This window comes from Eucyclogobius newberryi, unplaced genomic scaffold (genome assembly GCF_026437365.1).
Source record: "Eucyclogobius newberryi isolate DKJ021-1_F unplaced genomic scaffold, fEucNew1.0.hap1 SCAF_6, whole genome shotgun sequence".
Lineage (NCBI taxonomy): Eukaryota > Metazoa > Chordata > Actinopteri > Gobiiformes > Gobiidae > Eucyclogobius > Eucyclogobius newberryi.
Window position 1 is genome coordinate 17,874,355 of NW_027316278.1, and position 60,948 is coordinate 17,935,302.

A 60,948-nucleotide genomic window follows, 5' to 3' on the forward strand; every position below is an offset into this window, starting at 1 on the left:
AACCATCTTTTCAAATTCAAGCACAAATTGGCATCATATCAAGAGTAACATTGTATTGTCTGATCAAACATACTTTATTGTGTTTTTGTGTCTCAGGTGTGTCAAAATGAGCTCCAGCGAAAAATAAACGAGGCGAACATACTCAGAGAGAAAGTGTGCCAACTGGAGAATGACATTGAGACTTTAAAACAGGATCTTTCCGAGGCCAAAGAACAAGGGACTCCTCAACAACCCTCCTTCCCTGTCAAGACTGAACCACCCCAATGTCTCCGAGAGGAAGTGGACAATCTCCAACAACAGGTCCAACACGAGAGGGACGCTAAAGACAAACTGTCCGTCCGCTTTGAGCAAGAGAGACAGACGTGGAACAAGGAGAAGGAAAAGGTCATTAAATATCAAAAACAACTGCAGATCAACTACCTACAAATGCACAAAAAGAACAGGGAGCTGGAGAGGAGCCTGAAAGAGGTCTCAGCTGAACTAGAGGCTAAGACTGAACTGCGCACGGACATCCAGTACTGCTCAGGGCTGCAGACCTATGACGACGTTATCGCCACGGAGATTTAACACGGGAGAGTCATAATGGACCATAATGGACAGACTGGTAGAAGTTCACTGGCATTTGAAACTATTATTATTTAAGGTATTTTTTCACTATTTGTACAAGAGAAATGTTGTTCCTGACCAATAGTTTATTATGTATATATTTTTGTATGGCCTGGAAGAAATGCATGAGATCTTCTGGGATACTTTGATGGGCAGTGGCGGAAAGAGTACTGAAAATGTTGTACTCAAGTAAAAGTACATGGCTAAAAACATACTCAATGACAAGTACAAGTACTATTGCCAAATGTTTACCACTCAGAGTAATTACTAGTCACTTATTTAATTACATTTCAGCAGCATTTTAGACTAATCATTTATCAATTCAAAAATGTATAAAACACTGAATTCCGTTCGTTTAAACCACAATTTGCTTATTCTCTGATACAGATTATCAGAGCAGGTGCTGTTTAGAGTGTTGGTCACTATATAAAGGAGCAGATACAGCAGTGAGATAACCCAGAATAGGGCTGACTGGGAACCACTACTCATATGTTTTTTTAAATGTAACTAATACCAGTAATGGTTGGTTTTAAAACTGACACAAAAAAGTTCAATTGCCCTAAAAAACTACTCAAAGTAATGTGAGTATGTAATGAGTTACTTTCCACCCCTGTCTTAGGTGACAGAGGGATTATTGCTGGAGAAGGTCATTATGGGATCAGTGCATCTAACAACAAGTCCTCCCACTCCAAATAAAGAACTCCCTCTTACAAATGAGAGAAAGAATGGAACGTGATCAGCAAATGCACAGCAAGTCTCATCGGATGTATAGTAACCACATAGGTTATATTGCACTAAAATGTTTCATGATTCATCAACATTGTTTTTTATCTGAACATGTATGTCAGTGTGTTACGTTCATGAGGGTTTTGGCCGACCGAGACCTTAGGGACTCACACTCGGCGCTTCTAGTCTGGACCTGTTCCATTGCACCACAAGGGCAAAGTAGTGCAGCGAGAAGCAAAAGTTGAACTATTGCACCCACTTAATGCTTCCAACTCTTATAGAAATCTGCACACTGCACACTCAAAAACGTGTGGCAAACTTGGTAATGAGGCTGCTGCGGTGCGGCAACCCAACCGTTACACGGCATTACCACTGCACGTCTGAGGAGAGTTTTTAAAGGCAGGAAGCTGAACTCGAGGGGTGCCATGAGCATCAGTAGTTTCACCAACCAAAACACAGTGTTTCGCTGCCTGAATGTTCACCCTCGGAAAATATGGATGAGTTTACCGTTGTTATAGAAGGTAGAAATTACTTTGTCATCCCTTAGAAAACACTGTGTTCGAATCATTTAACGATTTCTTGTTGAATACTGTGTGGAAATTCACAATTAAATATGCTCCAAGACAAAAGTAAAGGCAATTCCTGTAAATATGAAAGTGTAATGAAATGAATGAGCGACCGGTCAGACAATGCCACATTTCAAAGGCAGAATTTATGCACATTTTCAAATATGATTGCCACTGATACGTTTTCAAAGCAATCCGCAGCTGGCCTTTTTGTCAATTCCTCATTACAATTCTCTCTTGGACTTAAATAATGAGAGTGTTGTTTTGCTTGCATGTCTAATCATCTCATTTCAGCTCTTTTGATCGCGTTTCCTTCCTTCATATGGCGCGTTGTGGACCGGTCCAGATCAGAACTGAAATCAAATTAAAAAGCCTTTGTGTCATTGTGTGAGCTTCTGTTATTGACATGAAAAGGGGGGAACCGAGAAGAGATATCAGAGGATTCACTGGTTAAACATAAAGACAAGAACAAAGCGTGTTGAGGGAAGGTAGGTGCCATCACACAAACAATATTAGACTATGTAATTATAGACTATGGACAGCGTAACAGAATATTAAATTCAAATGAAATGTAAAAAGACTGTGGGCTGAAAACGAAGTCTACTTTTCAAGATACACCTTTAGAACAAAGCACTTATCTAAACTGTCTCTGAAAATGGTGTGGAGACTTGCCTATCATAGCAGCAAAACCCAGAATAGAGTTCAGAAAGTGATTCCTAGATACCAAGTTTTAGAATGATCTTTATCTAAATGAGATCTAATATTATCTTGTGTTGAAAATAATATGACGTTTTTTCTTGTTATTGTGGTATTGCGTATCGAGCCTTTTCCTTGTAATGTGACAACATAACGTAGTGATTTTTCAACTTCCAAATTTCCAAAGAACTAAATAGGACTCAGTGAGCTTCGCAAACCATTGCATTGTGCTTAAGTTACCTTTACACAGGGTTTATATGTAAATGTAATTATAGTTTTGGAACATATTGTCCCCTGATGTGGATCTTGTGTATGACCTGAGCTGAACATACAGAGTATTGGACAAGCAGATGTCTTGGTGTGATTGAACAGCAGTTAGGCAGCCTCCAGAAGATACTGGTGATAATTTATCCCTGGCCTGCAGTGACTCGATAATAAAGCTCTCATATCCTGCTGTGATTCCCTTGATCGGCTGGCAGTCTCACACAAAAGGCTGTGAATTCATTAGAAACGCTGGACCACATATGCAGACCTTGACAACATGAAAAAGCTTCTATTTTATATTCAAGCATAACATTGAAAATACATATTCCTCATATTGAATTATGATACAAATACATTCCACTTACAAATAGGGAGCATTTTATGATGACCCACTCTCACCTCTTGCAACATTGTAGTAAATATTGTATAAATAATAGAGAAGTCAGAAACAATGTTTATTTCTACCATGGCCTCATTATTCATTATGCATTTGTACGCTGAAATGTGCATACCAGCCATACCCCTAAGCAATTAGTTGGTTCCAAATATCAGGGGGCTAGTTATTCAAGCATGTATTTCATATTTTATTGGTTTATTCAAAGGCTTGCATGCAGGACCAAACGATAGAAAAACACAGCCTGGGCAAATCCCCCAGTTCCTCAACAGTCAGCAAAGTAATTGGGTGGGAGTCCCAGAGGATCCATTCTGCTGGACCCTTTGCAGCGCACACAAGAAGCAGAGGAGAAGGTAGACAGGAGCTGGTGATTGTGTTCCAATGCGGAGTGTATGAGTGCAGGAGAGGCAGGGTTTGTGTGATTTTTGTGTGAATAGAATAGGCCTGCAGTCTTTGGAGAATCATTGGTTGACTGGGAAACCATCTGGACCCCAACCCCCCAGCTGCGTGGAGCCCCCAGTAGCCAATTTCTATAGGGATGTCAAATCCTGCTCAGTTCAGGTGGGTGGAGCGCTGTGTTGGTGTACGGGTGGTGGATGTCTGACAGAATGCCAGTGGAAACCTCTATTGCTTAAAAGTGGTTAATTAACTTTTGCATGAAAAGCCTTCCCTTGTCAGTTATTCATTGCTGTCCAACTCCTTTGTTTTAAAGCCTTGCCAAGATTATGCTTGTGAAATGAAAATCAGCATATTCATTTATAATTAGCTGATAATGCAAAATGTGGACCAAATCCTATCCCTTAAATACGATATAATACAAATACAATATGAACATTTAGGTTTGAACACTGATTTTATGCACAGACACAAAGTGATCATACCCAGATTGGATTATAAACCGCAGGTGAGTTGCATTAGTTCCATTTAGCTGAAAAACAAAAATCATTACAAATAAATAAAAATACAATATCCTTAAAACTATGCCAAATATTACAAAGTGTATCATTTTTGAGACACCAAAATTAAACTCACAGAAATAACATTAGACTGAAGATGACCCTGCGTAGGAGAAAATTCTGCAGCAAAGAGAGTAAAATATTTATTTATTACAACAGTCCTATACTTTTTATTATGTTGTGGTAGAACTTTTACCTTTTTCTATGACAGGCTCAAAGTTTTTGGCAGTTTCTGATGTATTTATTTCAAGCTTCATATTCTTCACTAACAAGAAAACATATTAAACAGTCATTCATAACTGCCACATAAAACATTAATGTCTTAAAGTCTTACCATTGTAGCTTTCCACAGTCACAGCATTGAGGCTGGTGGAATTAGAAAAACAAATAATAAACTCTTGTGGAAACATCCCAGTGGTCATCCAAAACGTTTTAGAGTTTCTACAGAGGAAGCAAACGCGTTAGACATAAAGATGAAACTAAATATGTGAAATGTTCACGTTGCATGGTCCTCATCACCAGTACTCACCCATCAATAACGTTTTCTGGTGGATAATTCTCGTCGTGGGATGAAGCGACAACAAGTTTTGCCCCCAAAGCGCTCAGAGTGGGCTCAATCATGTTTCAGAAAGGACCTGGATGGATCGCTTTATGTTTTCAGACGCAGGTCTGTAAAAGCTATCTGAAGCTATCTGGTTGCCAAGTCAACCACAGTGTCGCACAATATATACGTCACCGTTATTGCGACGTCATTTACAGACGCACATTTCTCGTTTGTTTAGCTAGCTGTTGTTAGCTGTAGCTGGCTGCATAGAAATGGCAAATGGGTGTGAAGATCTGCTGTTTACTCGTGGAACAGGACAAGTAAGTAATAAAGCACCATACAGTGCAAACTATTAAACAATTATTGTTGAAAAATGTGTCTTTTGAGACGGGTATTATGATCGCTACGCTTATAGTCAAATGTGACGCTTACCAGCACTAAACTACACAAGTTTGTTTTGAATAAGTTTTTACTATATTTATATTTCTGATTTAGAGTGATGATTCAGACATTTGGGATGATACAGCTTTGATAAAGGCTTATGACAAGGCAGTTGCGTCATTTAAGGTAAGCACTTCTCTGTACAAAAGCACATAGTAGATGGTGGTAAATGCACCTTACTAGGTACATCAGAAAAAAAATCAGGTCATGTTAACCAGAGTGTAATACTTTTGGAATAATTGAATTATCACAAAAAACAACTGAGATATTCAGGTTTTAAGAGTGTCAAAATGAGGCAAAAGTATACCCACATTTCAGCCACAAAGCTATGACCTCTGACCTCTGCTGTCCAGTGGTCAGTGCTGCTGCTGTGCAGGGGAGCGGTCACCTGTGTGTATACAACCAACACAAGCCTGTCAGTGTTACTGGATTCATGCATCTAACCACATCATAATATTTTCTGTCAAAAAGTTATTGAAGGGGTTTCATTAAATGTTGATATTCCAAGTTATATATTTATTAATTAAGGAGATAACGGAGTCGTATTTCTCTTTCTGGGCAGATGCCTCGATTGAACATGCAATTTTGTGGCTGCTAACAAAACATACTTAGCCTTAATCAGTTTTCATGAGGTTTGTTGCATTAGATCATAAATCTTCTGTAGTTTATGGTTCTTTAAAAAAATTGGGTAACAAACAATTTTACCTGTATATTTTCAGCATTTCCGTGTAGTACATTTTCAAAACTTTCTCCTCCTTTTATATTGCCGTGAATCATCATGGAAAGGTCACGTGGGTGAAAAACAGTTGGAGCACAATTTCGATCGATTGTATTGGTTTGTGTTGCAAGAGGAGCCATTTCTGTAAAAGTTAAATGCCAGCACTACTGCACGACTGAATTTGCTTTAGCTTTACTGTTGGCTGCCAGCCGCCATTTAAAAACAACAACATGTGTGTAATGTTTATGTCAATAACACATACACATTTCTACCAGACTGCTCTCAAGGGAGAAGAGGAACCACAACACCCCCCAAAAAAACCTCCAGGAAAGAAAAGAAAGAATATTAAGAAGAACCAAAGTAGGAAAAGAACAAACGCACCTCCGGATAAAGTGGTTTGTAAATAAACATACTACAAAATTTGAACTTGTATCTTTTATTTAAGCGGTGGACACGTTCTTTTCTCTTTTTAAATCCAAATGTTGTCCTGTTCTAGTGGCAGGTTGGAGATTCATGTTGTGCTTACTGGTCAGAAGATGGACAGTTGTATGCAGCCACCATCTCCTCCATAGATGAGAAAAGGGGGACTTGTATTGTTACATATACAGAATATGGCAATGAAGAAGAACAAAATCTTGAAGACCTGGTTTTGGATATTTCAGAGGCAGATGAAGATGCAAACGTCAAGGTAAACAAAACAGTACTTTTGTCATTGATGAAATAATACGCAATGTGAAACTATGTGTCTAACTTTTCTTTTTCCATCTAAACAAATAAGGTTGAATCGTCAACTGAGGAAAGTGACCGGTCAACAACCCCAAATGTACACAAACTGCAGTCACAAAGTAAACACAAGTCCAAGACGCACAAAGATGAGCATCCTGATTTTCCTGGATTCCCACCCAGACCACATCCCATGCCAACTTTTAAAAAGGTACACTGTAAAACTGAATTAAAACGCATAAAATATAGACTGGCCAGTGTCTTTTTAATCTACACACACACTTTGCTGTTCTATTAACTCTTGAATATGATGCATGTCTCCGCTGTTGCATTAAAAAGCTCTTATCATGCAGGGAGGAAGTAAGCCATCCAGTGAACATGGACATGCTCCTCCGCCCTGGCCTCCTATGATGGCTTTTGGCCCACCTGTAAGACTTTTATTACGTACATGTTGGTGTCTATAGTAACCGATCATAATACAATATTATTGGTATCTCTTTCGTTCAGATGATCCCACCGCCTCCACCGATGAGTCCTGACATGGTCGATGATGAGGCTTTGGGCAGTGTCCTCATCTCTTGGTACATGAGTGGCTATCACACTGGATACTACTTGGTATGTCTATTATACAATATTTCAAAATCTTATCATGAAATCATCCTCTTTTTTTTGTGATGTGTACCTTTTTTCATTTAGGGACTAAAACAAGCACGAAAAGAAGCTGCCAACTTGACAAAACGGCACCACAAATAAAAAAACGTGCATCTATTGTGTACCTGATCCTGTCCGTTTAACAATTGTTATAGATTAAATGTGAATTGGGTGTACTAAGTAACCAGGTGCTGTTGGAGAAGAAAGAGTTTTGTATTCTTTGTAAATAGCTTAATAAAAACTCTCTAAGCATAGTGTTCTCTTTCACTTTGAATCAATCATTTTGGCCTTAATAGACACCAGTATTCTGACCATGTATAACGGACGTGTGCCATGGCTGCAATGACCAGTGTTGTCCAGCAGAAGTCAGACAAGTGCAATGTATTGCATTATGGAACAGGGGGCTTAGAAATGCAGTATTCTCTCAGGATTCTTTCAAGCGCATACCTGCGCAAAATCCCTGCTAAAACACTTCCACATAGTAGCTCTGGTTGGCCCTGGGGTTGCTAACATCATATTTATTTCAACTTTCTTTCCTGGACTGTAGTCCCTCCAGTTATTGCCACATAGTTTATTCAGAGCAACAATCCATGCTATGCCTTGCATTAAAGCTTTTCCTCTTCCCCGAGGAGTTTCTACATCCACCACCCACTATAGGAGCACATCCATCATAATGTTTTTAATCATCTCATAAGTGTATATTTCAGTGGGCTGGTTGTTGCAGCATCACACACAGTCCCAAACTGTTGCTGATACTGGTTTGTCCTGTGCACCTGAAGACACTTTACAAAGTCACAATGCTCAAAAGGAGATCAAAAACCATTGGAGCCTTTTGCAGTGGTTAGCTTATGCAGTGTTTACATACCAATCTTTACTTTCAAATCTTGAATAGTAGGAGAGTGAGGTTTGGTAATAAAAAGCAATATCACGGCGGAACAGTTGTAAATTTCAGTTTAAATATAGCATAGAAAACCACATGCAATTGCAGTGGAAACGGCCACAATCATTCTGCTGAGTCTGTAGCACTGTTCATTCTCTCGAAACACTATCCATATTTTCTGTTTAGCTCTGTCTGATTTTACTCCCACTCATCCAGTTAAAACTAGTGGGAACTTCATAATGCAACAATTGTGAATGAAAAGAGAACGTGGCTTGTGGTATAAGTCTGATTTTATGCTGCGCCTAATGTCATGTGATTATCCTCCACAGCTTTCTGACGCAGCGTTCATTCATCTCCTGAATGTGATCTTGGTTTTATAGCGTACTTTTATGTACAATTTCGCCGGCACTTTGCATCCCTTTTGCCTCTTTTGTCTTCTGCGGTTTATTGAGCTTGTATATGTGCTGCAGAGGGAAAGGGGAGAGCATGATAACAGGGAAATTTAGTTTACAGGATTTACAAATAGAACACAGTACAAACAAGGGCTGATAGCGCAGACCTATCTTTCCCTCCCAGATGGGCTTTTCAAATCTGCCACGCTGAAGCTTGCATGTTCATAAGCCCACTGCCCCCCCTCCCCAACTTCTAAGCTGCCCACAGGGTTCAGCATGCATATCCGAGCCCCACAAGAAGTTAAAAGGGGATCCGACCTCGCATCACTGCTCCCTGCCTCTGTCTGCCCCCTATGACCAAGAGCAGCATGAGGTATGTAAACACAATCTGCATTTCCCATAAGTCCCCCTCTAAACACACACAACCAACAGAGTGGAAAAGGCACCCAGACCCAAGATTGCCTTGCAACATGAGTTCTAACGCCTTCAGCTATTTACTCAAGCTCCGACATCAACAAACACTTTAAATGGGAGACTTTAGGGGAGATTAGTGTGTCACTTGCACAAGTCTTTTTCCTGTCTGTTTCCGAACTGCATTATTCAGATTAATGGATGTTACACACATAAACAACAGTAACATTTGGTTTGGACGATTCAAAAATATGATCCATAAACACAAATTAGCACTTATTATTTAGGTCCTAACCAGCTGAACTTCTTATGTGTGGCTTGCTCTGCTTTGTGTGTATCTGTATCTGATTTAATACTAAGGTACTAAGGTACAAACACTTCATAGTTATCTATCTGCAGAGGCAGTCAGGAACTAAATAGATTTACTTAAATTCTGATTTAAGGATCTGCCAGTAATTCAGATTGTCTTATAATACTTTCTTCTCTAACTACATTTTAAAAAGGGGATCAGAGTGACTTTAGTGGAGGAGTTGTCCATGTCTTTTTCCCATTTAAAGTCTTGTGGCGCTCCAGAGACTTGGCTTGTGCTGATGGGCCACAGACTCGCAATAAGACTTTGCCAAATGTCCCCTGTACGTGTAACTAGTTTATTAATGAGTTTTAGGAGTTCTCAACAAAATCTGGTTTAATTTTTTTTTTTTTTTTTAAAATATAATAAATATACAAAATATAGGCTAATTGAATTCATGTGTCCATTCATTTTAATTGCTCTTGTCTTATAATTTAAACATTTATAAAGGGTGTAATGAACCGGATGAGAGCACAGTGTTGAAATGAGGTACTTTGATCATCTCCTTTTATCTGAACTCCTAATACCAAAAGTGCCAGTCTATTGTTTAATTTTCCCAGCATGCTTTGTGCTGGACTAGGGATGACTTTCTCTCTTTAAGGCAGATCTTTTATTCCTGTCTGACCCTCGGAGAGTCCAGCTCAGCAGGCAGAGTTTCTGGTGCCTTGAGATTCCTCAGACTCATCATCAAAAGACAGCACTCTCCCCGTCACTTCACTCACATATGTTTTTGACAAGTGTGGTTTATCTGTACTTACCTGAATGTGCAGATAACCTCTAGGAGATTTATCATAAATCTTCTGGGAGAAGCCTCTGTCCATTAGTCGATGTGTAGATTCCGAGCAAAGGGTTCAAAACTGGGATGAGAAAAGCAGATAAATAAGTTTGAATACACTGTCACATTAGAGGCATTCTGTGAAATGCTAAACTACAGACTAATCAATACAATATGAGTATTAAAACTAGATACTCATTTGAACCAGTATTGATACAAACAAAAATCAACCTTTTGTGAACTGTTTTACAATTATCTTGAGCTTTATCAAAACTAGTATCAGACCATTGTGTTTAATGAAGGAAGTCATATTATTTTGTGTTGAAACGGACAATTGTCTAAACATTGACCCCTAATTATCACGTGGTTTCGAAATTGGTATCAAGAATCAACTATTTATTCAAATTGAGTTTGAAATGTTTGTATTTTGACAACTCTAATACAGACAATAGTGGAAATCCAAATAGACACTTTCAAACAGACTTTTAAATGTAGTGTTTAGTTACAGTTAATAATGTTTAAATGTGAGACTATGCGCCATTTTATTGTCTTTAATTTAGACAAGCATTTAAAAAGAGCAAGGCTGTTCAAAAAAAAAGAAAAAAGAAAGAAAGAAAGAAAGAAACAGAAGTAGATAGTGTTGTGCTGGTGGGACGGTGTGTGTCCGAGCCGCGCCAGTAGGGGTCTCCGGACGCGCGCGCGCGGGGACCGGGGACCCACGTGAGGAGTTGTGTCACCCACGCGTGGACACACAAGGGGCAGTGTTCCCAAAAGTGAAAAGTCAGCTGTGAAGAAGCGTTCCGTGAGAGTAGAGTCGCTATGGACTCATCAGAAGAGGATGTACTTTGATCTCTAAAAGGATTTCTCTTGCCTCGGGACTTTTCTGATGTGTTTCTAGCTCTTTAGATCAGCGGTTGGGACTTTTTCTTTCTATCCAAAGCGCTCTTTCCTTGAAATTCAGCCGATCCTCCTCAAAACAAGACGATCCTCGAAGTTGGCAACGAACTGTAGGTGATGTTTTGCCGAAATCAAACCACCAGAGCCACCGTGGCCCGCGGCTCGGCGCTTGAAATGGAGATACGGCGAGGAAAGTTCAGAAAGAGCGTTTTCCTGGACACATCACAGGTACGAGCTCCTCTGATTGTGTTTCTTATCGTCTCACACAAGTCAGCCCATCTCCACAGGGGACGGGACGATTCCCTGGTGACTATTCCATTGCTTTCTAATCTGTGGACCAATTCTTTGGACCTTTTCCACTCTCATATTCGCGCGCACGCGGCATGTTGTCAGAGATGCGCTGAGACATTTGTTTGAATGTGCCGCTTTCTCACATTATTATAGGCAAATTCATTATTACTTTTTCAAGCTTAGCCTTCCTAACTCGAAATTAATTCACAGCCAACGCAGGGCAAAATGTTAAGTTTATGCAATTAAAAACAATTATTATTATTATTATTTATTTAGGTTGTTGTTGGGTGTAATATCTTTGGGGCTCTTGTACAGGGTTATTGCCCCATCAGTTATGACTGTGGATGCTGGTGTCACATGATCTACTTGTGTCAAAGCAGCATCCATATTTCATCTTAAGGGTTTTACAGTCAATAATGGATCAGCAGAACAAAATAAATGTCCCTGTGCAGGAGACAAAATGTTACCAAATGTTTTAATGAACTGTAATAATAATAACTTACACATTCAATGATATTGGTTTGTAGCCTACAGCAGGGGGAAGATGTAATGTGTTATAGTGAAATTTTGTCAGAAATGCAATAAACTATTGAAAAGATTTAATTTAAGAAGGTTTACAACTTTAAATGATTACATTACATATATACACGCACACGCGCACACAGACAGACAGACACACACACAGACACACAGACACACACAGACACACAGACACAGACACACAGACACAGACACACAGACACACACACACACACAGACACACACACACACACAGACACACAGACACACACAGACACACAGACACACACAGACAGACAGACACACACACAGACACACACACAGACACACAGACACACACAGACACACAGACACAGACACACAGACACAGACACACAGACACACACACACACACAGACACACACACACACACAGACACACAGACACACACAGACACACAGACACACACAGACACACAGACACACACAGACACACAGACACACAGACACAGACACACAGACACACACACACAGACACACACACACACACACAGACACACACACACACACAGACACACAGACACACACAGACACACAGACACACACAGACACACAGACACACACACACAGACACACACACACACACACAGACACACAGACACACACAGACACACAGACACACACAGACACACAGACACAGACACACAGACACACACACACAGACACACAGACACACAGACACACAGACACACACAGACACACACACACACAGAGACACACACACACACACACACACACACACACACACACACACACACACACACACACACACACACACACACACACAGGGCCTATATCTTGTCTCAGATTCTACCCTTCTGATTTCTTGTGTTGCTGGGTTTTATTGGACTGTGCAGTTGTGGACTGTGAGCCTCCAAGGAGCAGTCAGGAAAGTGCTGCAAACTATCAAAGTAACTGGGTCAAAAAGAGCTGCAGCCCTGTACCGATCTGGGCTGCTGTTTGCAGTAAAATTGTACACAAGTTTTCCTCCTCTCATATACCATCTGCTTCACATTAGCCACCATTTTTGTGGCTGAACAGTAGATAAACTCTGACTTTTTTTTTTTTCATTCAAGCGCTTTCTGTTTTCTCTAAGGGAAAACCAAAACATGTTACAGCTCTATGTTTTAGTCCCATATTATAACATGTATTTTCAAATGAAAGGTTTCAGTATTATGGAGTGTATTGCATTAGGCTGCGTAAGTGTTCTATTACATTTGAAAACAAACTTACTATCATCACCTATACTCTTAATTGTCTAGGGATAAAAAACGATATATCTCTATCTCTAATGGGTACCTTTGCAGATGTAACTGATGCTTTAAGTGGAAATATAGACTGATACTCCTGCTGAAGCTGTCTGTGTAACGTTGCCGTGCCTGAGCATCCACCATGTTGCCTTATGAGCTGTTTGTAATTCATGTCACAGAAAGAAACTACTAAACATGGGAATCCTTCTTCAATCCATCAGACTTGAGCATAGGATATTGGCTCTCTCGGATAATCAAGCCATAATTGCTAAATAAACCATGGTCTGTTAATAATGATTGAGAACAGGGTCAAAGTCTGAAGACGCACAGTGTGTTTTGTTTTGCTGTTTATAATATATAAATGTCATGTGCGATTTGTTTGTGCTGGTGAATACACATGCTTTAATTTAGTCTTTAGCCTGTGGTTAATGCTAATGATGCTCTTTGAGAGGTGTTGTTCTGGTGTTGGCAGCCTGTTTATTCTTCAGTGGGACTAGTCCACAGCATTTCAATGAATGTCCTCAGTGTGAAAGCTCCTGTTTAACCTGAGCCAAAAGACCAATCTCATCTAGTGTTATCTCTATGTGAAGTGAAGATCACTCACATGAATTGACATCTTATTAACTGTGTGAAACTTGTGTAGTACTCTAAAAGCCTTTGCTGAATGCAATAATGTATCATTATTCATAATTGTGTGTTTTATTATTTTGTTAATAGATTGTTTGACTTTATTCAGAACATTTTGCAGTACTGTGGTACTTGTATTATGATGGTGTCGATACCCTATCCCAAACACCACATGGCTTTATTTTAGCCCTGTGAGCTCTGATGTGAGGTGAGGCCACCCAAATGCACAAGGGTCTGGTTTATTATTATGGAGGGGAAATGTCCTTGTCTTCAGTACTCTAACTGTGTCTTATGGTTAACTTGAAGACGAGTCCTTAGCCCAATGTCCACAGCTCTGTGGCTCTGCAAGAGCGCTGCAAGCGGGAAGTGGCAAGAGTGTGAGGGCACACCCATACACCCACTCTCTTTAGTCTGTGAGATGCAGCAGCTCAGTCTGACATTAGTGAACGCCTGATCTCCACCCAGTCAGACCACTAAAGCCCCAAACACACACTGAGGGCTGCTGTCAGGGCCATGGTTCACACCAAAGAGCCACTAGTGTTATATTTTCATAATGTATAAAGGCCTTCTCAATATACATTCTGGTCACGTCGTCAAATTTCTCAGGGTCTTTTCAGACACCAGTCTCAGGGGGTTTAATAGAGCCCGAAGACAACTGTGACCGGTGTCCTTTTAGACCAGTTTCACCTGTTTATTTATACTATTGGAGTTGTTTTCTAATGTACTTTCCACGAGGACTGTGTTTCTATGTGAGTGTTTTCACCATGTGCTGGTCTGTATTATTTATGGCCCAAAGGATGTCTCTGCTCCTGAAGAGGCCTTATGGTAGCATGAAGGCCTGTGCTAGAGTTTAAAGTGGACTGGCACGGCTCTCCGATGATCTAACCCCATTTGTGTAAGCAAACGTTTACTTCCCACATCCTCAAAAGAACGGAGGTCATTTGGATGTTTCCAGGACAACTTCTGCTTCTGCCAAAAGGAAGCACCTCAGGACCGTAAACCCACTTTAGAAAGACATGTTTTAGAGCAATGCCAAATGTTCCCCTCTGAGGCAGCACTGTACACATAGAACAATGGGTCATCACTTCTCAGCCCCGAACCAGTAAGGCCGTGGGTACAAATGCTGCACCCAATTGATGCACAAACCGCCAGATTTCCCAAACACAATTGCCAAATGTCTCCAAGACATGCACACGCTGGGGAATAGAGCTGCAATACTCCTCTGTTTCTGTGGGATTTGGCAATGGTTAAGTAGTGGCTTAGTGGATTGCATAATCGTGGTGGCTTTAGGGCTTTCTGGCGTGTTGCACTTCACAGGGGGCACAGCTGAAATACATCTCAGTGTGTTTACCTTGCTCGCCTTCTCTCAAACAAAGCGCTTTATGCTCGAAGGCTCTCCTGGTATGGCCAGAAATATTTTGACCCACTAATGTTGAACTTTTTTATTGCTGAAGTTTCTGTATATGTCACTGTGGAGCACTGTTCTGGCTCGGCCTCGGAGTCAAAACTTTTTAAATATCTCACAGTAGGTGGAATATATTATTATTCTTTCTGAAACGCATCCCCACTGTTTTAACATGCTATTTGAGTGTTAGATTCTAATGAATGTATGTCATTTTTAGTTTTGTACTTTTTAAATAATCCCCAACTAAAATGTAGTGTAGATAAAGTAACCGTTTTAAATTGAACTGAGGCAAATTAAACTTTCTGCCAGTCTTCTGTAATGGTGTATCGAGAGGCCTGTCACAATAAATATCAACTTATTGTTCAATATTAGTTGGGACAATATTGTTTCTGTGGCTGAATATTTATAGTGTACACCTGGTGGTTAGAGATGTACAGAAACATATTGTCTGATACAGAAGAAGAAAACAACAAAACTATTCTCCTAAAGAAGACGAGATGAATATTCTTAATCTATAGGCCTAGATGTAGCAGTGGATTATAACCATAGAAGTAAAGTACTAGCAGCTAAATGTATTTTTACCACTTTGTTTTTGTCTCAGAAGCCTTAATATTACACATATATTAATATTTTATGTACGCTCTATAACACTTTTACGTCTCTGTTTTAATGTTTTCCAAATGGGGCTGATGATAATGTCTTAACAAAGATGGAATACCCTTCATTTCATTAATTTTTCACAGCTTGTTCCCGTTAGTGGTCCCGGTTGACTGGAGCTTATTCCAGTAACTTTGGAATACACTTCCTTTTGACTAAAAGCTACAGTTATGTGTCACTCTCAGGTCAAACTGTGTCTGTACTTGGAGGTAGTGATAGATTTGATAAATGAGTCACGCATGCTGTCAGTACATTTCCACTTTCAACAACAATACCTCCTGCTAATGAATAGCACTTCATATTAGACACATTATTAGTCACTCTCTTATACACCTGAGTGAGTAAATGATGAGTAAATTGTGATTTCATTGACTTGAAATCAGAGCCGACAGTAGTGCAAAGGTGGGGCACTTTTCACTGTCCCACCTGGACTAAACATGGACTCGGTTGTTTAGTCCATACCTTTATTAGTCTTTGTCTTTGTAATCTTTGTATCTGTATCTTTTTACTCCTTTACAGGTGTTTTATGTCTATTAAAAATAACATCCTAGAAAAACAGATTTGACTAGTAACTTGGCCTGGCATCACCTGTTTGCCCGTAAAAGCGGGTAATTTTATTCACCTTTTTAAAGGTTGCATAAGATGCTAAGTGTACATGAATCGTGATTAAATCCAAATTGTGTTGGCATATCGCCCACTCCTACTTTAACCTTGAGCATGAGGTGTTTGGTTTGTGTACTTCACACTTACTGTACTTTACCTTTCATCATAGAATTTATGTATTGCTAACATGCATTCTTGCATCAGTGCATTTCAAAGTCTCACTTCATCCCTGCTCATTTTAGTTCCATTTGTCTTTATTCTCTCTGGGTTTCAATGCTAATACACTCACCACAGCGCCCGCTTTCCTCAGGACCGTCTATGTGGGCCACTTTACTTATTTGAGGCACAGCTCCCCTGGTAATAGAAAAGCTTGACTTTTTTGGTATGTGGCCTTGTGCAGAGAACTCACCCACTTTTTCGAACCTGATTATTTTAACAATGTCCTCCTTTGTTAATTTGTGGACTCTCACTGAAAGACCTACTTGTTCAGAACGTAATATAATTGTTTAATATCACATTCCACTAGAACACCTATACACTAATCATTAACGCTTTAGTCTGTATTTGCCATAGATTTCCTGTAGAAGCCGAGGACCCCAGATTGCTGCCACGTTAATCATTGACTTGTAAACACAAAGACGCACACATTCCAGCGAGTGGTGTCGTTTACAGTGAAAGAAGTTTGTCAGGCCCCAGACCTATCTCAGGGTCCAAGAAACATGACACACTTTGTCGCTATGTGAATAGGCTCCTCCCTGGAGGCATTTCAATACTATTCTTACTCTGAACATATTTGTGGTCCACATGTGTTCATTACTCGTAGAGCAATTGCCCAAATGTAGGCTATAGTTCTTGCACTGTTTACATTTTATGTTGCAAGCTGGTTGAATCCATATTAAATCGATGTTTGAGCAACACAATTTAATGTGATTGATATCTACTTAAAGGTTTAAGATGATGTGTGTATTGCTGCACTAAGTACTTTACTCTGGACTTTTTCCCCATTGAACACTCTTATTCATTTGGACTTGAGTTGAATTTTAGTTTTGGGTCCCTGAACATGGACTCTAACACTTTTTATACAAGGAATTAAGCGTAAACATGAGCAAGTAAAGAATGTGCCATGTGTAGCAATGCCTGGGTGTGCTACACATGCCTGCTCCTGCTCTATGAGGTCAACTGTTGGCTTGAATAACTCCAAGGAAGCGAGTCACCATCATCAGCCCCTCTTTCAACCTTTTATGCCACATTTGTGTTGTATTGCTCTCATGTTGAAGAGAGACCCCAAGTGGAGCAAGAGGACCCTTGATGTAGCTCTGTGTTTTCTGATGCCAGGCAGGTGTCTGGCTTTATGGTGCAGATGGCTCCATTGTGTGCATCTGGCATTACTGCACAGTGTACTCGGCCCTGCCAGTGTGTTGGTGTTTAGTGTGTCCCAGCTCTGTGGCACATGCTTTTATTGTCACATTGTGTTGTACTGCTCTCTTTTCTGCCATCTCAGCAATTATGCTTTGGGTTTTTATGTCACCGCCTTGAAGATTCTGCCCTGGAGTCTTATCAAGCTCTGTGTCCATTATGGGCTGGATAGTTAACTGTAGCCTTCTTTATATAATATTTTTTTTTTTTTTTTATCTTTCTCACAATTGTTATTGTTGTGTCAAGATTTTTTGATCAATTGATAACTGTGATTATTCAATTATATAATCATAAGACCTATACAATTATAAATGTGATATTAAACAGTAATTTCGATTCAGTCTATTCTCTAAAAAGGTAAATGTAAAGTTATATTGAGCTGGCTGTTTGTATCGTATTAACTTTACTTTATCAACATTTTATTTCATAAAGCTGATCTATCTATTACTAACAACAGCATTGAAAAAATAAGAATAAAATAATTAATTATGCAGCAAATAATCTTGATGTTTCTTTTCACCATAACGGCAACACTAACATTTTATATTGTGACATCCTTAATTATTGCTTGTGAGTGCATCTACTTTTTGCATTTGGACTTATGCGTACCTGTTAAAACTGTTCTGCTTGACATTTTGAGCTATGTGCCTGCTGTGCTTCTCCGCACCGACAGTGTGTACAGCTTCAGCAGATGTTTAATTTGAAATGTTCAGAAATGCCATTTGCAGAGACGAACAGACAGACAGCGGCCACAAACGAGATTTATTGGTCTCACTGCTAGAAAACATAAAAGGATTTTAATTCTTTAAACGGAACAAAGGTCTTGGTTTGGAGTTTATGCATTTAATATTCTTATTCAAAGACCAGAAGAAAAAAATCCCCCCCTCCTTTCATTTTGTTTTAATTAAATGTGGACACACACCATCTTCATTTCATTGTATTAATTGGATTTTAGATGCACATTATACTGTAGTACAAATCCTGGCCAGCAGAGAGAGTCATTGTTCTATTTCATGTTCTGCAAAGCTCTGCAGCAGACTCTTTTTCAGCCCTTTTGGACCATTGGTGTTCACTTTGTTAGCCACAATCACAGGTAAGGACATACCTTTAAACAATATATGGATTGTAAAAGTCACATTTTATAAAGAAGATGAAGTACAATCTGAGAGGAAGAATCAATGGAGATGCCCGTCACAGATTGTCTTTGTGTGTATTCCTGTGCTGATGAAAATGTCCTGATTCATCCCAGAAAGACAACCCACACCTAATGTTAGAGGTTTTTTATACATCTATTTTCTAATTTAATCTATCTATTTACCCTGTGTGTATCACATTACTGTTTTTTAATAGAGTCACAATGCCGTTGTCATGTAGCCATTCTTTTTGTATGTATTTGAGTTGGAGAACACGCGCTGTCACATGTATAGCCACTATTGTTACATTGCTGTGGCCTTTCAAATAGAAACTGATCCAGAGTCATGACATATACTGCCATTAGTCCGTCTGATGTTCATCCTTATGTCTATCTGCACATGTTGTTCATGTTGTGTAATACAAGCTGAACATCCCAGGGGCAATTCTTTATGATACTATGTCTGACTTCACAGAGTCATCCCACCAAACAGATGTGACTGGTGCCAGAGCTTGTGCAGTAAAAACCTGTTCATTGTCAATGTGAGATTCTGTTAATATTGTAGGGTTTCATTTTATTTCCTACACAAATTATCTTCAGAAAAATCATCAAACCTCAGCATAGCAGAAATGTGGCATAGTTGTTACATATATAACATTTGCTTTGCTGTAACTAATGCTGTAACTAATTCTACAGTAGGCTTACTGTGAACAACACTGCATTTAACTATTTATGCTTTATTAAACAAGGGATATTTCCTCAGCCCAAATTTGCTAAGATCTTAATCAAATTAATTAAACTCACTCTAGTCTTTTGTGTTTATTCTCGAGTTTGTAAGAGTTTGTGTATTTAGGTGTTATTTTCTTTTTTTCAAAGAGGCCCTGCGGGTGGGGTTCACATCTTAAAGTCAGACATTCTTTGTTGTGGTTTGGGTTCTGCATCTCGGAGCCCAGAGCTGCTGCCACGCTTCAATTGCAGACTCACATTTAGCTCCGATTGAAGATGAAATGGACGGCTGGTGCAAAGCAAAGGACTAGGGGATAGAATGAATGTGTTTATCTTAATAGTCTGTCCTTTTAAATGTCAACAATTGCTTTCTTTTTGCTGGATATAAAGGTCAGCACGTTTTGACTGTAAAAACACATTCAAGGTTTAATATATGAACCTTGAATGAACCTTGGTTTTGTACGTCATATTAGTCAATCACAGACATAAATGACTGTAAATGATCCTTGTTATGTGCTGCCAACAAAAATACCTCTCTTGTTATTGGTGCTAAATATTAAACATTTTTTACCACTAATAAACTCATAAACTCACTCATTTTGTTGACTCAGCTCTGACTCCACTCTACTTCCTCCAGCTGATATGAGCATAAGCAGGAAGTTACTTATTCCACACATCCGAACAGGAACCCAAATGCACTGACCATTCTAGGGCAAGAGGAAACATCCATCCATTTTCTACCGCTTGTTCCCTTTTGGGGTCGCGGGTGACTGGAGCCTATCCCAGTGACTTCGGGCCTTAGGCGGGGTACACCCTGGACAGTGGCCAACTTGTAAGTGTTGTTGTTTTTTAATTCAAATTTCTGTCCAAACAGAACGCTTTGTTCTTATCCAAATACATTTGTAAGTTGTGTTATTACTTTGAGGTGAATTAAATGCGTGAAAGGTGCAATATAGATAAATATTGTTTGATTACTAAAAAAGGAACAGCCTCTACAAGCCTAGCCTGGGCTAAACATTATGGCTTTTAAAACATTCTAAACATCTTATCTTGTGACTATAAATGCCAAAATTATTAGATGAATCGATACTCATGATTATTCCGGTCATTGAAATGAATGATTGTCTTAAAAGTCCGGTCACAAAGTTGAGGAATAGTAATGTGTTAGACAGTGGTAATGAAAGAAAATGAAAGATGTCACTTTTGTTTGGTCATGATAGTGTGATGGAAATGTATCAATATGTATGTTCTTTTATGATTTCCACAACATGTGTGTCACAAAAATCGTAACACTAAAATGTGATATGTGACAAACTTGGCACAATCTGTTTTTTGTGCTAATTATTGTTGCCTTTTTGTGATTCAGTGCTTTCCCGTTGAATGCACGGAAAGACCAAACCCACTCTTCCTGTTGGTCTGCCTCCTTCATGAGTGATTGACAGGTGGATTCAAGCGTTAACTCTTCCTGGTAGAAGCAGATGGCCTAAGTTACTCTTTAATAGCAGATAAAAAGATACAATGAATAGCAATCTAGGCTCCAAAGCATTGCCCACCCCTATACCTCTCAGAAAGGACCACTATTTTTTCCGTGGATGACAAAAACCCAAAATGAGAGACTTTGTCCATACATTTTGACTTATATCCAGTTAATATTCCTCCTTTCTTCACAAAGGTGGTCAGCTGCTAATCCTCCAGCGCATCAGGAGCAATTACCATGTAACACAGGAAAATCCCAAGCTTGCAAGGCCCTTTTTGATTATCTACAATTTGTGCATACCTGACACGTCCTTGTCCTCGGTGCATCCAAGGGGAGACTGTGAATTATGTTGGCGCTGCCTCCACCTCACTGCCCTGTCATTCAGATAACAGCTATTTTTCACTCTGTTTTGCTCAGGCTGTCAGCTTTTGTGGTAAGGTGTCATCTGCTAGCATCTGAGTGGTGGAAGATTTATCTATACATAAATGGATCAGGTGACAATGAAGACGTAAATTGGTGTTCTAGTGTATTAGGAGACTTTGGGTAAAATTTTTCCATTAATTTTAGGGACTGCCGAGTTATTTTGTGCCGCGGCTCCTGAAACTGCTGGGCTATTTTACCGCGCCGTTTTAGACTGCGCCGGGTTAGGGTTAGGGTTAGGGCTAAGGTTAGGGTTAGCCATGAGGCTATATGGCTCCTCCTTAATTTTAACTATACCGTTGCGAAAATGTTTCACAAAAAGTATGGAACCCCCAAATTGTTTTAGGGTTTTATGGTCCATGTTATTTGTGTTTTTCATGTAATTTTGTGTAGCCTGCTCTTTCTCCTTTTTAAAGCCAAGCAACATACAGTTTTGTATTTGAGATTAACCTTTATTCAACCTCTGAAAGGCAGTTATTTCCTATAGGTCACTATAGGCTACTTATTTGGGAATTATATATTTTATTATTAAAATACCATATTGTTTGTACCTATAGGCTATATATACCTCTAGAGCTTTTGTGTGGGATATAGGTCGTGTAAAAGTAAAAGTAGTAATTGACTATTGATCCAGTTGCCTATAATGAAAAATTTAGCTTTTTTTTTTTTTTTGAACAGTCCATTGTAAGTTAAGAAGGCCTGCTACAGTATATGTGCCTATGCAATCTTTGGTTAATATCCCACACATTTGCGTAAACTTTAGATTACAAACCCATCCGACGTAATTACATAAAATGAGCATGTAAGTCTCCACAGTTTACAACTCGCTTACTATCACTCTATTCTATCTATTATATCTATTCTCGGTCGCTTGATGTGGCCAAAACCGAGTCAATGGTAAAGGCGTTTAAATAAAGAACAAAGGCCCTCATGGCGCTGTGGTTGTGTGGCTGCGCGGCATTTGTTGTTTATTTATCTAAACGGGTGTGGGGCCACTCTAATCTCACAGATGTGTGTAGTTTCTTACTTCTAGAGCTGCTTCATTACCATAAATCCAGAGGCTGCGCTGCGCAGGGGTTGAACGCACGCGGCGGAGCGGCGGGAGCGCACAGAGAGAGTGCACACAGAGCGCACAGAGAGCGCACAGAGAGCGCACAGAGAGCGCACAGAGAGAGTGCACAGAGAGTGCACAGAGAGCGCACAGAGAGAGCACAGAGAGCGCACAGAGAGCGCACAGAGAGAGTGCACAGAGAGTGCACAGAGAGTGCACAGAGAGTGCACAGAGAGCGCACAGAGAGAGCACAGAGAGAGCACAGAGAGCGCACAGAGAGAGCACAGAGAGCGCACAGAGAGCGCACAGAGAGAGCACAGAGAGCGCACAGAGAGCGCACAGAGAGAGCACAGAGAGAGCACAGAGAGCGGCGGGAGCGCACAGAGTGCACAGCAGAGCGGCGGGAGCGCACAGAGAGAGTGCACAGAGAGTGCACAGAGAGAGTGCACAGAGAGAGCGCACAGAGAGCGCACAGCAGAGCGGCGGGAGCGCACAGAGAGAGCGCACAGAGAGTGCACAGAGAGAGTGCACAGAGAGAGCGCACAGAGAGCGCACAGCAGAGCGGCGGGAGCGCACAGAGAGAGTGCACAGAGAGTGCACAGAGAGCACAGCAGAGCGGCGGGAGCGCACAGAGAGAGTGCACAGAGAGAGCGCACAGAGAGCGCACAGCAGAGCGGCGGGAGCGCACAGAGAGAGTGCACAGAGAGTGCACAGAGAGCACAGCAGAGCGGCGGGAGCGCACAGAGAGAGCGCACAGAGAGCGCACAGAGAGAGTGCACAGAGAGAGTGCACAGAGAGAGTGCACAGAGAGTGCACAGAGAGCACAGCAGAGCGGCGGGAGCGCACAGAGAGAGCGCACAGAGAGCGCACAGAGAGAGTGCACAGAGAGAGTGCACAGAGAGTGCACAGAGAGCACAGCAGAGCGGCGGGAGCGCACAGAGAGAGTGCACAGAGAGCGCACAGAGAGAGTGCACAGAGAGAGTGCACAGAGAGAGTGCACAGAGAGCGCACAGAGCGGCGGGAGCGCACAGAGCGCACAGTGGACTTGTTGTGTCGCGCTCACTCGCTCACACCCGCACAGGCGATGCCCTTTTGTGGCGGGGTCTCTTGTCGTACACACAGTACAAGCGGCATTCACGGTCGGGACACGGCGAAACAAAGGGCACAAGTGTGTCTTAAACGAGCCCATTTTTGCAGCTGCGTCCGGGAGAGGATTGTGGGAGTTTCTGCGCTGAAAAGTAACGTGGAAGAAGTTACCACAGAATATTACTGCGTGTAAAGGAGTTGTGTTTTGTGGACCGCTGTGTGAGGACCCGATGCTGTCATCCACTCCACGTCCCTCAACTCTGGTCAAACAACTTGACATTTTTGTGGACAACTTCTGACTTCACACAACAGGAGCGCGCGCTATAGCTGCCACAATGTTGTTTGTGCCTGTGGGTTCGTTTGAAACAGCTGTCAAAGTTTTAAGAAGTGAATAAGAGACTTCCTTTGCTACAAGGGGCCCATGGATAAATTTGTAGACATGGAGGAAAAACTTTGGATACTGGAAGACCTTAACATGATGTACATACGTCAGATTGCATTAAGTTTACAGGTAAGATGAAGTTTCATTACCATTATTGAATATGTCTCGTACAAATAAAGGTGTGAGCTAGTTTTATTTACAGCATGATTTTCATTTATTAATCACACATCCTACTGCTTTTTAGAGTCAGTTGGTTGTGGGTTCCTGCAACATGTCCATGTCTGCTGTCAGTTTGTATGTCCCAGTGAGACCAGGCTTCACACACACCACAGCTGCACATATGACCTCATGTGTCTCTGTGGGACTCTGTTTGTGTCTTATGTCCTCCGAAAGTGACAGAAAAAGCCCCTTATCTCATACAGCTGTTGCAGGTTTATATTCTGACGGTAACTTCAATACAGGTGACATATTTAGCTTGTGCTGGTTTCGAAGCTAAATTGAAGTCATTTAAAAGCTGTTTGAGGATCTTTGACATGTTAGACTGTCATTAGTCATATCACGAGTTGGCAATGACAGATTGAGTTAATCTATTTTCTGGGTTTCACCACTTTAAAGAAAAGGTGATGTTTTGTCTGAAAATGTAGTTATTTGGGAATGTGCACAGATAACATCTTTGCAAATCTGATTATCCTGGTGGGTCACACTTCTTTATCATTCTCTCTATAATTTAATACTATTTTATTTAATACTCTTTAATTCAATAGTCTGAGCAGCACAAGATGACATGTTTCGTGTGAAGTTCAGAGATGCGGATCTGCCCTGTTGGCTTCATGCGAGGGCTTGAATTCAGTTTTGTTAGTGTTTTTCTGTTAAACTCTGGCATGGTATTCCCTCCCTCGGCTCCAGTCCTCTCTCCCTGGGTGGGTTTATTAGACAGGGATTCTTTGTACGTGTCTGAGTATTCGGCCCACTGTGTAACTGTAATTCCAAGTTGTTATGAAAAAAGTGCTTGGGGGTTCTTTCATAAACCCACTGTCTAATGAACTCTGTGTCTGTTTCTCATTGCAGCACATCTGTTTGTTGGCCACACCCAGCCAGACACACTCTCCCAATACATTTTGTCATCATTTAGTAACACTGATGATAAAATTGGACTCATGCATGTTGAGCGCACATTCCTTGAGCGTGTAACGCTGCGTCAGGGGGAGTGTGAGAGCAGCCATTGTATTTTCAACCCTCTCAGTAGGAAGTAACGTTTGTGCTCTTCGGGTTTTAACAGATTGGTTATTAGGGGGAGTTACTACATTCTTAGCACCTCTGCGCTTCTGTTTTCTATTATCTCCCTTGGAATGGTCAGTGTGAAATGTGTTACCTGCCGAATGCAGCTGCGCCGGTTCTCAAGCGGTGGTACGCAAGCTCCTTCTGGTGGTATGCAGATTCCTCAGCAGTTTGCTAAATTTAGAAGTAATTCAATCCACATTTTTGTCATTGTTTGGGTTTGTCCTGGTTTAGAATTAAAGCAATAGTATTGTCCTGTTTAAGACCCTGTTTAGCCCTAGTTTAGCTCTAGAATAGTCCTGTTTTAGATCTGCTGGTGCTTGGAAGGCAGATACATTTCTTAGTTGGTACATGGCATGAAAAGTTTGAGAACCACTGTTTTAGAGGGATCGGAAACAGGAAGTAGTCGTGGGTGATGGTCATTTCCCACCGGGAGAGACAAAATTATGTCACTGAACCCACTGCCACTAATAAACAGAGCATTTCCTGTTGCAAGTGAAGCTCATTCCTGTCCCATAGCTCTGGTATTGGGCCATTCCCTTTATTGTCCCCTTTTGTCCCTACTTGGACATTTGGCCCAATCTATTTGTAGCCACAAATTCAGCCATGAATACTCTAACCGACATTATCAAAGATTTTCTGGCCCATTATAAGTCTGACTTTCACTAATGGAGCGTAATCTTAATTCATCTTGTGATTTCTTCTCCCCAAATGAATGTAACACAGTGAGTCTTACTCATCAGGGCGTCAAGTTGAGACCCCCTGGACACTGTGTGACCTCTCACACGCTCCCAACCCCTAAACTTAGCTGTAGCCATGCCTGGGATTGTTGGCCACATTCTCGACACTGCAGGGCCTGAAAGTACCTGGCAAGAACTCCTCCTTTACGTCAGAACACATTTATTTGTTCCTGCATTAGTTGATATTATGTTGATTATATAAGTTTGATACATTGGATTGGACAGAGGATGATATTTGCATTGCTTTGTTTACCCATCTGGAAATGGGAACAATATTTCCATTTAATATGAATGAATAACACAGGAATATTTGCTCCATTGTGATAATACACATACATGATGATATATATATAATGTATATAATGATGTATAATATATTAATGATTTTTTTAACTTGTCGGTGTAATCCCTCATTCGTCCCAGAGTGATCCATTGTAGTAGTTGAACATTTTCTACAGAAACACACATTTTACAGGCCAACTTATGAAACTATGATTTACAAATAATAAGCTAAAGTGTATTATTTGAAGAGGACATATGCTTTTCAAAGTATTTAGTATTAAACTAAAATGTGAGTAGAAGATTATTTTATATTTGATAAACCACAGCAATATTGATATAAAACTGTTTCATAATAGAAACGGGTCCAATGACTTCCTCATCATGGTGGCATTTCGATAACAAACAGTAGATTTTCATTGATGTGCTTTTATTGTTGAGAAATGGTTATGTGACATTTTTAACCTAACGCATGATCCAGAGTGTGATTTTTTTTTGAAAAATAGTGTCTGGAAAGCAGGACAATGCAGGATTACTCAAACATGCACAGATTATCGAAGCACAACTTGGGTTTGCACATTTAATGTTTCCGTGTACATTAAGTGTGTATTATTTCTGCTTCTGAAGATATTATCAACGAATTAGAAGTTGTGTTGGTTCAGCTGTGAGATGGCTCAGTTACACCAGTTCTCCTTTGCTCAGTGTGGAAGGCGTGCTAAAGCTAACGGCACATGCTGTTTTGATACACAAGAAACATTCCTGTTCAGCGGCGCTCTGGATGGTACAGGCTGCTCCACACTGCGCTACCTTCTGCATGTGTGCTCCGAGTGTGAGAGTAAATATTTGATCAGGTTTACTGCAATACTGTAAGCCCTGGAATTACATAGAGCTTAGTTATACAAGGAAGATTGCTTGCATTTTTTGCTGCATTTTGCATTATAATCATCAAGTAACCATTGTATAATCTAATCTGTCATCAATGCATTCGATCAACACCAGAATCATTAGCGACATTTTGGAAATAATTACTTTGGTTTCACATTCCATGTTCTTGGTATTGTGTATCAGAAAGCAGAGGCTACAATTAATTTTTTTGTCTTTTTCTAGACTTATATGCCAACGCCTGAATTAGAATGATGGCTTTGTTCCCACCTCTGACACGTTTCATTTCTAATATCCACGCATCTCTCTAAGCCCAATCCTGCTGAGTGCTGACATCTAACCACTTGGTTTCATAACTCGTACGACTGCTCCCTGGATTTGACCAGAGTCTTGTTATACCCCCTGTAAGTCCAAGTCTCCACCCAGCTTGAGCCAATGTAACAGTTACGAGCAGCGCCACTGGACTGAATGGGCTCACTGTTTGAACAGGAACAAGTTGGATGCTGTGGCTTGAGCCAGTTTCCTTTGAAAAACAGCATTCATGAGCCAGGAGCAAGGCTGAAATACCTGACAGGGCAGAGGGCTGTTGTTGGCACACCTCGACTTGCCACCATGCACCAACTGGATCTCTAAATTCCCAATTCGTTCAACTTAAACATATTGCGCTTGTGCTCTTGTTTTATTCAACTAAAACAAAGAAAAGGGTATTATTTATTATTTTGTTTTCCCGTTGATCTAAATCTGCAGTTTATTTGTAGGTAACCTGAGTTTCCAAGTTTGTATGGAATTTGTTTGTATCCTGTGGTGACAAAGAGATTCCAAAGTATTGTCGATTTTGGTCTAACTTCTGTTTTCCGTCAGATTTGTGGATGTTAGTGTGTATATGAATGACTAAATACAACGAGATCCTTTAACACTGACTGTGTGACGGGTGCAAAAATGTTTTGGACGGAGTTGAGCGCATGGAATTATTTAGTTTCTTAACTGATTGCCACCTCTATCTCTTCAATTGTCTTTACCTCATCGTCTCACACAGCTGTCTAAAGCCTGTACTACGTCTCGTCACATACACGATGTTGATGTTTTATGCAACCTTTCGTCATTGCTTCCTGGCTTGTTAAAATGTAGGTATTTTTCTGTTGTTGAGGGAAGTCTGTAGGCTCAGGGTCCCAGGGGAATTCCAGGTTTGGGGGGCGGGTCAGCAGCAGGAGCCAGAGCCAACGCTGGAGGTAGATCACGTAGGGGCCAGCGCGGTACTCTAAAGAGGCTGTTGTTTTTACATGAGGTGCTGAGAGGCATGACAGAGCAGTTTAAGACCCCTAAACGACTCCCTCGTACACAAAAACAGCCTGTGTCTTTACAGGGTGAGATCAGTGGAACAACTCTCCACATGCTGATGTCACCCAGGGGTCAAAAGCTCACTCATTATTTCCCGTTGTATGGAATTGTATGTGCCAAACGTTCTACAAAGTGGGACAGATGTTGATCACTTTTTGGACTAATGATTTACCAACCAAGTAAAAAAAAGGAGATCATCTGATGTCAGTTATTCTAAATAGTTAGGGAACTTTGTGAACTTTTGTTTAGTTCACAGAAGAATTAAGACCATATTAACAGAGATTTCTGTTTGGTGGGGATCTATGTTAAAATTAATGGAAATTACTTAATTAGATAAGAGAGGAACAAATAAAACTAATAAGCCTAAAGGGCATACGACCTCAGACTGCACCCTCATGTCTTAGGCCATTTGAAAAGCTTTGACAATCCCTTTCTTTAGGTTTTTAGGTTGATTAGCGCTCAGACCTGACAGGTGTCCATACAGGATGTCAGTGGGTGTTTCCAATCTCAGCATTAGCAGAAGTCAAATAGGTTAATCCTTCTTATCTTTGCATGTGAAGAGTCTGAGGCTGGAGTGGAGGTTTGTCTGCCCATTCAGCTCTTCCTGACACACAGTCATTGGTCAGTGGGTCAGTGTCACATGGGTTATGCAACTGCTCATGCTGGCTCACAAATGGGGACTATTTTAAGAACTGATCTTGTAGTTGCAGTTGGCTAGTACAGCTGTTGGGAGGTTTTATTAATAGTACTGTGTACAAATTGGTTATGAGTGTGTATGAATATGTCTATACTCTCATGATCTGATGGACAGTTCCAATGGTAGAAGGTGTTGGCCCCCTTGTATCATTGGAACTGTTTACTCATGATATGACTCATGAATCAAAGTTACAAATTTAAGACAAGTCCTGCTAAAAACAATATTTGCTAAACTTGCTAACCCTACTTTATGGATGCTTAAACTTTTTTACATATTAAATGTATTATTTTGCTGCACATCAAGGTGTGGCTTGTGGCCCTGTGGTTGAGAATACCTGGTTTAAATGTGTGGAAAATATGTAGTTTCAAAAGAATCCTGTTTGAACAGATACTGTAAATCACAAAACAGTTGCACCAAGTAATTTTGTATTACCAGATGGTGACAAAACCGACAAATGCTTCCTGAACACGTCTCGACAGGCCCTTCAGGTTCACAAAGACATGTCACGGTGCAAAGTCTTTTAAAGGCAGTTGGGATGTAGTTCTTCAACGTGAACATTAGGAGGCATGTGATCACACTACTTACCAGTAAAATGATCAGGTTACCATTTTATTTCCACAATCTGGTCTTATAGAAGGGATATAATGTAAAGATAATTTCACAATGGCCAGACGTATGAGTAACTGGAACAGAGCGAAAGAGGCAAGGAAAATTAGGGTATCTTTCCCCCCTCTTTTTATTCATATTACTTCTTATTTGCATTCTGATAATGACGATATTATGTCAGTCTAACAGAAATATTCTAAAACGTGTCTTATTGGAGGTTCAAGTATCCAACATAAATCTGAAATTACCCACTTTTGTACGGAAATATCACTTTATAAGCGAAATATCACTTTATACCCTTATTTGGTTTAGGGGTTTTCCATTTTTTGCAATATTTTGAGACAGTATCTTATACCTTTTTTAAGATGTATATATATTTATATATCTTCCAACCAACTTTCAAGATAACTTTGGTCGTTTATTATAACATTATTCCCATATTTTGGTTATAACCAGCTCCTGACAGCACGCTCTGGCTCACCCCCTGGGATGGCTTGTTGCCGATGAAAGCTAATCTGATTAAGTGGATATTTACAGCTCTAAATCCTGAGGTATCAAGGCTCATCTTGTTTTGTTGCACATGTCTACACACTCCGATTAGCAGAGAGAAAGACATGAATGAAACAATGTGGCTGAACTTTAGCTCTGTGGCTGTGCCCTTTTCCTGGAGTGTGTGTGGCTTATTAAGCTGCTGTTTACATGATGTATTATTGGACCAATGAGTTGGACTTTTAGATGAGGCTGCCCACAGAGTGACTCTCTCCTCCTCCATCTTCATCCTCCCACATGTCATCTGCTGCATCTCTGGACTCACTTCACAGATCACCCACAAACACAGCTAAACAAACAGCCAAACTGCAGCCAAATAAAGTGTTGCTTTAGCTGTTTTTGTATTATTCTCACCAAATCTATTTACTTAGAATCAGTATCATGTATGTATCGAGACTTATTTCTCAGCTAACTCGCACTGTATTCTTTGCCACTCTTCTTTGTTAACTCGAGCGTGGAGCTTTTCTTTTCCACCTTCCCACAAATCACTCTCATACATCACTGGCTGACAAGGCGATGCGCTCCGATGCACAACAACTTACCAACATACCAATAGGGAACGCCAACAGGTCAGGTTTAATTTCAGATGTGTTATATAACAGTTACACACATGCAATAGTTTTGAACATTGAATAATATTGCTATATTTCTTCAGCAAAACTATAACAATTTTGCATACCTATTAAGTATAACCTTTATCATTGTATTTTATCATTTATTATTTTATTGTATTTTTTTTTCTTCCATTCCCGATATGAGAGGAGTTTTGTTAATAACAGTTTTTGTTTTGTTTATAAGAGTTCTTCTATTAAAGAGTATTATCTTATCTTATCTAACTAATTAACTTTTTGAAGAAATAGCAGTATTCAGAGTAGGTTTCTGACTTCATTCTTTCATATTTGACTTATTTTATGACATTGCTTTTTATTACTTCATTCAGCAAATGACTTCCTGGCATTTGTTGGCGCACTGTGCTGCTTCCACTGACCTTGGGATGCCCCCACGGGGAGCCTCCCCGCTGCTGGCCACTGCTGAGAACCGCTGTCCCAAATGACCGTGTCGGCTTCGCTCTGCTTTGCCTCACGCGCCGTTACGCACAGATTAACGCACGCACGCACACACAAGACGCACGCACGCACAAGACGCACGCACACACAGGACGCACGCACACACAGGACGCACGCACAAGACGCACGCACACACAGGACGCACGCACACACAGGACGCACGCACGCACAAGACGCACGCACACACAGGACGCACGCACACACAGGACGCACGCACAAGACGCACGCACGCACAAGACGCACGCACGCACAAGACGCACGCACACACAGGACGCACGCACACACAGGACGCACGCACGCACAAGACGCACGCACACACAGGACGCACGCACACACAGGACGCACGCACAAGACGCACGCACGCACAAGACGCACGCACGCACAAGACGCACGCGCACACACAGGACGCACGCACACACAGGACGCACGCACAAGACGCACGCACGCACAAGACGCACGCACGCCTTATGTATGCGTGTCTCGCCTTCTCTGGAGCAGGGCTGCGGCATCAGTCGGTCAGCTCTTAATCTCTGCTCGTGTGCGCGAGCGTGTGCTGCTCTTGTGCGTGTGCGGGAGCGTGTGCGTGTGCTGCTCTTGTGCGGGAGCGTGTGCGTGTACTGCTCGTGTGCGGAAGCGTGTGCGTGTGCGGGAGCGTGGACCGCAGCCGCGCAGCCACTCGACGTCGACGCCGGGATAACGAGTATAACGGGACACACGACAACTGCGTCCCGCGCCGGAGCGAGGCGCACAGTTGACTTGTGGGCTCACTAACCTCCTGCTGCTTCGGGAGTTGGACGTATTTGGCCATGTGAAACCCTCGCAAGTTAATATCTTTGCCCTGTGACGCATCCAAGGAGCCGCGGCGCTGCGTAAACCGTCCGGACCGCAGGGCGCGGGACGTTTTACGCATGGAAATAATGAGCTCCCTTAGTCAAATGGTAAGCGCGACGCGTTATCGACATGTTTGTTTTAATGTGGCGCTAAAGTGTTTACCACCAACTAGTTTGTCTGTGTAAATGTGTTGTGTTCAAACACGTGGCATCGGATGGCAACATTGTGAGACACTGAGACTGCGATGTGACTCTTCAGGGGGAAACCTCTGCGCTAAACGGTCCTTTTAATAGTCTGACCCTTCTGCTTAGTAATTAGCGAATGCATAATTAGTTGGTGGAGATTGAGAGTCCAGATAGAACTCTATGACTCTTGGAGGGTAACTCATTTAGCTGTGGCATTACTGTGATTAACCTAAAATGTACCTGTATGTCCACATTATAGAATTTTACTGGAATATCCTGGCATTTTTTGCTTTGGTTTGGTAGTTGATAAATATGAGTTTTGACAGACTTCAATTCTATGTGAGCTGCTTTAAAACAAAACAAAAGCTACTTCCTTGAGCTATAAGATGGTAATAACCCCCAGTCAGCTTTAAAGGTCAGCTAAAACACAAAAATACTGCTGAACAATATCCAAACGTATATAGAATGATGTGATCCTGGAAGTATTTGGCATTTGTCTCAACGAGTCCACTCCAAAGGCAGCGTACTGTGTCTTCTGTGATCATTGCAACTGAAAAGGTCACTTAGTCTTGTGTGAGGTTTTTTACAGTGAAACATACAGACTTGCACTGGGGGTTTGTAGCCAGCTCACATCCTGCAGTCCTGTATTTCGCTTAGCTTCTACGCCATAGGTTAAAAGAAAATAAATCTGCTTCCTGTGTGTCTTCCTAAGCCACAAAATGCTCTGGGCCTTGTCTTTAAATCAATAACCACTTACTAGAGAGTCTTCTAAGCCTCAGTATACAACTAGCTCTCTGCATCCACCTCTTCCTTACGGCCGTCTTCATTCACCTTCTCTAGTCCATCATCGCAGCAGGTCACGGTGTTTTCTATGCTGATCTTGTCCAGTCTTTTCCTCTAGATATATCGTCCTTTACTCTAGGTAAATGACACAGGCCGTTGTCCCTGCGGTGGGCGGCAGCTGCAAAGGGGACAAGTGGCCCCGGGTTTGTGTGTGCGTGCTGTGCTCACAAGTTTAACATGGTGTGAAAAATAAGATGTTTGAAAGTTAACTGCTGCTGGGCCACAATATCTCTTCATGGCCGACTCTAGACAGTCTAATGCGCTGGGTGCAGGCATAAGAAGAATTCTGTGGATAAAACACATTAAAGTCTGTTGAAAACCACCATCCACATTAATCTATTACTTGTGTTTTTAGATTTGTAATGATGAATGACTAGAAGAAAATTGAGTAAGGTCTGCTCATTATATTCCAGTCATAAGACACTGCTGCATTTACGTTTTTCAGACTAAAATGGACTATAGGGAAATGAAATGGTAATGCAGAAATTGTATGCGTGTGTCTGAGCCAGTTTATAATACTAATGCATGATGGAGTGTGCAAAGATATAGGTGAGAACACGGGTGGTAAACGGTGACGTGTTTGCGGCGTTAAAGAGATGACACAGAAGCATGGTGTGACGAGGGTTTTGTTGGATGGCTTTGTAAGGAAGAAGTTGAGCACATAGACGGACTGGTGATCACAAGCGTCTAATACTAGCCCTGGGTAACAGTCAGAGCCAGTTCAGACGCATGTCATGTCTATCTGATCTGAACTGTCTGCCATGTAGTGCTTTTCGACACATATTCTTTTTAACTGCATATTATGAACAATCTGTTTTAATTTAGATTGTATGTAAATTGACCTGTATAACACTTCTTTCTTCTGCACAGTAGTAAATATAGTGACGATCTTGACCTTATAACAAGGAAGCAATTAGTTTCTTTTGGGGTTTGGGCCCCTGCTTCATCTCCTGCTCTGTCTTGTGGCATGTTACTCTCGGACAGTAAAAGCACCAAACCCCACCGGACCCTGGTCTCTGCTAGAACAGTTGAGGCCTATAAAGTAATGGACAATCCATCTATGCTTGCCCTCAGTCCTGCTCCCATGGCCATCTTTTATTAAAACCTAGCATGACTGTGTAGAATTGATAACAAAGATGGAGCTTCAGCCGTTCATATTGTAATGTGGTGGTGGTGGTGGTCACATGCCTTTTGGTTTTGAGGAAACAGAAGCTCAGACATTTGGTGAAATGAGTAGAAGCGATTTTACTACTGCTGCCTGCTGTTGGGGCTTGACACACACACTCCGAAGTGTTTATATGTAGCTTGAACGCTCTGCCGCTTTCATAAATAAACTACACACTTAAACCATGTGACCCTTGTTCCATTTTTATCTAACTGTGGAAAAACTTGTCCAACATGCTTCAGGACATTGATATACAACAGAGAGTGGGGTCACATTTATGAAAACACATTTGTCTCTAAAAGAATGTAAATCTCAATGGATTTACTGAGTAACTGTGTAAAATCATATTACTATTCCACAATAAATTATGTATGTTATGTTTTAGTCATACAGTGAGGTCTTATGGGTAATAATGGTAATCAGGAAATCTTTGATCTGAAAGTACAAACTGGCATTGAGGAATAATTTTACATTTATTTTATATGTAAAAGAACAATGATATTAAATTAATCATTCATTTTTTGGTTCCTTATTTATTTATCTTCTTGCTGTTTTAATGGAAATGCCTTATCCCATTTTGTACTCTCCTCAAGAGGCAGGATTATGGGTAATTTCAGTGACACACAGCTTTATTTATGTTCTGCTCTTGAATCCTCATGAATATTATAATGGATCTGATTCACTTTGGGCTTTCCTGACCGGCAGTAATTGTTCTTAGACCCACTCTGAGATTAGCAGCTTAAGTGTGCTTACTCACTAATGGACAAAAGCCATACTGTTTGAAAGTCCACAACATGGAATTATAAAATCCTAGGACATTGTGTTGTTGTTCTGTTCACTCATAAAAATGCTCAAGGATCAGCCTATTAAACCGATCGCATTGACTAGTTCTGCTGGTTCGCGTTTCTAATAAGATAAACAAATGTAAAAAGTATAAAAGCAAAACATAAATCATAAAAGCCACAATGACTGCAGTGAATAGTGATTGACACAGGCACATTTAAATATTCTAAATGTATCTTTCTAATGTACCGTTTTGATGAACATTCTGAAATATGTCTGTACAAGATTGTGGTGTAGACTTGAGACTATTAAACTGGGAATTTCGAGTATTTTAGTTAAGATCAACAAAAATCCACCAAAGGAAGAATTTACAGATGTGCTTGGAAATTTGACTCTGCCTTCTAGGTTTGAGTCCTAGCGAGAATCCCTCTTTTGGGAACTATGGTATGTGGGTTTTAATACTTGCTGTACACAAAGTAACTCTGAACAAATGGGCTACATAAAACATGATCATAAATTACATACCGCATTATACATCCAAATGTAACGAGTCATATCAGTTGAAGTATAGGCATTTTAATTGACACCTCCTTTTTTCAGTTGAAGAGAATCTGTTCTTCATGCCTGAAACATTATGAATTCCCTGCTTATTGGGATAAGTCATTCCTATACTGCTTCCACATGTTTACTCAAGGCATCAGGGAAAGTAACAGATCAGTCAATGACATGAGGAGTAGCAAAAATAAATGTATAGTTGTTGTTTCACTTTTCTTCCTTGGCTCCTTCTCGCGTGCCATGTGTGGAAACTGATGCTTAGGATTTGGTACAGTAATAAACTAGCTTGCAGCTCCATATAGTATTTTCCTCACCAGGCAACAGTAAACAACAGTGTGGCTCTTACAGTTTTTGCTCCGTGGCTGTGTTCGTTATCGACCACACACAGAAACGTTCGAAACACTCAAGGTGGGTTCTTGTTTGTGCTCCTGCCGTGTTCTGATATGATAATGCAGAGAAGCGCTGCTGTATACGGCTGAGTCTGCACACTCTCCTGTTTTATTCTGGCTCTATAAATCATATGGTGATCACTTCTTGGCACACGTTATAAGCCTCCTGTGCTGTTAGCTTTCAACGCAATTTATTTTATAGTATCAACACTACTATGGTTTTCTTTAAGCACAGAAAGAACTGTGAAATTGTGCTCATTCACTAAAATAATGTAACATATTTATGGCTTTCTTTAACCTTCCAGCTGCATTGGGATACACTGTCTTTGTGTGTCAGTAGCCAGCTGCTGCAAAGTCATTTGAACAAATGCACTGCACATAACTGCACTAACTGAGCCAGAGCTGTGTCGGCAGATAATTGATTATAGAGGCAGTGATCAAATCTAGATGTCATCAGCACCTTTTTACCACGCTTATAGATCAAGATGGTTCCAAACATATTCAGTAAAAAGGTTAAATTGAGTATATTTACGTCATCTCTATGAATAATGAAGCCTGCGTAAGTTCACCTGGAAGACCTAACCTAAATCTGCGTCGGCCACCATGGAAGGACCCCTCTCCCCAGCTCCATCATCACACTCAAGCGGCGTCCGCCTGTCCGTCTGTGAGAGTCAGATCCCTCACTTCACCATGGACTCTTCCAGGTTTCTGCGCTTATCCCAAAGAGGTTATGCAGTTTTTCCCGGCCAAGAAGGATTGGTAAAAGGACAGGGGACGTCCGCGTCATGGCCCCTACACCTGCTCCTCATCCCCAATCAACGCTCTCAGTCACTCCTCCCCGCTCCAATCAACGCACAGGCGGCAGCATTTAAGCGCTCAGGTTGATGGCTCAGTCGCTTCAAACCGTATCTGCGACCCACCACCTCCCCTGCTCCTCCTCTGCATCTATTATTCTCTCCACATCTACCACCACCAGTCTCCAGGCTCCGGGGGGAAGGTATCTAATTCAATCAAATCATGGAGTGTCCATGATCGCTACGCCTTCCACCGGGGTCTGAGCGCCAAATAAACTTTGCAATAAAGTTCGCTAAAACATCTTTTCTGCTTTTGTGTCTGAGTCTCTCCAGGGTGAAATAACATATTTAAATATGCAAATGAAACTCCACCTGCTTCAAATGTTCTGTTTCCACTTTAGTTCTTCCTCCAACCAGAAGTGTGAGGGTCTGGCAAGTGTTTCTGAGAAGGCAGTTGTTGGGTAGTTGTATTTCCATCTCCCAGCGTGTTCATTTGGGTGTTCAGCAGAAGGAAAACAAGATTTAAAATTCTTTCAGTTGCTTACATATTTGTAAAGGTTGCTGCAGAAACAAACATGTATAAAAGCACAAACACTACAGACAGAACATAATGTAATGGGTGAAGTGCAAACATTTGATAAAAACATAATTTGTGTATGTGTTTTTATCTGTTTTCCAGGTTGTGATAATGTTATGCCTAATCCTAATCCCTGTATTGGTTGTGTTGGTATTATAAGAGTATGTTGAGTAGATTAACAATGTTGAATAGTACATTTCTATGTGGACCAATCAGTTTATCTCCATGCACTTAAATTTAGGGACCACATAAGAGTTAGTGGATATTCAGGTATTATTTAGTGTTTATAAAGCACTTATTAATGCATGCTAAGATAATGGTTAAGATAATGTCCAATACAGACAGAATATATGATACAGAAAGAATAAAACATCAAATATGTACTTAACACTAACAAGCATTTAAATAACTCTTTAGTGTGTGCTGCTATAGTTAGCCAAATATATCTGGTCCCTAAACTAAAGTGTTACCCATAAAACTTTCTCTTTTGGTCCCTTTCTTCTGGAGTTGAACACAGAGTGAAAGAAGAGTAAGAGGGTGGAGAGGAAGGCGAGGCACATAGTTGCGGCCGCCTAATTGAAAGGCAACAGTTTGGTCAGCGAAGTCCCAGTGCAATTTATGAGAGTAACCATTTGTGACAGTTGTGCATGTGTCTTCAGCTTCAGCCTGTGTGTGTGTGTGTGTGGGGGGGGGGGTGTAAACTCACTTTCCTGTTGCTACGCAAGCGCCTCTTTATTTGGTTATAAATGGGACGATTGGGGCTGGGCACTAAGGTGATGAAAATCGAATCGTGATGATCTCAGTCCTGTGACGATATACTCCTTTGGTAATATTGTGAGTCAGTAATTTCCTCTTAAATAAAGCTTTATGCACGACATTTTCCCACCCACATCTCCCATTGGTCAGCCTCAGCAATACCATGAGTAGAGGGTTTAACTGCATCAAGTGTGACCTAAAGCAGGTAACTTTAGTTACCTGCTTTAGATACTTTAAGTTTACATGAATCTTGATCAAATTTAAATTGTGATTTGGCTCCAAGAAATTTGAATGTTAATTTTTTGGAGCTCGAGCTATTAAAAATGAATAAACAAAACAAAACAAAGCAAAATTTAACCTCGGCTGGATACCAGATTAAGTATTTCTCAAAATGAATAGTGAATACTGCTAAAAAATGTCTACTCCTCTTTTCAGTTTCTTAAACAAATGAGATGTATTGTACAGTTGTGGTCATGTTCGTAATGGCCCCTGAGGGTAAAACAAAGCCACGACGAGCCGTCTGTTCTGGTAAAGTGAAGTCAAAGGTTAGGAGGTAGCGTTGTGAACAGGAAAGCCTACTCATGCACAACAACGCTTCGTAAACAAACCATTAAGCAGGATCTGCGCTGGTGTCAAGCACTGGACCAGTGTGTGAATGTGCTTGATGTGTGTGAATGTGCTTGATGTGTGTGAATGTGCTCGATGTGTGTGAATGTGTTCGATGTGTGTGAATGTGCTCGATGTGTGTGAATATGTTCGATGTGTGTGAATGTGCTCGATGTGTGTGAATGTGCTCGATGTGTGTGAATGTGCTCGATGTGTGTGAATGTGTTCGATGTGTGTGAATGTGCTCGATGTGTGTGAATGTGCTCGATGTGTGTGAATGTGCTCGATGTGTGTGAATGTGCTCGATGTGTGTGAATGTGCTCGATGTGTGTGAATGTGCTCGATGTGTGTGAATGTGCTCTGTGTGTGAATGTGTTCGATGTGTGTGAATGTGTTCGATGTGTGTGAATGTGCTCGATGTGTGTGAATGTGCTCGATGTGTATGAATGTGTTCGATGTGTGTGAATGTGCTCGATGTGTGTGAATGTGCTCGATGTGTGTGAATGTGCTCGATGTGTGTGAATGTGTTCGATGTGTGTGAATGTGTTCGATGTGTGTGAATGTGCTCGATGTGTGTGAATGTGCTCGATGTGTGTGAATGTGCTCGATGTGTGTGAATGTGCTCGATGTGTGTGAATGTGTTCGATGTGTGTGAATGTGCTCGATGTGTGTGAATGTGCTCGATGTGTGTGAATGTGTTCGATGTGTGTGAATGTGTTCGATGTGTGTGAATGTGCTCGATGTGTGTGAATGTGTTCGATGTGTGTGAATGTGTTCGATGTGTGTGAATGTGTTCGATGTGTGTGAATGTGCTCGATGTGTGTGAATGTGCTCGATGTGTGTGAATGTGCTCGATGTGTGTGAATGTGCTCGATGTGTGTGAATGTGCTCGATGTGTATGAATGTGCTCGATGTGTGTGAATGTGCTCGATGTGTGTGAATGTGCTCGATGTGTGTGAATGTGCTCGATGTGTGTGAATGTGCTCGATGTGTGTGAATGTGTTCGATGTGTGTGAATGTGCTCGATGTGTGTGAATGTGCTCGATGTGTGTGAATGTGCTCGATGTGTGTGAATGTGCTCGATGTGTGTGAATGTGCTCGATGTGTGTGAATGTGTTCGATGTGTGTGAATGTGCTCGATGTGTGTGAATGTGCTCGATGTGTGTGAATGTGCTCGATGTGTGTGAATGTGCTCGATGTGTGTGAATGTGCTCGATGTGTGTGAATGTGCTCGATGTGTGTGAATGTGCTCGATGTGTGTGAATGTGCTCGATGTGTGTGAATGTGCTCGATGTGTGTGAATGTGCTCGATGTGTGTGAATGTGCTCGATGTGTGTGAATGTGCTCGATGTGTGTGAATGTGCTCGATGTGTGTGAATGTGCTCGATGTGTGTGAATGTGTTCGATGTGTGTGAATGTGTTCGATGTGTGTGAATGTGCTCGATGTGTGTGAATGTGTTCGATGTGTGTGAATGTGCTCGATGTGTGTGAATGTGCTCGATGTGTGTGAATGTGTTCGATGTGTGTGAATGTGCTCGATGTGTGTGAATGTGTTCGATGTGTGTGAATGTGTTCGATGTGTGTGAATGTGCTCGATGTGTGTGAATGTGTTCGATGTGTGTGAATGTGCTCGATGTGTGTGAATGTGCTCGATGTGTGTGAATGTGTTCGATGTGTGTGAATGTGCTCGATGTGTGTGAATGTGCTCGATGTGTGTGAATGTGCTCGATGTGTGTGAATGTGCTCGATGTGTGTGAATGTGCTCGATGTGTGTGAATGTGCTCGATGTGTGTGAATGTGCTCGATGTGTGTGAATGTGCTCGATGTGTGTGAATGTGCTCGATGTGTGTGAATGTGCTCGATGTGTGTGAATGTGTTCGATGTGTGTGAATGTGCTCGATGTGTGTGAATGTGCTCGATGTGTGTGAATGTGCTCGATGTGTGTGAATGTGCTCGATGTGTGTGAATGTGCTCGATGTGTGTGAGGATCTGTCTCACTCCAGCCCGGTGGAGGCAGGAGACATGGGAAGTGGCCATCTGCTGTCGCTCTGGCGCCTCGTGCAAGCTTACAGGGGTGTTAGATCGGTTTAATTAGGTGTGATACAATACTTGCATCGACAAAGTGTAATATAAGTCATTAACATGCAGTAAATATTTTTTTTAACTCTAGAGGTGTAATGCTAGATTTTTGTGCTATGTGATTTAGATGTTTAAATTACAGAGTGAAGACTTATTTTGTTCTTTGCAGAGGATAGTCTATATCAAATAGTTGCAGCTTTTATTAATTATTTAGCAATTTTTGCAACCATAACAAAAATCAAATGATTGGTGTAATCCCGGGGTGTCCAAACTATGGCCCGGGGGCCTAATGCAGCCCTTAGACCATTTTTGTTGGCCCTCAAGCTTCCTGCAAAATTTTAACTTCTGCTCTCAAACCTTTTGATGTTATACAGACCTATAATTAAGGTTCCAAGCCTCATCAAAAGTGTGGTGGCTCATCAGAACTACACCAAATACAAAATGTTGAAGGATTCTTATGTTCTAAAAACAAATATTACAAATTAAAACAAATTAAAAACATTTGAACGATTTACTTCATTGTCACATTGCCTGTGGCCCTCCGCTTTGTGTACGTTTCAAAATGTGTGTAATGCCTCATTTATTCATCAAATGACTGACTGAGAATTTTGGAGCCACTTTATTAACCTGTTTTTTGGTTTTGTTATTTTTCCACAAAACGGTGCTACCTCTGTATCCAGGCAAGTCAGTGATCACGTTTCATACCCACAATGCATTGCATTTCGGGCAAACACTGACCTTTCCTTCACCCTTTATCTTCCCACACACTTTGGAATAATTTCAAGATTTCAACAGATGGTGCTCTGAATGGATGCCACTGAACATTTAAATGTTACTTTAAAGATATGTTTAATGACATTGACAGAAATGAATGAATCCAATTTTGTTTTTGTTATTACAATAATCCTTCAGTAATATCTAAATCATGACTGTAAATGTCATGGCTAAGTTTCAGATTGAATGGACTGCACAAAAATAAACACAAATGTTCATAAATACGTTTATACCTTATTTGAAAGATTATACAGACATTTAGATTTATTTTCTGTATCTTTTATTTGGGTTATTATTCGTAATATACAAAATAGACGCAATGGTATCGTTTAGCACACCTCTAAAACTGGCATTGCAATGTCATTCATTGTGGGGTCTTGACAGGCGTGTGCTCGATGCTCAACATGTGCTAATGAAGTTATACGACACCACATTTATCAATGTCTTTTTTTGTACATACATGTTTGTGCTCTGTGATCTTGTGCGTGTGTGTGTACTCTCTAATGTGTCGTCTAACCCTGTCACACACCCACAGACACGTGGATTAGAGTCAGATCTAGGCTGTTGCGCTGCTATTCTAAGATCACCCGCAGGAGAAGTCTGTTGATTTAGCGGCTATAAATACAGGAGACCGTCCAAGCAGGTCACTGTCAGAGCTACAACACGGATTTGGGCTCAAGTTAAGGCTTTCTGTGTGACTTTGCAGTTGTATGGAATCTGTTGGTCTGTTTTGGGCCTATCTATCTATCTAAACTATCTTTTTCTTCAACCCGTAGTCTACAGCTGAACTTCACATTTTCCCCAATGCAGTTACACACTGCATAACATGACTAAGAAAAGATTTATTGATTATTTAATCATTGATATTGTAATTACTGCGTCAATCCATATGAAACAAAAACTGGCTCGATTCAAGTTCAAAGTATTTTCTCTCGGCACAAAGAAACAAAATTCAATTATTTTTCACCATAGCTTCAGATGGTGGTGCTATTATTCAACTGTGAAGACGTAATTATTGTCAGTTGGAAGGACTAAACTGACCAGTGTGCAGAGCCAATCCCAATAATCAATCATATATTGGTTGGGTTCAACATTTGTGGATCGTAAGTTTGGCTAATTCTTTCAAAACCTTAAATCTCCCAAACGTTTTACCCTCTAAATGTGAACACAATCTATTCCTCCCAGCAATTTCACCACAATTTAATTTAGTTTCAAATAGAGTTGTCAAGCAAATGACACTGTTGTGAAGATTTGAAATGCTGTGTGCTTATGGTTTATGTTGCCCAGGGTTTGACTGCAGTGGGAAGCATGTTGCTGCCGTGAATTAATTTTAAATCAACTTTCATATCATCTTGGGGCATTGTAAGTGCTCCCCTAAATATCCTGTTTAATACTTGTGCAATCTGCCCCTGTGCCTCTGTAAAGCCACTTCATTGCCTGCTCCATTTGCAATATTATAGATCATTATTGATAATTGCTGGAAGGGCATTTGTCAAATCATGGTGGAGACCCCTGGCCAAAAAATTAGAAGCCAAAAAGTTTCATTTTCTGACTTAATCTTCCCTAAGCTTTAGTGTAAAAACTGATGCTATAAAAGCAGAAAGTCAAGTAAAGAAGGCGGTGAAGTTGAACAGATGGAGAGTGATCATTGTTGATGATAACTGTAGAGAAGGAACAAAGGTTTTGTCGACAGATGGTAAATGATAATCTAATAAAATGTGCTGGATTTACTTTCCCCAAAAATACGAGGTAAAAAAATATCCCAGTTCTGTACAGTTTTCACAGTGGGAGTTTTTTTTAATAAATATATAGAGAGAGAGTTACTCACAGTCCTGTCTTAATCTTCTCCTTTTCTTGACACTCTGCTGTTTTATCTGTTTTTCAACCCTGCATTTCTCTTCTGCTGACAATGCAAGGGCTCTGGGATCAGTTAGTCTGTCTCCTTATTCCTAGAGAGATGGACCTCTATACTAGGCATCCGTCCTTTTACATTTATATTGTGGAAGCATTGTAATAGATCATATTAGCAATTGAGTGGTTTAAAATACATGTCCATAAGGTCAGTCATGGGGAAACATTTTTAATATATTGTTTTGTTTTTTTCTCTTGTAGGACAGTGACCTACAGAAAAAAATCGACCATGAGATCCGGATGCGGGATGGGGCCTGTAAGCTGCTGGCTGCTTGTTCTCAGAGGGACCAGGCTTTGGAAGCAGCAAAGAGCCTGCAAACATGTAGCACTCGCATCATGGCTTATATGTCAGAGCTGCAGAGGATGAAGGAGGCCCAGGTCATGCAGAAGGTCACACGCAGGTCGTCAGACGCAGGGCCATTGGACGACCGGCAACCATGTAAAGGAAAAGTGGCCATCTCAGGTGAGAAATAATTATATCAATGGCTTTATATAGAAATTATGTACTAGATGATTTGAGTTCAATTTACGGATTGATCCAAGGCCTAGCCTGGGCAGTGCTAATTCATCAGTTCAAATCAATTTGCATCATTGCAGCTTAAGATGTCACTTTTTCCAAACAGTTAATTTAATAAAATGAATGGAAATTGCATGTATTATTTCAAATACTACTGTATTTGTTATATTGATTTAATAAAACATCAGCAGGCCATTACTACTTTATAACAATTAATGATAAAGCATTTTATTGACAGATATAAATGTCATCAGTAATAACATAATTGATTGTGTAATTCTCTCTGCTGCTGTTCTAGATCTTCGTATCCCACTGATGTGGAAAGACACAGAGTACTTCAAGAACAAAGGCGGTGAGATACCAAGTTTGTTTGAGGAAAATATTTCTAACACAGATGCTTTGTCTTTGGTAGTTGTGGCTATTTCAAATTTGTTCATTTATCTTGCAAGTGTAATTGTGGGTTAACCTCACATTAACACAATTAAAACACTAGTAGAAGACTCTTGATAACTAAGTTCTCCGTATTTGACATAATCCTTCAATGCTGCTGGGACCAAACCCATCTGCAGATGTTGCTTGTCTTGGTCAGGAGGACTACCTTTAACTGGGTGATTGTGTTCCACTCACAATAGACAATACAGGTGGTTGTGGTCAATACTGTAATGACAACTATAAAATGGGCCTCTATGTATTTTATTGAAAGTGTGTTCTGTGTTGAATTTAAATAAGACATTTCCCCCTCACATTGGGTGACTTCCTTTGCAGAGCTCCACCGCTGTGCTGTGTTCTGCCTGCTGCAGCTGGGTGGAGAGATCTTTGACACAGACATGGTCATAGTTGACCGAACACTCACGGATATCTGCTTCGACAACACAATTGCATTGTAAGTTTTGACACAATAGCCTCAACATCATTGTGCCTTACAAACCTGACACTGGCAGCTGTGCTTTGTTTTATCTTCTGTTGTCCTTTTGAAGTAACGAGGCCAGCCCTGGATTTGAGCTCCGCGTGGAGCTTTATAGCTGTTGCTCAGAAGATGATTATTCAGCGGGAAATACACCGAGAAAACTGGCCAGTAAACTGAGCTCCTCTCTGGGGAGATCTACCGGCAAGAAGCTTCGAGCGGCGATGGAGCCTGGATCATGTAGTCCCATCAGCAATGGAGGAGCGTCTCCTCTGCTGCTGCCGGTCCCAACTGTACCGTGAGTTAAATATTTGCTTTTTCTATTATTTGCCGTTTGTCAGCTCTCTCACAAGTACATTGTGTTTTAGTGGCCCAAAGTACCATCTTCTTGCTCATACTACACTGAAACTGTCTCACGTCCAGGACAACTTTCGGACACATGACCTCACCATCTCAGGCAACGGTAAGAAAAGCTGACTTTGTTTTACCATCTGCCTGTTTTTGCCCTTCACTGTGTTTCACTGAATAATTAGATTGAATACCTCACATTCCCCAGGCTTCCTTCCTTTTTACTGTTGATTCATGTTGCTGACAGACAGCCATTGTCAAGGTCATAGTAATAAAGGCAGTGGAGTTGAAGTGGCTGCTGTGTACAGCTGTAATAATGTGGGCTAACAAGGGCCCAGACCCTCACACAGACAGGCCCCTAGTGTTTTATTCATTGGCTCTTTAGGCTGCTGTAAAGTTTCATTGCTCCACCTCCTGGCAGTCCCTGCAGCTGCCCGTCTATTACGGCCCACTCTCTCCTTTTGTTAGACAAATGAGTGTTAAAGGCACATTTAAACTGGGCTGCTTGCAGTATGAAGTCTACCTGGGAATATGACATTTTATGAATAGTGTTTTTATTCTTTTCTGTGTAGAGGAGTGCTCATACTGGCTGCCTCTCTATGGTAGCATGTGTTGTCGCCTTGCTGCTCAGCCTCACTGTATGACTAAACAAATGATGAGTGGATCTTTAAAAGTAAAGGTAAATCAATCATCAAGTATTAAAAAAACATTAATGTCTGCAATGATTAAGAGCCTCCCTTTATATTATTATTTTCTAGCAATTAGGAGGAGAGGCCCAGAGTTGGACCAAAGTCCATGCAGAACTCAAAGGAACAAGCCTTTCCTGCTATCATGGGCAGGAAGATGTTGAGGCAAATGTTGAACCCGTGTTCACCATTGGTATCAACAAGGTAAGAAAAAAACTTTTTTTAATGTGTATTTTGGTTATATGTGCAAAACAATAGTGTGAGATTTTATATATACATATATATATATATATATATATATATATATATATATATATGTATTAAAATATATATATATATATATATATATATTATTATTATTTTTTTTTTTTAAATGATGCTGCCACACTGCCATCTTGTGACTATGAACAAAATTACATGGGTGTTGTGACATTTAATACAATAACGCCTTCATTTCATAAAAAGGTAAAAGAACAGTAATTATAAAGATTTTTCGTACCTAAAGTTACAATAAATCCCTTTTTGCAACACATAATTAATTGCTTTAATTTGCTGTATAATGCTAATCTTGTTGGTTTTATATGTTTTAGGAAACCAGAATACGTGCATCAGAGAAAGACCCTAACAGTAAAGGTCAGAATATTTGCATCAGTAATCAGTATGGAGGAGATGAGGTCACTCACACCGTGACAACAGACAGTCGAGATGACACACACCGCTGGATGGAGGCTTTCTGGCAACATTTCTATGATATGAGTGAGTTCATATACTACTATTCCTAATCATGTTTCTGATTTGATGTTACCAGGAAGATAACTGTGTCCTTAAAACTGTTCCAGGTCAATGGAAACAGTGTTGTGATGACCTAATGAAAATCGAACTTCCATCGCCACGAAAGCCGGCACTGGTTTCACCGAAACAAGGTTCACTTTATCATGAAATGGGTATGTTCCTCCTTAGAAACAGTTTCATCCACTCCTCACAATGCATGTGATGCAACTTAAATAATTCCTAATGTCTAAAAGCATCTTTGCACGTTCTACTACATTATATGCTTCAGATGAAATCAATCACTGATTCTCTATCTTTTCTTGTCCTTTTCTTTCCCATGTTCCTTTGTGTGAACCTTGCCTCCCTTGTTCTTTGATCATTTCTTCAACATTTTTTAATTTTTTTCTTCACTAAAAACAAATTGTTTTGAAACTCTTTTGCATCCTTCGTCCTTACCCTAACCTGGCAGCGCCTCTTGCTGCGCCCTCCTGTGAGGGCCTGCTACTGCAGGATAATGCTGTGTCTGCTGAGATTCGTGCTTTGCTCTCATCCTATTACAACGACAGGTGAAGTAACAGGACTGGGACTGGTCTCACATGAATACATGACTGTAAATGTAACTAAAACTGTTGTTTTATGCATACTGCTAATAGAACTCTGTGCAAATCATTTTCATTATAACTTTAAAGTATACTACATTTTGATTTTGCATCAACCATCCATCAATACCAAAATGATCTATATTTTGCAGTTATTGAGTCGTCTGATGACCTCCGCACCACAGTGTCAGACATACTGGCCCAGAGGATGCAGGAGCTGGAGCTCCGCAGTCAGCTGGGCACATCTCCCACATGGACGACTTTGTTTGAGGAAAACATCCCAAAAAGCGCTGGTCGCCCTCGTCCCTGTGATCCTCGCCTGTTGACTCACAGCCCTTACTCCCCTCATCGCCCTCCCCAAAGCACCATTAGCCCGCAGAGGCACCCACAGCTGGGTCTGTTATCATCTGACGCAAGTCTGACTTCAGACAGTGACAGCCACTGCAGTATAAGTCCCTGCTCTCACCAACACGCCTGGCCTGACTCAAACTTCTCTCTGCTGACATCTTCCCCATCCCGTCTTAGGCCACGCACTTTGTCTCTAGATGCAAAGCTCAGCACCCTCAGAGGCCGGGGCTACGGGACTTTTCAGTGCTCCTGTCAGACTCCTGCCTCTTCTATAATGAATCCTCTTCAGACATCTCGACCCCCTCTGTCCCTGTGCAGCACACAGACCACTCTCTCCTGCTCTAGCTCCACTTCCAGTAACAGCTCCAGTAACAGTGAGGGCAGCCACAGCCTGGAGCTATCCGAAGGAGTCCCCTTTTCAAGGCCCTCCCCAGCTCGCCGCAGTCTCAGGAACTTACGAGCCAGACTTGATCCTCGTAATTGGCTCCAAAGCCAGGTGTGAGCCTTTCATACACTGGGGCGAATATAATCTTAAACTGTAATACACCTGGCTCAACATATGTGAAACCTCAGGCAGTCTGCTAAGACTTAAGCACCGCTCTGAGCACAAACTGCTTCTGTCTTGCTTCATAGAAGAGCCCCAAATGGAAACGTCTTCGAACACATAAAATAAATGACAATCGCCTTGGTTGCTCTGCACTTTATTGGGTTGTAAAGTTATGGAGATGTACCGCAAATCAAAATATGGTACAGAGGATTTTCTTTTTTTTCTCTTTTGGGAAAGACAGTTCAGTCTAATATCAAGCTCTCTCTAACTGGAAAACATATCTTTTGTTACATTTGTGTCGGCTATACTGACCTAAAGGTTCTAATTAATATTGCACTAGCAGCTTTTATGTATGATATAAACGTTTGCAGTGTTGTTAGGAAATAAATTAGCATGTGCCCAGATGAACATGTAGTATGAGTGTGTTGTCACATAATTTGTATTGCCTATACTGTGAGAACTGCTTCAGTGTATTTTCCTCCCAAGATTCAACACCGAAGCCTTTATTTAAGCATGATTGGATGTTTGTCTAAATGCCAAACTTCAGTCTGAGGGATCATTTCAACAAAGTGTGCGGAGAAAGCATTGAATGTCCACATACTTACTGTACTAGTCATTACTGGATTTTGTTCTTACCAATGTTTGGGAGTCATTTCTCTGTATAAAAAAATAACTTCTATTTCCTGCAATGCGATACCTCTATGTAGAAAGAAAATCTATAAAGTATATTTAATCAACATGGCAACACTACATCTATATTAGATAATAGATATGTATTTCTTATTTAATTAAGTTATTTCCATTGTCCTTTAAATCCGACAAACATACATTTTCTGTTCCAAGTGTTACATTGTTTCCATGCAGCATTTACTGTAAAATGTAAATTAATTTTATATACTAACAAATAAACTTTCTCTTTATATTTTGATTGTACATGTAGTGAAGATGTGATTTGCAGAGGAGGTTTCAAAGGGGCTTCCATGTTGGCAGGTTTTCTATTCTGCACGATCTATTCCTGTATGAAATAAGAAAATGTAAATCAATTTAAATAAATGTGTTATGCATTTAACAAACTACTAAAGAGACATGTCCATCAATTGAAGCATGTAATACTGGCTCTTTCCTTTGGCATTCTAACTCACTTAGCATGTCACCTAAAAAACAACTTCAAATCTAATGACGGGCAAGAAAGAGTTGTGAAATCAAGTTAGAAGAGAGGCTTTATTGCCCATGCTGAGATCCTTGGAGTTATTCTTAGTAGACAGCACTGTTACAAACAAAGGAGGTAGTTGACACTGCATTCTCTGTGATATGCATAGACAAGAATTATGGCCACTCATACTCAAATGTGTAAAAGGAAATTCCAATGCGTCCTGCTTTTTGTTTGCAGTGCAGTGTACAATAATATTAGTGTGCTCGTATAGCTTCAGCATTTCAAATATAAAACTGAATATCGAATACATAACAAAAAATAATATTTACAGAATAACATTAATAAATACATATATATTGAAGAGTATGCTTCATGTTCGCTGTCATTTAAGTTTGGCAATCTTACAAGTTGTGCTGGGTTAAATAAGTGAATAATATTACATTGATTAAACCCAAATTATTTGTTCCATTTGACCTTAAACTGTCCATTCACATTTGTTTTTGTGCAGTTGTGCTCCTTATAAGGTGTGGCATCTTATTAGCAGGCACTACGTGGGTTGAAAGCTCGCAGAGCTACACCAGCAAGCGTTCTCCAAGCAAATGTGGAGAACTTGGCAGGACAGGTTTCTGCTCTGCTGATGTATCCGGTTGCAATCCGATGGAGACGCTTTGCCCCAAATGCATTATAGTGTCCAGGAAGTACTTGATCAACCTAGAAAATTAAGAACACACATTAAATACTTCAATGAAACCATCATATCTGAAATGTATGTAATCTTCTCTTTGTTACCTGTTCACTGTCCACAAGACCCACAAGGCGTTCACAACTACTGACATAGTCACTAACGTGACTGTAGGGCAGCCAGTCAATCATGGCACCATCATACGCTACATCTCCACTGAAGAGCAGTTTGTTCTCTCTGTCATGAAGGCAAATGCTGCCTCGAGAGTGACCAGGCATGTGCAACACTGTCAACTGTCTGTCCCCCAGATTAATTACATCACCTAGGAAGAAAGCAAAATATACAAAACAAAAACTCACCATCTGACATCTGCTGATGGTGAGTTTTCTGCCAATACAACGTGTTGTCAAAAAGGCTTTGACAAACATCTATGGCATCTATGCTATGGCAAGGAAATAGATACTTACTGTAAATGATCATGTTTGTACTGGAGTTAGGTATGTGGCCTATTATACAGCTTTACTTTGAATGTTTACAAATTGCAGTAGCTGTCAGTCCTGTTAAAAATCCCTTATTATGGAAGTGAGGAGAATGTCTAAATGCTTATCTTTGCCAAAACAGTATTGGTTTAGAAAAAAAACCTAAAGAGCCTTACATAGACTTCCTGACACCAAAAAAAGCCCCAGACAGATGATCCATCCCTACAACTAGTGCAGTAAGAGCAGATGGAGAGCTCAGTCGAAATAAAAACGCTAAAAGTGTGACGTACCTTCTTGCAGTATATGGGTCGGCTGCACGGCCTTGACTTTGTAGTTCCTCGCTCTCCATCCCGGACACGGGGCTTCTGCGATCTCTCTGTCGCTGAGCCAGGTGACCGTCTCAAAATTGTCCCCGTTTGCCAAAGCCTCCACCTCTGCGCTGTGGACGCCCACCTGTTGGAACTGATGCAGGCCCCCGGAATGGTCGAAGTGGGCGTGGGTGGCAATGGCCAGCAGCGGGTTCTTTCGCTGCGGATCCTTGCCCAGGAGCCCTTTGACGTCGATGTATTCAGGTAGGCTCCTCAAGCCCAGGCCGGTGTCGATTACCACGTCCTGGTGTGTCCCCCGCAGCAGCCAGATGTTGGCCCTGTTGTCAGACTGATAAAACCGCTCCTGGATCCAGAAGAGTCCGTCCCCGAGCGATTTGTGCGCGTACCAGTCGGCCGCAGACATCCCAGTTCCTGCACCTGTCGAGGGGCTGCAGCAGAAGGGTTTAGCAGTCAGGTGTTCCACAGCCGCTGCTAGCCTCACTGCTAACGCTGCTGCAGCTCATTGAGGGTGAGTGATGATGGCCGCAGACACGCCCTTATGGGAGGAGAGTGCGCTCATTGGACCTGAACAAATGACGATGAACTCAAAACCACTGCCATTGGCTGCAGTTTTGTCCAGTTTAAGCGATGGGCGGAGCGAGCGAGCACAAGCCACGAGCGTGAGGAAAAGTGCTGCTGGACTGCCATGTGTGACTGATAAGCAAGGTTTAAGAGTATATTTACAGACGTGGTTATAAATATAAAAATAGACGCCAGTAGTTTGCGATACAAACAAATTGACCTAAAGTTTACAGCAGAATTGACATTTCTAACTAGGATTCCTAGGCTCTGATCCGAGCACTCCACTGAGTGAGTAGTGTGTTCAGTGCAATTTCCTGACGTAACTCTTGTGTATGAGCTGGTGTTGTGGTGTTGGTGCTGATGCAGCTTGTGTCTCTGCTTTGCAGCCATGGCAGGCAAAGGCCGTGGAGTGGCTGCCTTCACCTTCAACATCGAGGCTCTGGGCATCAGCAGAGGCAGCATGCCAGAGGCCAGGGTGGGGCCCAGTCCACTGTTTCCAGTAAGTAGCAGTATTATATATCCCCACTCCAACAATACATCCAGAGGATAGAACATACAGGAGCTACTCACATAACAAGGGAGATGGAGTACAAAGATGGAGTACATGAGGAGTTACTAGTTGGGTCATTCTCAAAATAAAGTGACAGACTTGTCCCCCACTTTCCAGCCCTGTAATAAAAATATAATTACAACAAAAATGAAACTCACTAAAATGAGACAAAACAACTTAATTCAGCACATATTTGTATATTGATGTTGAATCTAGATTTATGTTTATATATTAGTATTATTATTTTTCATTACTTTTAATTTTTTAAGTATGCTAAGGCTAAAACCCCTATTTCTTGCCCTTTGGGTGAACATATAGAAAAATCCTTGTGTTTAAAGAAAACACTTAAAATTAGTACCTGAGCTAAATAATGTGCAAGATTAAAATGAAAACTGATTATTAATTTTTTTTTTTTTTGCCCGATTGTTCCCGTTAGGGGCCACTGGAGCCTATCCCAGTAACTGGGCCTTAATTTAAATAATTGTTAAAAGTTATTGTTGAGTGCCTTTTGATTAGTAAGAGCCAAAAAACTAACTTCAATTTTACCATCGGCCAATTTCAAATATCATTGGTATTATGCTCTTTTACAGCAGTATAAAGTATGTTTCCTAAAAGAAATGGGATCAGTGGGGAAATTATACAATCTTACAATGATACAGAAGGTTACCTTTGAGATGAAAAAGAAAATATTTAGGAAAAAGTATAATTTTTCTGTAGAGATTTGTCATTGTCACAGCCCCATAATAAATAAATATAAGTGTATGCATGAATGTAAAGTCATGGCGTTACACATTTGTCATCAGTGTCACATCTATTGTCATTGGTGTTAATAAAAATATTAACGCAAAACTAAATTCCATTTTGCACAACAAAATTATTTGCATAATAATATAATATTTCCAAATATGAAAAACATTTTATTTTAGTTTTTCCAGTGCTTGCGTTGTCTGAACAGTTGTAACACCAATGGCATGTATATATGTATGTATTATGCAAAATTTATGTAAACATTTTGTTTTTTTGTTTTTTGAGTTTTTAAGACTGAAAACCACCTTATTTTGATAATGGCCCAGTGGACAGTCCACACAAAACCCAGGACTTAAGTTCCCAGGATTTCATCCCCTTGTGTGTTATCCAGCACACAGACTTTAAACCTGTACCACTGAAGGGTGAAGAGGAGGACAACTATATGCTGGCATTAAAACAGGAAATGAGAGGAATAATGCAGCGACGACCACACAACATCAAGCCTCTGAAAAATAAGGCAGGTGAGGGAAAATCCACTGTGTGGTCTTTAACGCGTGTCTCAAATGTGTTCAAATGTGTTTTTATCTCTTTAAACAGACGTGGAGAGATACACAGAGCGCTACCTCAAGAAAATAAAAGTGGAAGATGATGAATGGACTCCTGGTATAAGTTCAAAACAAAAGGGAACACAATTAAATGAAGGGGAAAAAACGAAACAAAAAACAGATTATTAAGAAAAGTGTGAATAAATATGTTTTGCATTTCAGAGTGGAATCTATTTCCAAAAGAATTGATGCCCCAAAAGAAGAAAACTCATCCAAAGACATGTATTTTCAAATTTGACCACTAAGAAAATACTAAGTTAACCCAAATACAGTATAATATCTGTTTTACAGGTGCAAAGAAAAAAGTTGTCAAAATTTCACAAAAAGACTCGGAGGCAGTGCTCAGTAAATTAGATGTAAGACACACTAAATACAAGCCAGTATATAATTGCACAATATAAAAGTACTGAAAGCCATTTTGTTCTACCCAGGAACTGGCAAAGAAGGATGATGGGACTACAGAAAATTCTGATGACGAAAAAGAAAAGAAGAAAGAAAATGAAGAGGAGGAAATTGAAGAGGAGGGATTAGATGAAGAGGACATTGAAGAGGTTTAAATTAGATTCACATTTTTCATTATGGACATTTTTATAAAAGGTAACTGTATTTTCTTTCATAGGATAATGATTACTGTGAAAGCTATTTTGACAACGGAGAGGACTTTGCTGCAGATAGCGACGAAAACATGGACGGTGAAGCAACTTATTGAGACTTTCTAGTTCTCATATTTTCATTTCAGATTTATCGGTTTATCCAGGAAGAAATAATCATACTTTACATTCTGCTGTAAGCCACATTCAAAATGTTTTCCGATTGCCATGTCAACACAAAAAATCACCGGGATAAATTAATAATTTACAGTCAGAGTAAAAGTGTGATTCCCAAATCTATGGAGCTCCAAATGAACTAATTTGTTCTTCAGTATATTTTCCTTGTGTGTGAGAGTGCAAATGCTGTAAATGAAATAAAGTATTTATTTAGTCTTCATAAAAGGCACAAACTCTCAACATTTATTTAATAAAATATTCACTTTGAGCATTGATAAAAATAAAGGATTACAAGCAAACTTGAAATCTCATCATTAAGATGTAAAGTACTGTATGCATTCAGGTTAAAAGGTTTTTTTTCTTTAGGCCACATGACTCATGTTAATTTTATACCTGGAATACTGACTATTAGGCAAGATGGAATTAAGATACTAATAAATTAAATTGAAATAGTTTACCTTTCAAATGACAAAAAAGGTACGACACATGAAAGGAACAAAATGGTCATCAAACCAGAATTAAAAAATAAAAGTAATGCAATCTGACTTAGAGATTTAGCTGTCATGAGGTGAAACTAACATGTGAAAAATAATTCCTACTGGAGTAAATGAAAGTACTGGATAAAAGCTAAATGTTTCATTTCCACACTCTTAGCCCTAGAATGAAAACTTATTGAAGTCACTAGTAGTAGACCGATCCTAATGGCAGGAAGTGGCCAAAATATGTTTTCCTCCGGACAGTACAAGCTCTAGTTATGTATTTAAGTCCTCAAGCTCTAGTTATAAGTATTTAAGTCCTCAAGCTCTAGTTATAAGTATTTAAGTCCTCAAGCTCTAGTTATGTATTGATGTCATCATCACCTGCTTTGGGACGTGGTACATTTCTATCAACAATATTTCTTTCAGGGGGCCTGTGACCAGTCACTGCATCTTGTTTAAGATCTACATGAATGTTCGAATCTTTGATATTGGATTGTCCTTGTGACATATCATGATTAGTTTGAGTATGATTACCATGATGACTTACATCTGCTTTCACAAGAACCTCATAATATAGCAAATAAAACACAGGAGTAATAATGCCAACAAACAACATGATAGCCACAGCTGTCCACCATCTCATGCCCCAGTCTGCCCCATAATATGGATCCTTTCTTTTAGCTGGTTTATACTCCACTTCTGCCAGCAGAGGCTGTTGGTGAAGAGTCAAAGAAGACACGACCTGGTTGAGGTTGTTCTGTGAAGGATTAGTGGACTTCACCAGCCGCTCTATGTCTTTATCTTTCTCGAGAAGAAATCCTTCCACACTGTCAGTGGAGGAGGACGAATCTGTTGAGGATTCCAGAGGAAGGGCAGTTGAAGGACAAGTCTGGGGCTGATGCCTGGCACCAGGAGGAGAGGAAGATGGGCCTGGTGCACCCATGTGAGTCTCAGTAAGGATGCCAAAACGCTTCACTGGAATCTTAATTGAACGAAGAGCAAAAAAGTCTTGTTCTTTCAAAAGGTTGTTGGCGCGTTTAATATCAGCAACCTGAAACAGAGTCAAAACAGTGTCGGCTAATAATTTTGTCAAAACAGAATATTGGGGCATACAGAAATACACACAAAACATTATCTACTACATATGTAAAGCAAATAACAATATCACTTTACCGTGCAATGGTATTGCAGAGCAATATTGTTGAGTGTATCTCCCTCTTTAATGTCTTTAACCAGATATATGATATCATCCATCTTTTCTCGAGAAGTGCTTCGACGCAATCGTTGTTGACCTCGAGGCCGCAGCTCGTAGCTCTCACCGTCCTCCTCCGACATGTCGTTCTCTGAGCAGCTGTTTGTGAACAGGTACGTATGGCCCCCGTTTGAAGGGTGCACCATAGTGGCTGCCTGTAAGCTGTAGTGCTGGCTCCGGGACATTTTTTTCTATGAAAGAAAAACGTGGTTAATTCTTTGTGAGAGTGTGTGTGGGCGTGTGTGAGAGAAAAAGTAGTTTTACAACAGAATACCTCCACCTTTGAGATGTAATCAAAAAGCACCATTCCATCAAAAATGCTGAGAAACTTTGCACGTAAGAAAAAGTCTAAGATGTACAACTACAGTAGGTGGAGGTAAATGCACCTTTTCAGATGATTGCCAACGCCATTAAAAGTAACACAACACCAACAACAACTTTGCAAGCAATTCACACCACTTAAGGACAATTTAAACAAACATTTAAAACAATAAAAGCTGTTGTCATATTTAAATGGATGTTGGCCTTTTTACAATCTGGTTGCTAAGTAACAGTTGTGATATTATTTCTACCTATTTGCTGCCCATGTCAAACCAGGAAGTAACATTATAAATGTCACCAAAATTGCCCAATTGGAGAAAAACAGGCTAAATTATAAATTTTAAATCAAATCTTAAATATTAGTATAGTCTAGTGTGTCATATGGACTTCAAGTGACAACTAAATAGTCTGTCACATTTTCACAGTTTCTCCTGAATTATGTGAGCATCCAGAGAAATAAATACATAAACATATTTGTTGTAGTTAAGATAAACCTTTATTTGTCCCGCAATGGGGAAATTCCACTGTTGCAACACAAAGTAGGTACAGAAGTGAATAACAACAGAATAACAGATAACTTATTTTAAAAAAACTCTTTTAGAAAAGCTCTTAGAAAAAACCTCTTAAATGATATAATAATAATAACAATAGTGAAGCTCTTATTTACACCCGTTATATGGACAAAGAATTTTGAAAAAAACGTATTGCACATGATTATGAAGATGAGTGACACATGTTCAGGGCCAACAGTGCTTGTTGTAAAGTCTGACAGCAGCAGGAAGGAAACCTCTCCTTCACACAGCGAGGGTGGATCAGTCTCTCACTGAAGCTGCTCTCCAGAGTGGACAGTGTCCTGCAGAGGGTGAGACTCATGGTCCAGCATAGATGTGAGTTTAGCCAGGACCCTTCTGTCCCCCACCTCCTGCACCGAGTCCAGAGCACAGCCCAGGACGGAGCTGGACTTCTTGATGACTTTGTCCAGCCTCTTCCTCTCCCTCTCTGTGATGCTGCTGCTCCAGCAGGCCACACCGTACAGGAGCTGATGCCACCACAGAGTCGTAGAAGGTCTTCAGGAGTGGCCCTGTCACTCCAAAAGACCTGAGTCTCCTCAGGAGGTAGACTTTATGCTTTGTACTTGGCTCTGGCTAGTTAAACATAGTACGTCTACTGACATTAGAATCATGTATTTTATTGTATTTTAACACCAAACACAATACTACAATTATATAATCATTAAGAATAGTTTTCTTATATATGAAAGAGTATGAGGAGTTGAGTGAACATCCAAAGTTAGAGTCAAGGTCCTTCTTTTACGCAACTTTTGTTATCTCAAAACTGGTTGAACTGTGGGTCTTACTTAATTGAACATCTGATAATGCGATAACACAAAGTACCATATGGTCGAAATCTACCAATGAAACGATAAGAGAGACATGTGTTGTACTGGGATTTGTCTCTCTTCAGCTGGTGACAGTTAGTGACAACCTTTATGGATCCACTAAATTCATTTCATAATATATAGTATTTACTTCACGCTGATCATGTCTTTTTGGCATGTAGCAGTTACCCAACAAACAGTGATGCCTGCTACAACAATATACGAATGACAATATTGTAGAGAAAGACAACTAACCGTGTGTTAGAGCGAAAAGGAGTTGGATTATATTCTTTATTCAAATTAGCGCTGCCAGTCAGAGTTAGCCAAATTAAAGTCTGCGCACGCTAACTAAATGCTAGCAAGAAAACACCTATGCTTTGTGTCTTGTTACTATCATTTCTTATTATTCCAGGTCGAACACTCTTCGCACATGGCTGTCAGAAAGCTCACCTGTAAATATGATCACTCGTTTGCTAGAAGAGTTGAGACATATCCATGACTTTCCCCAGAATAATCCACAGGCTCACCTCTCCGCGGTGGCAGACCTGCTGCTAACCACTTCTGGCTAACGCTGTAGCTGCTACTCAAGCCACGTCAACAGACTGTGCGTGATGACGTAGACCAGATGACACGAGCGCAACAACCCGTTTGGGACACTAGGTGGCGCAAGAAGGCAACGCAATTCCAGAGGTTACGCATAGCAATGTAGACCTTTATATTTGATATTAGTCTGAATCAACTCTTTTACATTTAAGTTGTATTTTCAGCTCTTACAGGAGAAAATATAAGTGCCCACCATTGACTCACGTGCATTTTTCAGAATGCTGTGACGCAGCCGCAAGTGTCAAATACATATTTCGCTGCGAAGGAGGGAAAACAATAACATACAAATAAAAAATACAAAAAAAATGTGTGGCAATAATTTGGTAATAATGTGGCAATAAAAATGTATGTGGCAGTTTACTTTTCACACTTTTCTATAGACTTGTGTGTGGCACTTGAGTACTCATTTTGACACAATACTCCTACTTGAGTAATATTTTTGTTGAAGTAACAGCACTCTTACTTGTAGTGTTATTATGATTTGAACATTTGTGTTTTTGCATCAATTCAAATTATCAGATTGTATAAAATAAAATAAATGAAGTGAGGCCCAGACAGTTTCTTGGACCACTACGTTGTGCTTCTACATGAATAATATTATCTTTTATTTTATTTATTTGTATTATATTTATTATTTATTACCTATTACGTATTATTTAGTATTTAGTATGTTGTGTACATAATCCTATTCTTCTTTTTATTTAATGCATGCCACATGTTTTATGTTGCACCGAATCACCAAAACAAGTTCCTATGTTTGTGGCTGTTGTTCATTAGCAATGGCAATAAACCTTTTCTGGTTCTGATTCTCATTATTTTGCAGTGACTTTACCATTATGACTTGAGTACATTTTTTGGAACACCACCTCTGAGTCTTGATCATGTGGTACGTTCGGGATAAACAAGATATGCCCAGATCCGATTAATATCCAGTTTCCAGCCCTATCGGTCCCGCGCGAGGCTGCCGGACACTACGAGGCGCAGCAGCAGCAGGCGCCTCATCTCCAGCTGGTGGCGCTGTCTGCTGCCCCTTTAAACCACTCCGGGGAGACAAATGGGATTAAAACGTCCAGTCTGATTATCCAATGCCGGGAGGACAAGCAGGAGCGCTGAAGAAGCTGTAAAGTACTCCTTCTCCAGAGCCTCACGCGTCCGCACATGGCCACCGCAACTGCGCGCAACAGAGCCGCACACAAGTAACGGGATTGTCTTGGCATTTCTGCGCGCGTCGTCTGGGAAACCAAACGCGCTTTATCGGATGTTCGCAGCGCACGCTTCATCAAGACTGCTTAACTGGGTGTTAATTGGAGACACTTGTTTTGGGAGCGCGTTTCGATGGTTTCCTCAACACTGGACATATAGATATTTACTTCGGACAGAGCCAAGCAAGGTGTCAGGTGAGTGTCATTTAGTGTGTGTTTTAAAGCCGTTATTCTCTCATGTGCCAAAAGATGCCAAAGTTTAAGGTCCTTCTGGGATGCTTGATGTTGTCCCGCTTAAACCACTGTTCAAATTCTATTCATTGATTTTCTTTTTTAGTCAATGTTAATGTGCCTAACTATGTGACTCTAGAGCAAAAGGGATGAGACCGAAATAAAGTAGCGCCACGATACAGGCTACGGACAGTGTAACCACGCACTACTGTCCAGTTATTTCAAACAATGATCAAACACGACTGGTCACTGCTCATTTATGTGTGGTCTCTGCCAAACACGCCCGTCTTTGCCGCTAATAAAAATGAGATGCCTAAATATTGATTCAGCTTGATCAGTAAATGAATGGCCGGGGCCCATTGAAGATGAAGACAAACGCTTCCATGGTTACAGGCTGGATCTCCATCGTGATTACGGCGCTTTGTCTGGACCTCTCTCTCCCACTGAAATAAAACAACAACTCAGAGGGAACTGCCCCACATGGAGCTGGGCAGAGCAGCCCCTAAAGTCTCGCGTGTTAATCTATGGGTTTACTCCAGACATAAGTAATCTGGCACACTCTGCGTTACGCACATGTGCTGCAAGTGTTAAATAAAAGACTGTTGCCTGTAGATGCTTTGTGCCCATGTTTCCTTGCGTTTTATAGCTCAGAACCGGTGGAAACATGTTCATCATGTAGCGTACAAGTGAAAAAATGAATATGCTGTACATTTATCACAATTTATCAACATATGTAGTGTGTATTTGTCGTGGATTTGTGTTGCAAATTGTGGCATGCAGGTTTGAAATGAGTAAACAAACAAACATCTAACAACAGCACCAGGACTATTAGCTACAACTGTATTTATGTTGGTCTTAACTGTTCTCCATAACATTGAATAGAAGGAAATCACTTTTCTATCATTATTTTTACTGTTCCTCAAACGAATGTTCTATAGAAAGTTTCAAATAGGCCTGAGATGATGACTCTTTGTTTAGATGATTTCACACTAAGAGTGCCTTTGATCAGGTCATAACTCATATAGTAGCTCTACCTCACAACATCAATTTGTCTCCCCAGTGTTTTTTGCAGACTTGGGTTGGCCCTGAGCCTTAAGCTCAGAGCTGGGGTCCTTTGTCTGTCAGTGTTTATGTCA

General features: G+C 40.6%; 7 protein-coding genes across 12 annotated transcripts in view; 4 read left to right on the top strand and 3 right to left on the bottom strand.

Annotated features, from left to right (window-relative positions):
* The window catches only part of lzts1 (leucine zipper, putative tumor suppressor 1), a 17,402-nt gene extending 15,121 nt beyond the window's left edge, over positions 1–2,281 (top strand). For all 3 annotated transcript variants that reach the window (XM_072433378.1, XM_072433379.1, XM_072433380.1), the window contains one exon: positions 97–2,281. In XM_072433378.1, the coding sequence (XP_072289479.1) occupies positions 97–567 (471 nt within the window). In that variant the 3' untranslated portion in view covers positions 568–2,281. The remainder of the gene's footprint in view (positions 1–96) is intronic.
* Positions 2,282–4,069: 1,788 nt separating this feature from the next.
* hspb11 (heat shock protein, alpha-crystallin-related, b11) lies at positions 4,070–4,926 on the bottom strand. The gene is made up of 5 exons (XM_072433467.1): positions 4,738–4,926; positions 4,543–4,649; positions 4,405–4,473; positions 4,285–4,328; positions 4,070–4,180 (listed from the first exon to the last, which is right to left on the bottom strand). Exons 1-5 carry the CDS (start codon positions 4,827–4,829, stop codon positions 4,088–4,090), a joined length of 405 nt encoding a protein of 134 aa, XP_072289568.1. The 5' UTR covers positions 4,830–4,926; the 3' UTR covers positions 4,070–4,087.
* Positions 4,927–4,931: 5 nt separating this feature from the next.
* On the top strand, positions 4,932–7,539 carry smn1 (survival of motor neuron 1, telomeric). Its single transcript, XM_072433468.1, has 8 exons — positions 4,932–5,072; positions 5,248–5,319; positions 6,187–6,306; positions 6,408–6,611; positions 6,690–6,845; positions 6,988–7,062; positions 7,142–7,249; positions 7,331–7,539. Exons 1-8 carry the CDS (start codon positions 5,025–5,027, stop codon positions 7,385–7,387), a joined length of 840 nt encoding a protein of 279 aa, XP_072289569.1. The 5' UTR covers positions 4,932–5,024; the 3' UTR covers positions 7,388–7,539.
* A 3,337-nt stretch (positions 7,540–10,876) lies between these two features.
* On the top strand, positions 10,877–49,556 carry rtkna (rhotekin a). Of its 4 annotated transcripts, XM_072434181.1 has the most exons (12): positions 10,877–11,217; positions 43,955–44,216; positions 44,569–44,622; positions 45,036–45,153; positions 45,248–45,472; positions 45,543–45,637; positions 46,095–46,201; positions 46,281–46,412; positions 46,799–46,964; positions 47,048–47,152; positions 47,449–47,545; positions 47,731–47,980. In XM_072434181.1, the coding sequence occupies exons 1-12, from the start codon at positions 11,107–11,109 to the stop codon at positions 47,735–47,737; spliced, it is 1,479 nt and encodes a 492-aa protein (XP_072290282.1). In that variant the 5' UTR covers positions 10,877–11,106; the 3' UTR covers positions 47,738–47,980. The 4 variants fall into 4 exon arrangements, with proteins under 4 accessions (XP_072290282.1, XP_072290279.1, XP_072290280.1 ...); XM_072434178.1 differs by lacking the exon at positions 47,449–47,545 and having other exon boundaries at positions 10,880–11,217; positions 47,731–49,556; XM_072434179.1 differs by lacking the exons at positions 10,877–11,217; positions 47,449–47,545 and adding an exon at positions 23,693–24,198 and having other exon boundaries at positions 47,731–49,556.
* A 119-nt stretch (positions 49,557–49,675) lies between these two features.
* Positions 49,676–51,633, bottom strand: mblac2 (metallo-beta-lactamase domain containing 2). The gene is made up of 3 exons (XM_072434182.1): positions 51,078–51,633; positions 50,416–50,630; positions 49,676–50,337 (listed from the first exon to the last, which is right to left on the bottom strand). Exons 1-3 carry the CDS (start codon positions 51,517–51,519, stop codon positions 50,164–50,166), a joined length of 831 nt encoding a protein of 276 aa, XP_072290283.1. The 5' UTR covers positions 51,520–51,633; the 3' UTR covers positions 49,676–50,163.
* Positions 51,634–51,928: 295 nt separating this feature from the next.
* On the top strand, positions 51,929–54,328 carry polr3g (polymerase (RNA) III (DNA directed) polypeptide G). The gene is made up of 8 exons (XM_072433157.1): positions 51,929–51,965; positions 52,064–52,176; positions 53,366–53,495; positions 53,572–53,637; positions 53,742–53,801; positions 53,871–53,935; positions 54,011–54,130; positions 54,199–54,328. Exons 2-8 carry the CDS (start codon positions 52,066–52,068, stop codon positions 54,286–54,288), a joined length of 642 nt encoding a protein of 213 aa, XP_072289258.1. The 5' UTR covers positions 51,929–51,965; positions 52,064–52,065; the 3' UTR covers positions 54,289–54,328.
* An 817-nt stretch (positions 54,329–55,145) lies between these two features.
* Positions 55,146–58,364, bottom strand: lysmd3 (LysM, putative peptidoglycan-binding, domain containing 3). Its single transcript, XM_072433639.1, has 3 exons — positions 58,227–58,364; positions 55,999–56,268; positions 55,146–55,876 (listed from the first exon to the last, which is right to left on the bottom strand). Exons 2-3 carry the CDS (start codon positions 56,260–56,262, stop codon positions 55,184–55,186), a joined length of 957 nt encoding a protein of 318 aa, XP_072289740.1. The 5' UTR covers positions 56,263–56,268; positions 58,227–58,364; the 3' UTR covers positions 55,146–55,183.
* Between the last annotated feature and the right edge of the window lie 2,584 nt (positions 58,365–60,948).

Excerpts from the sequence above, each read along its gene's own strand:
- hspb11 (XM_072433467.1), bottom strand. The coding sequence starts at position 4,829 with ATGATTGAGCCCACTCTGAGCGCTTTGGGGGCAAAACTTGTTGTCGCT. Across the intron at positions 4,329-4,404 it reads TGAGCCTGTCATAGAAAAAG|AATTTTCTCCTACGCAGGGT; the intron begins GTAAAAGTTCTA and ends TCTTTGCTGCAG. Across the intron at positions 4,181-4,284 it reads TTCAGTCTAATGTTATTTCT|CTAAATGGAACTAATGCAAC; the intron begins GTGAGTTTAATT and ends TTTGTTTTTCAG.
- smn1 (XM_072433468.1), top strand. The coding sequence starts at position 5,025 with ATGGCAAATGGGTGTGAAGATCTGCTGTTTACTCGTGGAACAGGACAA. Across the intron at positions 5,073-5,247 it reads TTACTCGTGGAACAGGACAA|AGTGATGATTCAGACATTTG; the intron begins GTAAGTAATAAA and ends TTTCTGATTTAG. Across the intron at positions 7,250-7,330 it reads ATCACACTGGATACTACTTG|GGACTAAAACAAGCACGAAA; the intron begins GTATGTCTATTA and ends TTTTTCATTTAG.
- rtkna (XM_072434178.1), top strand. The coding sequence starts at position 11,107 with ATGTTTTGCCGAAATCAAACCACCAGAGCCACCGTGGCCCGCGGCTCG. Across the intron at positions 46,965-47,047 it reads GCAACATTTCTATGATATGA|GTCAATGGAAACAGTGTTGT; the intron begins GTGAGTTCATAT and ends AAACTGTTCCAG. Across the intron at positions 47,153-47,730 it reads TTCACTTTATCATGAAATGG|TTATTGAGTCGTCTGATGAC; the intron begins GTATGTTCCTCC and ends TATATTTTGCAG.
- mblac2 (XM_072434182.1), bottom strand. The coding sequence starts at position 51,519 with ATGTCTGCGGCCGACTGGTACGCGCACAAATCGCTCGGGGACGGACTC. Across the intron at positions 50,631-51,077 it reads GACCCATATACTGCAAGAAG|GTGATGTAATTAATCTGGGG; the intron begins GTACGTCACACT and ends CTTTCTTCCTAG. Across the intron at positions 50,338-50,415 it reads GTCTTGTGGACAGTGAACAG|GTTGATCAAGTACTTCCTGG; the intron begins GTAACAAAGAGA and ends TTAATTTTCTAG.
- polr3g (XM_072433157.1), top strand. The coding sequence starts at position 52,066 with ATGGCAGGCAAAGGCCGTGGAGTGGCTGCCTTCACCTTCAACATCGAG. Across the intron at positions 52,177-53,365 it reads GGCCCAGTCCACTGTTTCCA|CACACAGACTTTAAACCTGT; the intron begins GTAAGTAGCAGT and ends TGTGTTATCCAG. Across the intron at positions 53,496-53,571 it reads GCCTCTGAAAAATAAGGCAG|ACGTGGAGAGATACACAGAG; the intron begins GTGAGGGAAAAT and ends CTCTTTAAACAG.
- lysmd3 (XM_072433639.1), bottom strand. The coding sequence starts at position 56,262 with ATGTCCCGGAGCCAGCACTACAGCTTACAGGCAGCCACTATGGTGCAC. Across the intron at positions 55,877-55,998 it reads CTCTGCAATACCATTGCACG|GTTGCTGATATTAAACGCGC; the intron begins GTAAAGTGATAT and ends ACTCTGTTTCAG.